Here is a 71,865-nt window from a genome sequence, read left to right on the forward strand (position 1 = left end):
GGCATTTTATGTAAAAGATATATAGAAGAAGAGTTCGCCTTAAATGAAACAATGAAAATTCTTCAGAAACTATTAATTTGTTTATCAAATTAATTCTTTTCCATTTTTATATGCGATTCGATTTTTGGATATATTAATGTTGTATCCACGATAAAAAATGATAGTATTTTTAGTTACATGTTGTTTGTTTCTTTTTCATATCATTAATTCTTTAAAATTTGAATGGCTTGGAGGAATATAATTCATACGCGTAAAATAAGATTTGCGGTGAACACACAATAATTTTTGAATGCTTTTCAAGAAATATAGAGACGTCTAAATCAAAATTTCTCTATGGCTTTCATATAAAAATAAGTGGATGCAATAAACAATTTGTAGAGAATTTTATCAAGAATATTTTGTGAAATTAGGGATACGTTCACGTGGCCTGATTATATTTCTAAAAGCAATTCGGATTATGCGTTCGCGCAACTTTGAGCAAACATTTAACAAAAAGGGGTTTTTCGGAGATTATCCATATTAATTTCATATAACCCGAGATGTGCAGTACACTATTTAATCATACAAGAGCGACAAACGTTCTTAATTTTATTTAAGCACAATTTCGAACTTAAGTCTATTTTTATAATTAAAAAAAATTCGAAAAAATAATAATTATATTATCAATATCATTGTGTATACGTACGCGTGACACGATTTCCCACGTTAAAAAATATATAATATATAAAACGAATACACGTACGCGTGATTCGATTCGAAGAAGGGTCTTTAATTTTAAACAATCTAAACAGAAGCGGTAACAAAATCATGCAATAAAAATGTAAAATCGAGATAATTAAGCCAAGAATAAAAACAGTTAAGCAACCGTGCTAGAACCACGGAATTCGGAAATGCCTAACACCTTCTTCCAGATTAACAGAATTCCTTACTCAGGATTTCTGGTTCGCAGAATAATAAACAGAGTCATATTCTCCTCGATTCAGGGATTAAAATTGGTGACTTGGGACGCCTTAAAATTCCTAAGTGGCGACTCTGAAACAAACAAACAAATCCCGTTTCGACTGTCCTTTAATTGGAGAAAACTCCCCACGCGCCCCGCGGGCGCGGCGAAAAGGAGGTGCGACAGCTCTGGCGACTCTTCTGGGGACAAAACCCAGAACCACTGGTTCAGGGTTCAAGAATTCGAGCTTAAAATAATTGTTATAGTTGGCTTTATTTATTATCTAATTTTTTACATGATATATGCCCAATGTGCTAAATGACACTTTTACCGCTTTAATATTATTTGAATTATGAATATATACAACTGCTACGAAACCCCCTTCTTTCTGAGTCTTCTAAATTTATGGTGCACACGTGCGCGTGGCCCACCTTTCTGTTAAAGTCATACCAAATAAGACGGAGTTGGGACAAGTAACTAGGCCGGGTAGACTTTCGTGCTCCCGGTACGTTGCCCCCGCTTCGGCTCAAACTGTCCGTTTGGGTAAGCCAGGGCTAGATCAATATGCCTCAGGTTTTTTCACTTAGAATAACTCAGCTTCATGCCGGATCCCTAGTAGGAGCGATTGTTTGCATCACGTGCATTTGACTTTGGAGACTCAACACAGGGGTTGGGTCTGTCTAGGACAGGTGTACCAAAAAAAATGACCATCCTGATGCATCTTACTTGCTGCTACTTGCGCATTTATTTGATCCGGATTTGTGTGTTGACTGACTTTTGAATATCATGAATAATATTTTAAAATTGAAAAAAAAAATAGCGGTTAGGGAATTGACTGTTTATTTTTGAAAAAAAAACCAATGCCCAAATAACTGTCAAAACTCTGCCGAAATTTTGAGAAAATGAAAAAAAAAATGTTTTATTAGTTTGTTTTATTAAAAGCAAAGGAAAAATAGAAAATGAAAATAAAAAAAAAGAGTCTTATTTTTAAAATGGTTTTTATTTTATTTTATTTGCTTATGAAAATGCAAAAAATAAAAAAAAAATAAAAAAAAAGGTCTTAAATATATATATATATATAAATATATATATATATATATATATATAAATCCGAAAAGTTTTTTTTATTTCCAAAAGATATATATATCTTTATTTGTTGCAAAGAGTATTTGTCTTGCCAAGAAAATTCAAAATAAAATTCCAAAAAATATGTCTTGCAAAAAATAATATAAATATCTTTATTTTCCATTGTTGATAAAACAAAAATAATAAAAATGTTTTCTTTTAAGAAAAAAAAATCCGAAAATATTTTGATTCCTCTTTCAAAATTGAAAAGAAAATTCAAAATTCAAAAAATATTTTTTAAAAGCATTTCTTTTATCAAAAGTAAAATTCCAAAAATATTTTTTTTCTTTAGAATAAAAAAAAAAGACAAATGGAAATTCGAAAAAAAAACTTCCTTTTACTTTTGAAATTCTCAAAGTTCAAATCAAAAGAAAAGGAATTTTTACGAGTTTTTCTTTCAAAAAGAAATCAATCAAAAAAATATATATATATACTTCCTTTGAGCAGTTCTTTCACAGTTCCAATAAAAAAAAATATTAGTTCATTTACTTATTCACGAGGCCCGAACTACGCGAGTTTGATTCTCACCGGATGTGAGATACGTAGGCAACCCTCATCGGGTCCAACCCCATTTTTTTTGCTAAAATAGCCAAAAACCAATAAATAAATAAAAACGTGTCAAAATTTTAATTTTGTCATAATAAGTCGGGTGGTGTCTAACCTCCCCTGTTGCTAAAAATAGCCAGAAAAAAAAATGTAAATTTTAAGTTAGTCATAAAGAAGTCGGGTGACGCTGTTCTATCAAGACATAGCCGAATGTTCCCGAAAGGGACGCCGGAAGGCTGACTTTGCATAAACAGCCACCTTTGGGTCATTTTTTTAAAATTTGGTTCAGTTGACCCACACAGCCTTAAAAAATCTTCGTCCCCGAGGCGCTGAAGGGCCGTGTTGCAACACCTGGTTTTTATTGTAATTTGAAAAAAAAAAACAAAGAGTCAGCGGTCAGGTGAATACCGTTTGAATTTTGTCATAATAAGTCGAGCCAGCTTCGGCCGCGTCTTAAACCGTTCTTGCCGAAATAGCCTCAGAGTATCTTTCAGTTGTCGAAAGGCTATTTTTCGTAAAAGAACGGACAAGTGTGTAAAGTGTCATAAAATAATCCTCTCCGGCCTCAAAATTTGGAAGGGGCCACATATGCAAAAAATAACCGTTTGGTTGCATTTGTCAAATGGAGAAAGGAAGCTGGCCGTTTGTTTTGGAGTTTGTAAAACTTTTGATTATAATATGTGGGTTGTTTGATTTTCAAGTTTGCAGGTCATTTTTAAACCTTTGAAACCCAATATGAAAATTGAAAAAAAAATGATTAGTATTGCTTATCTTTTATTGGTCCGAACTACGCAAGGTCTGATTCATGCGGGGTCATGATACGTAGGCAATCTCTATAAGATTCGACCACCACTGAAAAAGAAAAAAAAAGGAAGAAAGAAAAATAAAAGAAAGCGCAAGTGCATCGCATTTCTGATAGAACAGTTTAACTGCTTAGGTGCATTGCATCTCTAATATATGATTATCTGTCAAATGCCCTGACACTAACATGATGGCTTCCCTTTGCTGTGTTCATATATAGAAAATTGGTTGGTTGTGGTAACTCCTCCCCGCAAAGCAAATGACACAGAACCTCAGAACAGGATGGGTCGGTACTGATGACCGACAACAATTGGTCGAACAGAACAACGGGTTGGTAGAAGAAGTGAAAATGCTGAGACAACATGTGGCAGACATGTATCAAGCATGGATAACTGGGAAAGCACCACCCCCACCACCGCCAAGCTTTTCAAACTCTGGCATTACCCATCCCCCATACTCTCCATCCCAACCCACTTATGACAGCTTTCCTAGCTACCCGAGTAGCTTCATCACTCATCCACGCTACTCCCCTCCCCAATGCTACTTCTCTCCACGAGGTTCCCAAAGATGGGCTTCACTTTCCAAATACCCAGCTCCACAGAAGGCCTATCCACCCTCACAAGCCTACCGGAAGCCCCTGGATCAGGTTTCCGGCCCAATCAAGCATTTAGGAACGAAAGGTTGCTGAAACGAGGAAAGGCTCTCACCCCTATCGGAGTATCTTATGCAAGTCTGTTTGAAAGGCTAAAGCATGCTGGCTTGATTGAGCTGCTCCCCGCATATACTCCAGATCCACATGCAAGAAACTTTGATCCGGCAGCGCAATGCGCGTACCACTCCAATGTCATAGGGCACAACATTGAGAGTTGTCATAATTTGAAAAGGGAAGTAGAGAAAATGATCCAAGAAGGGCGGATTGTGATCGATAACAGTAACATGGAGCACTCGAACCCTATCGAGAACTTGTTGACGGAGGTTGATGATATGGAAGCTGATAATGGTCTTGGCAATACTAATGCAAAGCTTAGTGGCTAAGATGCCAATTTTGATAAAATGGGAGGACGCTCCATTCCTTGGTTAGCAAGAGAGAAGCTGTTGGTGGTTATTTTGTTGTCATTTCTGTTATCCGGATTATTCTTAGGGTTGTAATCCGAATATTGTCTTGTGTCAAACCTTCTTATCTTTCCATGTTTGTCGTATCAGTTTGTTTAAGTCTCGTTGATGTTGTGTTAAGATTTTATTCTGGTTATTTTGTTTGTTTTTCTAACCATTTCGCCGGAAGTTTAATACAAAAGCCGGTCTTTTATTATTTCCAGTCATCTTTTTATTTAGTCCTTTTGTCATTTTCGTTCAATGCCGATTCTAGGGACATGACATGCGCACACAGTTTGGGCCTAGTCTATAAAGTTAATCATAAAACCCTGGGAAGGTGATCAAAGCATTTAAAGGAAATAAGAACGGTTTGAGATTATTTGAAGCCCGAGTCATGTGGAACTGGGGCAAGTAAAACATAAAGAAAACCGTTAAATGCAAGATTCGCCAAATTGACATGAGGGTCGTGCATGAGAGTGAGAGTGTCGCCCAGCAGTGCTTTAGAAAGGACAAATGAAAAGTAAGTGTTTAACATAATTGTCAAGGCCAGCACCGTCGGAAGAGACTATAAATCTATGTTCAATTGTGTTGTTTGCACTTGGCATATTGTAAAGACTGGAATGACGAAGGCATTTTGTTCTGCTACCTAAACACTTTATCCTTCGTTACCCCTTTTTGAGCCTTATTTTATTTTCTTTCATACCCCTCGTTCGGAATCAATAGCAACGACTAGGAAATACGAGCCTAGAAGGTAAAGAAAAAATCAAAAAAAAATAATAATAAAAAAAAACGAAAAATAAGAGAAAAATGATAAAAGAAAGTCGGAAGAAAACAGAGGAATTGGGAACTACGTTTGACCTGATTCCTCAAAGAGGATACGTAGGCGCCTCACGGCTCGGTCATAGGGAGCACAGTGTGCATAGTGTGCATAGTGTGCATGGTGTAATAAAAAGAGAAAAAAAAATATTAATTATAAATAAATAATCCCCAAGCAAGAAACTGGGGCAAGGGTTGCGCTTGTTATAAACAAATATGATTTCGAAGGTTGAACCCCAAATTGATTTGTTTTTGAGCCTTTAATACCCTTTGTTTCTAAGCCTATCCAAAAAACCCACATTACGGTCCAAAGAAAGACCTTCTGATCAGTCTGCAAAAGATGCCAAGTCAGACAAATGAGATTCTTACCGGCGAACATAATATTCTGTTCTACAGCAAAAAGGACTCTAATCTCCAGCAGAGAGAGTCATACCGGCAACACTCCAAATCCCCAACTGGAAAGTGATACAAATGAGAGAGTCTTATCGGTGAAAATCTTTACGGACACCATAAGGCGACGCAAGCTGAGAGAAAAACCAAAATGAGAGAGGCTTGATAGTGAAAACCCTTCGGGCACTACAAGTCGAATAAGATTGGGAATCAGATGGGGAATCGCCAATTGAAGGTTTTGAAAGATGATTGACGGCAGATGATGAGCCACATGTGCATGTCATGACCATTAGAGTCGGTATTTGCGTTTGATAGGTTTTTATTTATAGTTTCTTTTGTTAAAGAGTCATCTTTTTCCGTTGTCTTTTATTCTGTTCCCTTTTATCTTTTCCTTTTATAGAAATTTCCCCAGTAGAGTCTGTTTGGTCAGAACCAGTGGGAAATGACTTCAAAATAGGCCATCAGCTTTCCAAGATAAGATCTGACTAATACATCCAAGTGATATAGTCAGGAAGGAACAAGCGCGAGGCCAATGTCAAGAAAGATATCCCCAGCAAAAGGGAATTGACAAAAGGATCGACGAATGTCAAGAGGGATATCCTTGCCGAAATCAAAGGTTATTAAACCTCAAGACCAGAGCCCGTGGACAAAACAAGAAAAACAATAAGCATGATTTGGGAAATTCATGCGAGACTAAAAGGTCGGGAAAATGCAAGTTTCCGAGCCATGCCACGAAAGAAGAGGGATATCCCCAGCAGAAAAGGATTATCCCCAGCAAATAATATTATCCCCAACAAGTTTTGGAATATAGAGCAGGGAAGGAGAAAGGGAAAAGCCATCCTAGTAGGAGTATCACAACCAACCACCACGTTTTAAACTAACAAATTTTGTTTAAATTGAAACAGGTAAAGGAAGTGGCATTGATGACAGAAATGCATGCCATAAGGGAGACTGTCAAACTGGGGCAGAAAATTTTTCTTTCATTTGGAAAATTTTCTGGAAGTCAGATACTCATTCGGGGTAGAATGAATATAGCACCAGTCTCAAGGGAAGTGGTCTTTGAACCAGTTTTACCCCCAGCATAACAAGTTTTAATAAAAGAAGTTGTTCCCCAGCAGACAAAACAAAGGGATGACATTTGTGTTCAGAAAAGCAAAGAGCCATTATCATCCCCAGCAGCTTCCAGAAGAATGAAGCATCGATTTGAAGGGGTAAAATTCTCCAACAGCGTTATCCTCAACAACGTTATCCCAAGAAGATAACACTTTAATCCCCAACAGTGTTGAAAAAAAAAACAAATTTGAAGGAGGGGAAGAAAGGAGACTCCCACATTGGTATTATCCCCAGCAAGCAAGAACAAAGCAGAGAGAAGGAAAAAGAAAAGAAGAAGTCAGGCGTCCACCTGGAGAATGAGGATGAGAAAAGAAGAAGTCAGGCGTCCGCCTGAAGAGAGGAACGGCGATTATTTTCAAAGTTGTAGTCAGGAGCCCGCCTGAAGAGAGGAAAGGCGTTTTAAAAAGTTGTTGAAATCTTGCCAACCTAAAGAAAGGAATGGCGATGAATTGTTTGAAGTCAGGAGCCCGCCTGAAGAGAGGAATGACGATTGTTTTCAAAGTTGTTGTCAGGAGCCCGCCTGAAGAGAGGAAAGGCGTTTTAAAAAAAAAGTTGTTGAAATCTTGCCAACCTAAAGAAAGGAATGGCGATGTATGGTTTGAAGTCAGGAGCCCGCCTGAAGAGAGGAATGGCGATTATTTTCAAAGTTGTTGTCAGGAGCCCGCCTAAAGAGAGGAAAGGCGTTTTCAAAAGTTGTTGAAATCTTGCCAACCTAAAGAAAGGAATGGCAATGTATGGTTTGAAGTCAGGAGCCCGCCTGAAGAGAGGAATGGCGATTATTTTCAAAGTTGTAGTCAGGAGCCCGCCTGAAGAGAGGAAAGGCGTTTTAAAAAGTTGTTGAAATCTTGCCAACTTAAAGAAAGGAATGACGATTATTTTCAAAGTTGTTGTCAGGAGCCCGCCTGAAGAGAGGAAAGGCGTTTTAAAAAAAAAGTTGTTGAAATCTTGCCAACCTAAAGAAAGGAATGGCGATGTATGGTTTGAAGTCAGGAGCCCGCCTGAAGAGAGGAATGGCGATTATTTTCAAAGTTGTTGTCAGGAGCCCGCCTGAAGAGAGGAAAGGCGTTTTAAAAAAAGTTGTTGAAATCTTGCCAACCTAAAGAAAGGAATGGCGATGTATGGTTTGAAGTCAGGAGCCCGTCTGAAGAGAGGAATGGCGATTATTTTCAAAGTTGTTGTCAGGAGCCCGCCTGAAGAGAGGAAAGGCATTTTTAAAAGTTGTTGAAATCTTGCCAACCTAAAGAAAGGAATGGCGATGTATGATTTAAAGTCAGGAGCCCGCCTGAAGAGAGGAATGACAATTATTTTCAAAGTTGTTGTCAGGAGCCCGCCTGAAGAGAGGAAAGGCGTTGTCAAAAGTTGTTGAAATCTTGCCAACCTAAAGAAAGGAATGGCGATGTATTGGTGGAAGTCAGGAGCCCGCCTGAAGAGAGGAATGACGAATTATTTTCAAAGTTGTTGTTGAAGTCAGGAGCCCGCCTGAAGAGAGGAATGACATTCATTTTTGTTGTTAAAGTTGGGAGCCCGCCCATAGAACAGAGGCATACATTTCAGTCTTTAATTTTCAAGCATTGAACTTGGGAGCCCGCCCAGATAACAGAGGCATACATTTCAAGTCTTTAATTTTCAAGTATTGAAGTTGGGAGCCCGCCCAGATAACAGAGGCATACATTTCAAGATCAAGTCAAAGAACAATAAAACAGAGGGTTACAATAGGAATCCCCAGCAGGAAACAATAAAATTCCCCGGCACCGGGAAGCAGAAGGTTGCAACAAGAGGTCACAGCACAAATTCAAGTGCATGTGTCAAAAGAAGAAAAGTATCGGAAGAAATGCAAGCAGACAAGGAAGCAAGGCAACAAAAACAAATTGTACTCTAGCCTAGCTTCTTGTTTTCTTTTAAGCACGTTGTAACAAGGAGATCGGTAAGCAATAGTAATAGCATGCAACAACAGTAACAGTGCAGTCCAACGGTAGTCCCAGCTACCAAAGTTTCCCGAACTACATTGACCTGATTCCTGTTTAGCCCAGGATATGTAGGAAACCTTTGAAGCAAAGGTTCGGTCAAATCTTTTTCAAAAAATGCTTCAACGGAGTACTCGAATGGGCAAAAATCGCTCGCTTTATCTTTGCACGAAAACCCTTCGTGTCTTCGGGCAAAGAGGGGCAGCTGTAAGCACGTGATTTTTGCCCTATATGAGAATTACTCCCAAAAAATTCAAAAATAAAGTAATTTTTCTTGGTGTGCAATTTTGTGATATTTTGTGATATTTTTGAATAATTATTTGTATTTATCTGTGCATGTTTATTTGCTAAATTAATAAAAAATACAAAAATATGTCGCATTTTGCATATAGGATTTAATTCTACAATTGTTAGTAATTAAATTTGTTTTACAAAAATTAAAAATTACAAAATAGGCATCGTTTGCATTTTTAGTATTTAATGTCCAAATATACAATTTTATGCTTAATTAATACTTAATTGTGCGTTAATTGTTATTGGGAATTAATTTGCGCTTTTATAACTTAATTTAGTTCTTAATAATAGTTTAAGTATTTTTATAATATTAGTTTTAGAAAAATAAAAGAAGAAAAGAGAGCGAAAATATAAAGAAAGTCGGAATTGGACCTCTTCTTCAATTTCAAGCCACAGGCCCAAAAAATGGCCCAATCTTCTCTACGACCCAGTCCATTTCAAACTGGGTCGACCCAGTCCATAACCCAAAAGACCCAAACCCCTTTTGTCTTACAATTTACAACACAAAACAAAAGAAAAAAGAAGAAAAACCCTAAAAACTAAGGAAAGCATCCGCCCCCCCCCCCTATTCTCCTTCTTCTTCCTCACAACTCCAAAGCACAACCATGGCTGCCTTTTACCCAACCCCCTCTCATCCAAACACCATCAACAAACAGTTCGTCATGACCAAACGACCCCAAGAACCATAGCTACTGCTGTCCGCGTAGCTATCTCTGCGTCGTCACTTCATCTTCTTCGTATTTCGTCAAGCTCGAGCTTGAGCTCGACATCCATGGCTGCCTAGTCGTGGTAGTTTGTTTCCGTCCCCTCCATCATGCTGCTGCTGCTCGTAACCATGGCTACTGTCTCGTCTTCTCCGGCGTCGAGTTTGAAGCTCGACACCCATGATAGTTGTTGCCTTAGTTTCGACCTCCATCGCACATGGCTGCTGCTGTCCGTTCTCTGAAACCATAGCGTCTTCCTCCTGCTTCGCTACGTCCAAACCCGCCTTATTTTGCTGCGTTGTTGCCACGACGAGCAACTTATTTTGTTTCAGTTGCTGCTGCCACCATATCGTTTGGTCGAGTTTCAGCCGAGGTCGTCAAGCTTCGTCTTGAGTTCGTCGTTGAGTTTGTTGTCGAATCCGGACAGATTCATTCCCATTCAAGGTTCGTCGAAACAATCCGTACATATTTCATTTCGATCCGGTTAGTAGTTTTTGAGTTTTATGTTGTCCGTATTTTGTTTTGATATTTTCAAATCTAAAATCAACAAATGTTTGTTTTGTTTATCGTTTGAATTAATTTTTAGTTCATGTTCATGTGTTGTTTGTTAAATTAATTTTCAGATTTTAAAATGGAAGTTTAATTAGTTATTTTCATGTTTATTTCATGTTTGTTTTATTGTTTAAGTAAGTATTTGTTAGTTTGATGTTTGTTAGATTCAAATTGAAATTTAATAAACTATTTCTTCAATTTGTTTCATGTGTATGTATTGTTAGAAATTGTTAATATTGTTAAGTTCAAGTTTATGTTCATAATTGTTTCTTCGTCGATCTTGTTATTTGTTTAAAGAATTTAGTTGTATTAAAGGAATATATTGTTTTAATCGTTTAATCTGTCATGTTTGTTGTCTTAAAATAGATTCAATTCATGTTCATACTTTGTTTGATTGTTCTTGAATCCGAAATTTGTATAGTTTGATTTCTTGTTTATCATTTATGATTATTTCTTGAATTTGTCTCATAATCTTGTTGTTTAAGTTTAATATAGGAATTGTTGGTTGTAATATTGTTAGAGTTGATTTTAAGTTCAATATGATTGAATTTAGAAATCTTCATACTTTGTTTGTTGTTGTTGTTGAATCCGAAAATAGAATTGTTTGTTGCCAAAATATTGTTCAATCAAATTTTAGTTGTTCTTTGTTGTTCAATTTGTGTTCATGTGATTTGTTGTTGAAATGTTGTTAAAATCATGTTCATGTGATATTGTTGTTATGATGTTCATCCATGTTCATATTGTTGTTTGAACATTGTTAGAAATTGATCATATTGACTATATTTTGGTTATGTTTGATTAAATGATGTGTTATAGCTGATGGGTAATTTGGTAAATTTGTAGTACGTTCAGGGGTAGTTTGGTAATTTCAGTAAGGTTGGAGGGGGTAGTTTAGGAATTGTACATTTTGAAATTGTTTATTTGAAGCATGGGGGACAAAATGAAATGGGGTGGGTTGTGATATGATTATTTAATATAAAGGGGGAACAAGATTTAAATTAAAGGGGAATCTTGCATTATTTTAAATAAAGCATGGGGGACAAAATATAATGGGGTGGTGTGATATGTTTATTTAATGTAATGGGGATGAATGGAAAGATAATGGGTTGGGTAGAGAAAAAGTATTGATTTAATTGATTAAAAGATTTATGGGATGGGATTATATATAGGTGAAGTCTTGAACACAAGACAAGAACAAGAAGTACAGAGAGAGAAATAAGGAGAGAGATACGAAAAAAAATACACACACAGATAGAGAGAAAAAAAACGGACAGAGAATAGAAGAGAGAAAAATTCCGAAAAAATATTTAAGCTTTCAAAATAAAAATAAAACTAAAAAAAAACTACTGCTTTCTTTCTTTGTTTGAAATTAGTATTAATGGTTGTTGTTTCATTTAAAGCTTAAAGCTTTTGTTTTTGGGATTACTACTCCACCGGTCTGTTACTGGGTTGTTACTGTTGCTGGGCAGTTGTTGCTATTGTACTGTTATTATTGCTGCTGATTCTCATCATCATTTTCTTTTGCTTCCAATATCAGGTACATATCTGTAAATTCATGTCACGAAAAGCTTCAACATGACAAATTAATGAAGTTCGGGAATTATAATTCTGTTTTCCATTCATTCAAGTTCAGTAGTAAAAAATTTGGTTTTCGTTTCAGTTGATTAATATAGTAGTACGTTTGGCGTAATGAATATAAGATAATTGTTACCTCTTAAAATTCGTTTAAGTGTTGTAATAATATCATCTATTTCGGAATTTTCATTAAGTGAAGTCATGATTAAAATATCAAGGTAGGGAACATGGCATAAAATGGGCCATTAATTACATCTCGTAATATTGTTAGCTAAATGTAAAGTAGAATGGAAGTATCAATAAATTACATTATTAGTATATCTTGTAAAAAATCTGATTTTTGTTTAGATTGATATAAGTTGTATGTTCATATATGGCATGATGATGAGTATATATATAATCATATGTGGAAGGTGAGTTGATACAATATTAGGAATGGTTCAAATGTATAACTATATTGCATGTGATGTAATTTTATTGAATCAATTTGTATAATAGTTCTCTTTCTTATCAACTTGACTCTTATCTTCCATTGCAAACATTAACCAAACCATTGCAACTTTGGACTAAAACAAATACATGAGAAGGACATAGGATTTATAAACGAATCGTGGCATTTTATGTAAAAGATATATAGAAGAAGAGTTCGCCTTAAATGAAACAATGAAAATTCTTCAGAAACTATTAATTTGTTTATCAAATTAATTCTTTTCCATTTTTATATGCGATTCGATTTTTGGATATATTAATGTTGTATCCACGATAAAAAATGATAGTATTTTTAGTTACATGTTGTTTGTTTCTTTTTCATATCGTTAATTCTTTAAAATTTGAATGGCTTGGAGGAATATAATTCATACGCGTAAAATAAGATTTGCGGTGAACACACAATAATTTTTGAATGCTTTTCAAGAAATATAGAGACGTCTAAATCAATATTTCTCTATGGCTTTCATATAAAAATAAGTGGATGCAATAAACAATTTGTAGAGAATTTTATCAAGAATATTTTGTGAAATTAGGGATACGTTCGCGTGGCCTGATTATATTTCTAAAAGCAATTCGGATTATGCGTTCGCGCAACTTCGAGCGAACATTTAACAAAAAGGGGTTTTTCGGAGATTATCCATATTAATTTCATATAACCCGAGATGTGCAGTTCACTATTTAATCATACAAGAGCGACAAACGTTCTTAATTTTATTTAAGCACAATTTCGAACTTAAGTCTATTTTTATAATAAAAAAAAATTTCGAAAAAATAATAATTATATTATCAATATCATTGTGTATACGTACGCGTGACACGATTTCCCACGTTAAAAAATATATAATATATAAAACGAATACACGTACGCGTGATTCGATTCGAAGAAGGGTCTTTAATTTTAAACAATCTAAACAGAAGCGGTAACAAAATCATGCAATAAAAATGTAAAATCGAGATAATTAAGCCAAGAATAAAAACAGTTAAGCAACCGTGCTAGAACCACGGAATTCGGAAATGCCTAACACCTTCTTCCGGATTAACAGAATTCCTTACTCAGGATTTCTGGTTCGCAGAATAATAAACAGAGTCATATTCTCCTCGATTCAGGGATTAAAATTGGTGACTTGGGACGCCTTAAAATTCCTAAGAGGCGACTCTGAAACAAACAAACAAATCCCGTTTCGACTGTCCTTTAATTGGAGAAAACTCCCCACGCGCCCCGCGGGCGCGGCGAAAAGGAGGTGCGACAAAGTTCAGCGGTCAGGAGCCCGCCTGGAGAGCAGGGAATACATTTCAAGTTCGCAGTCAGCGGTCAGTTTTTACTTTAGTCAAGCTTAGTTTATAGTTTTCCTAGTCTATTCTTTAGTTTACTTTCATCATTGCATCAATAGTACAAGTGGTTTACAATTTTGCTAACAACTCACAAATCTTCCTAGTGCAAACTAGGGCAGAAAAATTTCTTTGTTTTGTCTGTTTTGTTGTAATCAGGCGCCCACCTGGAGAACAAGGGGAAACAACTCAAGTTTCTAGGGAAAGCAGTTTCGAAGGAAGACAGTTCAAGTTTTAGGAGAAAATGGTTCAAGGTGCAAAGGAAAACAGTGTCAAGTAACAAGAGAAGACGGCTCGAGTTCAACAGTTAGGCGTCCACCTGAAGAAAAGGAAAAAGCATCTCAGATTGCAACTCAAGTCAGCAACCAAAGAATCTCGCGGCAAGAATGCGAGTCAACAGTCCGAGGTGATCAACAGAAGTTAGTCACAATAAAGAAAAGAGAGAAAGGCAAGAAATAAATCCAAATGCAGAAGTTGATGAAAGATGTGAACTGCTTAAGACGTGGTGGAAGTCACAAGCACTACATGTCGGTCCTGACCCAAAAGCTGTAGAAGAACGAGCTAGCACCTGCAGCTAACAAGCGCCAAGGTTCAAATCTAAAGTCTGCATGAAGAACCATTCAAGACTCAAGATCAAGCTTCAGAAGACTTATAGATAGGAATCTTGTAACTCGTAGTTGATAGGCTTAGCTAGTCTTTTTCATGTTTCGATTTTGATGTAATAGCAGAACTGCGGACCGGAACCTCGACGGAACGACACCTTGACCGGCTCTCCACCTCGGTATACTCCATCACCTCATTCACTTCTGAACTACACGTGACCTGATTCCTTTATAGCCAAGGATACCAGGGCTCGGTCACATTCCTCTTTTCTCTTAGTTTTAGCCTCTCCAAATAAGGGTCGGGTTAAAAACCTGTCTAGTCATTCTTTGTCTGAAAACTCTGTACGTTTCCAGTCAAAGAGGGGCAGCTGTAGACATATGATTTTTGACCCTCCCCAAGATTTTTCATATTTTAGTGTAAAATATTTAATTTAGGTCTAATATAACTATTTTAATTAATTTTGACTCTTTTACTTTATTTTACTACAAGAAAAATGAAAATTAAAAAAATATAGGATCATTAATGTTTTATAGTCATTTTTAATCTAAAAAAAATAATACAAAAATAGTATCGTATTTTTATTTTAATATGATATTTGAAAATACAAAAATAGATTTATTTTAATGGTTAGTTTTATTTTAATAATTATTTGAATAAGTAGGAATAATTAACAAATGAGCCCGTATTTTTAATCTCGTTCGCAGCGAAAGAATAGAGCTTGGGCTCGAGCAACCCATCTTTAGGCCTAATTTTGGGCCAAGCCCATAATTACTAGGCCCATACCCCTTAACCTAAAACCCTACCCAAAAAACCTATACTATATACTATATAAAACACGGATGAACGAAGGAAAGGAGATACGAAAAAGGCTGTGCATGGAAAGAGGCTAACAAAAAGAACGAAAAATGCTGAAAAAGAAAAGGCTGGAAAAACAGAAAAGCTACGAGCAGCTGCGCAGGGAACGAACCTCCCCCCCCCCCCTTGCGTCGTCTTCCTCGCGACCCCCCTCCCCCATCGGAGCCTACCCTTTCTGCTCCAACAACACACAGAGACACACAGCCAACGACCACCCCAAATGACCCAACTCTCTACATCGACCAAACCAACGACCCCCACCCTATTGAGTCGCCTGTTTCAACACCAACGAACCAACCTGTTCATCTCTGGCTTCAACACGATGAACCAACCAAACTTCGACCCCCAAATCGCTACTCCATGTCATGGAATTTGCTAGATTCATTTTCTAGTTTAGTTCGACTTTCCGGCGAGTTTCGAGGCTAAGGAGTCGAGGTCTGCCTATGTTTCATCGACTTCCGGCAAGTTCCGAAGTCGAAGTTACGTTGGTCTTGGTCACGTCTCCATCCAATTCTAGAGCTGCAAGTCAGCTGAACTCGGATTCATTTTGAAGAGACTTATTCTCTGTTTGTCTTTGTGTTGTTGTAATCAGGTATTACATTTTGTTTGAATGATATAAATTTTAGAATTGTATGGAATTATTCATTCCTCGTCTGTTTCATTCCCATGATTGTTTGACAACTATTTTCATTCTTTTATGTGTTTGTTGAAGCATTGTGATGTGTTTAAGATGAAGTGTGAAATCAGAGAGTACTATCAATGTTGGAAATTCATTAAAAATGTTTAGTTGGCTTCTTATGATTTTACTGTAGTGTGTTTGGATAGTGGACATTCCTTATAAAATTAGTTATGTAGCATTTGTATGATGAATATGCATCAGTTCTATAGTGTATTAACGTGCGTTTAATATATAAATGCATTTGTTTAAATGGACAACGTTGAATGTTGGTATATTGTCAAAATCTTGGGAAATTCACTAAGTCTCGAACATCGTAACTATGGGTAACTAAGTTATCGTGGCCATGAGTACGATTCCCGTGGTATGGTTACGATATGTGAATCTTAATTCGGGGGTGCATTTCATGTAACCCGATTATACAACTTCGAATAATAAAATCCTTTGAAATTAGAAATCGAGGCGTGCCATTTAACGAATTTCCATGGCCCTTCGCAAAGTTGCAAACGCGTAGTTGCTTTAGGTGCGCCATTTAATAATTTACCTTTCTAAACTCGGGTGCACATTTATGTGACCAAATCCAAATCTCAATGATGTTAAAATATGTCAAAACCATGGGTGCATTTATGTGACGTGGTTCGCGACATGTTTTAATAACGTTGCAATTTTCTTTTTTTAAAAAATGAATAAAAACGGTTAAAAGTTAAAATGCACATAGGTTTATAATTGTTTTTAAAATCAGATAATAAAGCCGAATATAACAGTTGAGCAACCATGCTAGAACCACGGAACTCGGGAATGCCTAACACCTTCTCCCGTGTTAACAAAATTCCTTACCCGAATTTCTGGTTCGCAGACTGTTAAACAGAGTCAATCTTTTCCTCGATTCGGGATTGGAACCGGTGACTTGGGACACCATAAATCTCCCAAGTGGCGACTCTGAATTTCTTAATATAAATTCCATTTTGATTGTCCTTTAATTGGAAAAACTCCCTTATTTATACATCTCTCCTCGGGGTGTAAGTGAAAAAAGGGAGGTGTGACATGTGTGACTAAACAAAGTAAAGTCATTTAGTATTTACGATCAGTCCTTCTTCCTTGTTAAAGTATATTTTAAAATCTCTAAAGTGACACATCGATTTCCAAAAATTTCAAATATAAATTTTACATTTAAACTATTAAAACACTTAATTTTTGATATACTTTCATTTACTAATTATCAAGAAATCAGGTATAAGGACTAAGTGAAGCACCTTAAGCTTTTTATGAACATCTTCAGAGTTAAGTTATCTTTCTAAAAGTCGAGTTAAGTTTTCAAGCTTATTTATTCAAAGAAAACATATGAGGTTCCACGAGACAATTGTATGAGATACGAAGGAGATTATGAGATTATAAGAATAAGAGTACCAATGAGCCAAGATAGACTAAGTTCTTGTTATGACCTATTATGTGCATTCAAAGTTCATATCATACATGGCATATTATGCATGGACTTCGATCTATAATCGGAGGTAAGGGGTCTATTTGCCCGAAAAACTATATATATATTGTACAGATGGCCACAAGTTGGCAATATGATACCGGTTAGCTACCGGGAGAGACCACCATTGCTAGCATTTGGTTGGGTATGTCATGCATTTGCATCAATATATATGTATTCATGACATACGCTTACACGAGCATACCATGCATAATTGATTACTATGAGGTCGGATGTCGGTCATGGAGGCTATAAGAGTTTCAGTGTCAGGTGGTTTCACTATTATTTTTTTACATCAGCTATGTATGATTCTACTTTCTGCCTTACATACCGGTACATTTTTATTCGTACTGATCCCGTTGCTTGGGGACACTGTATTTTTGTTTCATGCGTGCAGGTCCAGGTAGGGACTCTGATCGACCCCTCCGCTAGGATTTCGGGGTTCAGCTGTGAGTTGGTAAGCTCCACGTCTTCTTGGAGCTTTCATAGGATGGTTACTTTTGTGTACAGTTTGGGTATAGTCGGGGCCTTACTCCGACAGTGCTTATGACACTCTTAAAGGCTATTGTGGACACAATATTCTGGGTTTCTTTTTGCAACTTTTAGTATCCGGCCCATAGGCTTGGCATGTATATATATGTGTGTAAGCATGTATGTCTCCAATCGCGGCCTTGTCGGCCAACTGGTACTTTATTATTGGCTCGTCTACCTTTGTTTATATGGCTTATTGTTATTCAGGCCATGACTTTAACGGTACAGGCTTTGTATTTCAGATGTTGTGTTGCTCGGTCTGTTGGGCCCCAGTTTAGTTAGCTAGTATGTTTAGTGGACAACTCGATCGAATACAGTATCGAGCGCCAGTCGTGCCTCCCTTAGTTTGGGGCGTGACACTGACAATGTAAAAAATTCTTTTCTTTTCCTTTTAGTTTTTTATGTGTCGGGTTATAATGAAAGTCATTTTAAAATAAAAGATTTTTCGTGATAAAATTATTTTTAGGTGTTTGATTACCTTGAAAAATATTTTTTATCAAAAAGAATAGAGCAAACTTATCTCATCTATTGATGGAAATCATTTTTCTTACAACATTCTTGATTTTTTACTTCATATTACTTGTCCTTACTAATACTAGAATTAAATTTATACTAAATCATCCTTGATCTTTATATGGTTCAGCTTACCTCAAAAAAGGAACATAGATTTCAGACCAAAAAAATTTGCTTTTGACTATTACATTTTCATTTTATATAATGGTGTTTAATTGAAGCAAGATCTAAGAAAATAATACATTTGACACACTAATTAAACATGTGTACAATATATAAGAAATTTTTTTGAACGTTATGGCCTTACACATGTAATAATATTCTTTTAAGAAAGTGTCTTCAAAACTAAGATAGAAATATTAGAACTGCAGAGTTTACAAAGGAGTACAAAAAAGTGTCAATCTATTTTAAACAAATAAAAACAGATTTGTATCAAAATTTCTTCATTCCACGTTACCTTAATTATGTTTATTTTTCTGATTCTGGACAAGTGTAGAAAGGCTCAAATTTCAAGGGGTAATTTAATTTGTCTTGTAAACATGATGGGTGTTTTTTTTTTGGTTTAAAATAATTGTAATGGTTTTTGATTCAAAGTTTAACCTTATTAGCAGTATTTTTGTTTTCTCCACATGAATCAAAATCACAAGGCAGACTTCTACTATTATTTTAGGATTTGATTTTGGTCACGTTTTCCCGAGAGCGGAAAACCCAGTTGTTTGTCAAGGTTGAAGATTGGCATAAGATTTGTCCCACATCGACGCATTAACTTATCCGTTTGCTGTTTATATAGCCATTCACTACAACTGAAGGGCACGACCTTACTTGAACAGGATCTGTTCTATAGGCTCGTACCACTGTATCCTTGAGTTCTAAGGAGACGGAAAACCGAGTCTGGTTGATGAGGCGAGCCTATGAGGCTAGAGCGTGATTAACAGCTTTCCATGGTCACTTGTGGCCTAGGATGGTCTCATAGCTGTCTGACAGACTCCACATTTTACCAACTTTTTCCTTCTCCTATCTTTGGTTCCTCTTTCTCAACTTCCAGTTGTTTCAATTCACTTGCACCAAGTACACCAAATGATGTGCAAATATGAGGGTGAAATTCATGGTGTGAAAGCTGGGATCTTTTAACCATTGAGTTGCAAGGTGTAAAGATTGTGACTTTTCTTCATGGATGCTACACTTAAAACTAGACCAGTTTAACAAAATTGGCAGTGCCTATTCCAACAAACCCTCATTTGATCACTTTGATAGTGTTTGAAGACACTGATTCATCCCAACTCTAAAACAACAACCTTATTTTTTATTTGCTAGTACACTAAAGTGGCTCTTAATCTGAAACAGTTTGAGTACTTAAGTAACAAGATGGTTTATTGTCATGGAAAAACACCTGGGACAAAGCATTGTAAGTCGTAACCCGTAAGCGAATAAATTCTTATTCCTTATGAGATCAAAGAGCAAATTTAGTAATATGGCAAAATAGAGAAGTCTTGATCTTTGATATCACGAGCGTGTAATGGTGGTTTCTATCCGAAAGGCTAACTTGAAATTAATCCGAACTAGAAGTTTGTCACGTCGACCAAACAACTTCCCCTGTACATTATTTCTTGTTACTTTTCAACTCTCAAATAAAGTAGTGTTTAACATCGACACAAAGTGTCAAACATATGTAAATTGAGCAATGCTAATATTAAGTACTTTAATCCACGTCTAGCTATCACGTTGCAGTAAGACATTACGTTATTGCTTTGAATCTGCTTCATTTGACAAAGGAGGAGGAAGCTTCTAAACTTTATAATCAAATAACCGTTGCTTTGCACCAAATTGAATAATGTTGGCATATTACACCCAAGTGATGATACAAAGAATTTGTCCACATACCTAATACGGATGAACATAAAATAACAGCACAAACTGCACTCTTATTAGCGAGTTAGTGAGAGCCAAGCATCATCACATAAACAAGTGAGGAGAAACTGCCAACAACTGGATAATGGCATATGAAACCTCAGCATTTTGCTGGAAATACTGGGGGAAACATCCCTTCTTGAGAATGTATTGAAATTACAAAATACACACACAATAGTGAAGCACTAATTGCTTTACTTCTTCGACACACTAATTCATAACTCATATATCATCATCCTTGCAGCTTTGAAGCGGCAGCCTTGTCTAAAAACCAGACCAATTCTCATTCAGGTGAAACCATCTGCACGGGAAGCAAATCAGAACTTTCACTATCACATAGTGATTTATGCACTACATTTGCCTTCCCAGCACCTGCTACAACAAGAGCAATATTGGCGGATGAGTTTATTACAGGAAATGTAAATGTAATCCTTTCCGGTGGAGGTTTTGGAGATTCCTTGATGAAGGTGACCCACTTCTCTTTCTCATGGACACGAGGATGCTCGGGAAACAATGAAGCTACATGCCCATCGGGACCCATACCCAATAGCATTACATCAAATTTGGGAAATCCAGTAGCCTCAGAAATGTCTACAATCTTGCTCTTAACCAAATGTCTTAGACAAGTCTCATAATCATCTGTTGCACCCTCTGCTGATATTGCATCGTTTATGGCATACACATTGCCACTAGGAATAGGTATTTGCCCAAGAGAAAGAAGAGGTGAGCCTAAAAGCTTAGTAGATAGAATTAAGATGTGAAATGAGAGAAGTGATGAAGTAAAAAGAAGGGACGAAATGAGCTTAAAAGTTAAGTAGGTAGAATAAAGATGTAAAAGGAAAATGGTGATGAAGTAACAACTCATTCATCATTCTTAAAAAGATCAAACCGCTTAGGCAGTTTTGTATGTGATGCAAGTATCATGAACAATTGGTAATCTAATAGATGCCCTCATCAGTAGGGGTGGCTAATGGGCTGGTTGGGCTGAATTGGGCGGGTCAAGATGGATTAGGTCAATAAATGGGTCATTGACCAACCCCAGCCCAAAGTGTACTTGGGCTAAGATGGGTTGGGTCAAGATAGGGTAAACAATGGGTGATGGGGGGTGGGGATGGGTGGTGCAGAAAAAAAAAATTGAAAATACAAAAAAAAAATAAAAACTTTTATTTTAGGGGAAGGGGTTTTGCGGGAGTGGGGGGTAGGGGGTGCAGGAAAAAAAACAGAAAATTGAAAATATAAAAAAAAAGTGAATTTTTTTTTAGGGGGTGGGGTGGGGGGTTTGGTGGTGTAGAAAAAAAAAGAAACTGAAAATACCAAAAAAAGTAAAATTTGGGCAACTAAATAAATTTCTATATAAGTTGGGTTGAGATACCTTTTGTTTTGGGTGAGTTTCATGAGTTGTATTGGGCTGCTTAATGGGTCAGAATGGGCAATAAAATATAATGGGTTAACTTGGGCTCAACCCAAATTGACCCATGAGCTAAAATATTTGTAACACAACCCATTAATCTCTAAGCTGGTTGGGCGGGTTAGATGGGTTTGAGCTCAAATTGCCACCCCTACTCATCACCCATGCATCTCAAAATTTAATAAGAATTTGGTAATTTAGTTTGTAATCATCTTCATTTTAAATACTCTATAGCTTTGGAGCTGCTGGGACTGCCAGATAAGATGGCACATCTCAGAGCAAACTCATTTAACTTGCTAGAGTTACCGAAGAACCTTCACTAAAAGTGTATGGGCCAAGATTGAGGATATATTTCAAACTCGCTTAAATCATACTAAGCTGGAGTTAAGCAAAGCCAACATAAGTTCAATCTAAGCTTATCAGCAACTCTACATGGTATTGAGCACCGGCAATTTTACTCATTGAACTTCAAAACATGTCAATTTTGCTTAAGATGTTCAATTACTCTTCAGCTGATCCTGTAGATTTAACTCCCACTAAACTACTCTAGCAACAGAAATCTCAAAGCATTACCATTTAGTTTAAAGTAGGTAAGGTTACAATGGTAATGTTTGAAGTATTTTGCTAATACAACATTATTCATATTAAGTTCCACACAAAAGAGAGAAAAAGAAGAGGGACCTCAGATACTGTTTAGAAGTCATTGATAGAAGGGCTTCAAGGGTTGACACGTTCTTTATATCAGGAATTTATGGATATGCTCCGCAAGCAAAAGGTAAAATTTAATGATATATATTCTTGCTTCTCTTCTTTTTGTATAGCATACAGGTACTTTTTCAAATTCTTTATATGTTGCCCTTTTACATGGATCGCATAATGTTACTCCATGTACTCCAGAAATGTATTTAAAAGTTACTTGACATATCCAGCTCATCCAAACAATCAAGTTCATGAAATCTACGAACTTGTTTACCATTTGTTTTTTCTTTTGGGATGCATTATGAAGAGAGGATTTAAATAACCCCCCCTCCCCCCAAAAAGAAGGAGAAAACCCACGTAGGTAAATTTGCTTTTTTGGTTCATTGTAAAGAGCCTATTCAACTTACCGACCAAAAAAATAAAAAATAAAGAGACGATTTAAATGACAGCTCCCACTCCCTTAACATATAAAAATCCAAAGATATTTGGTGATGATAGAAGTTTAAAGATTTGATCTTGTTAAATAGTGTTGATTAATGGTCAATTTTGCACAATTACTTTGCACATGATTAATCAAGAGGCCCAAAAATAGCATCAAGTTACAAGCAACAAAAGTCAAATGGTAACATACCAAGGGGGTGAATAGGGGTATCAGTAACAAGGCGTAGGTTTGTTTAGCATGCCAAAGGCTTTTCCCCTACACAGCAGCGGGAAGTTCAACTTTCCCATAATTTACCAGAATGCTTTTGGCGAGCAATCATTTTTCCCCGTATGACAATTGGTTCTACCTTTCTCCTACTTTTGCAATATCCCATTACAATGCATATTTTTCCTTTAAGACTGAAAGTAACAATAGAAATAGTGTAATTCTCAAATGCAAACATGAGAAAGGAAGTAACCTACACCCTACCCCCTGCCCGAAACAATAGACGGAGAAAGGGGAAAACCGTCTTTCTTTACATTTCCATCTTTAACAAATATCGGCAACAACAGTGAAGCACTAATTGCTTTACTTCTTTGACGCACTAATTCGTAACTCATATATCATCATCCTTACAGCTTTGAAGCGGCAGCCTTGTCTAAATACCAAACCAATTCTCCTTCAGGTGAAACCATCTGCACGGGAAGCAAATCAGAACTTTCGCTATCACCTAGTGATTTATGCACGACATCTGCCTTCCCAGCACCTGCTACAACAAGAGCGATATTGGCGGATGAGTTTATTACAGGAAATGTAAATGTAATCTTTTTCGGTGGAGGTTTTGGAGATTCCTTGATGAAGATGCCCCACTTCTCTTTCTCATGGACAAGAGGAAGCCCGGGAAACAATGAAGCTACATGCCCATCGGGACCCATACCCAATAGCATTACATCAAATTTGGGAAATCCAGTAGCTTCAGAAATGTCTACAATCTTGCTCTTAACCAAATGTCTTAGACAAGTCTCATAATCATGTGTTGCACCCTCTGCTGATAATGCATTGTTTATGGCATACACATTGCCACTAGGAATAGGTATCTGCCCAAGAGAAAGAAGAGGTGAGCCTAAAAGCTTAGTAAATAGAATTAAGATGTGAAATGAGAGAAGTGATGAAGTAAAAAGAAGTGACGAAATGAGCTTAAAAGTTAAGTAGGTAGAATAAAGATGTAAAAGGAAAATAGTGATGAAGTAACAGCTCATTCATCATTCTTAAAAAGATCAAATCGCTTAGGTAGTTTTGTATGTGATGCAAGTATCATGAACAGTTGGTAATCTAATAGATGCTCTCATCAGTAGGGGTGACAAATGGGCGGGTTGGGCTGAATTTAGGCGGGTCAAGATGGGTTAGATTAATAAATGGGTCATTGTCCAACCCAACCCAAAGTATACTTGGGCTAAGATGGGTTGGGTCAAGATGGGCTAAACAATGAGTCATAACCCAACCCGCCCAACTTGACCCACGTTTTAGAACCATGCTCATCTTGCATAAAAAAAATTTGGGGGGTAGGGTGGGGTTGGGGCGGGTGGGTGATGTAGAAAAATGAAAAAAAAATAAAAATAAAAAAAAACATAATTTTTTTTTTGAAATACAAAAAAAAGTAAATTTTTTTTTTTAGGGCGAGGAGGGAGGGGGGAGGTGGTGTCGAAAAAAAAACAGAAAATAGAAAATACGAAAAAAAAAGTAAAAAAAAAATTTTGGGAGGGGGTTTTGGGGGGTGGATGGGGAGGGTAGGGGGTGGGTGGTGCAGACAAAAATAGAAAATTGAAAATACAAAAAAAAAAAGTAAAAATTTTTATTTTAGGGGAGGGGGGTTTTGCCGGGGTGGGGGTGGGTGGTGCAGAAAAAAAAATCCTGGATCCGCCTCAGCCGGAGTTGATGAATAGAAACCTTAATAACAAGAGAGTTTATTCTCTATCAATACTCAGATAGCCCCATAAAGTGCATTTCACCTCTGTTCAGATTACCCTTACATTCTCTATGTAGAAACTCAAACATTAATGCAACTCGTTGTTCAAATGTAAGGAAGCATTTGCACAATAAACCGATCATTTTCAGTCTATTGATCGGACAAACAAATGAAAGAAACATATATATACTACGAAAAAATATTTTAACAAAAAATAGAAGATATCACACATTGTGGCAGCGTTAGAATCAATATGTAGTAGAAAGACACAAATACCTTAGATAGAAAAGCATCATAAGCAAGCAAATAATTGCTATCAGGATGATCCTTTGGGACCACTCTCTCATCCACCCAGAAAATGCACCACTTCGACCAGTCTATTGAATTAATATATGGTGGCTCCACCAATTTCCTACACAATTGCAACAAACAGAAGCATTCAATTAACTTAAACACCAAAACCATCCAAAGAGATTAACAACGAGAAGAATAAATAATTACCTAAGAGACTTGATAAGTGAACCACCGGAAACAACAACAGTAAAAGAACCTCTCTCTTTGCAAAACTTCTCCGATAAATCAGCTATGTACTTCGCTAGAGACACGGCAAGTTGCTGTTCAGAATCAAACACTTCTACTTTCCCTTTACTTTTCCCTGTCACAGTCCCAGCCATTGATGATTTAGTTGTAAACTGAGATTTCGATGAGTTTGTACTCAATACTGAGATTCTCCTATGTGAGCGCGAGCAAAAAAGTGACTTGCCAATAATAGATGCAGAGGTCAATGGCAGAGATCGGCGGAGAGGAGAGAATCGGGTAGATGAGATGTGCAAGTTAGCAGAGAGAGCGCGAGAAGAATAGGCTAAGCGCACTGCGTACTCTATCATGTTATATAGGAATTGAGAGTGCGAAAAGACTGGTTCACCGGAGACTGTGAAAGAAAGAGCTTAACGTGCTGGAGCTTTTAGGGTAGGTGAGTATCTGGGGCGTGGCATTCGATGAAAGGGTAGGGATCAGTGACTGGCACGTGTACTACTGTTCATCATAATCGCTAATTATTACTCCATCATAATACTTACTCTTAATAATGGTAGTAGCAAGTTATCTCCTTCTGTATATGACTTTTTGTTATTCTGTTTTTTAATATCTCTTTTGGTGCTTATCAGATTCCTTTTGTTTAGGATTGTTATTCACATAGGTTTCTCTGTATCCTAGATTCTCTCTAAGTTATTACATTATTCACAGCTTTTATGTACTACACTTGGCTATATAAAGCTAACCTTATAATCAATATAACATAAGTTCTTCTTCTGCCTTTATCGCTCTTTATGGTATCAAAGCCCTGCTGCTCCAACGAGTTTGATCCTAATTTCTTTTTTTTAACCCATGCACTGCACGCACAAATGGCTCCAAGTTCTCCAATTGTTGTCAATGCCGATAATACCTCCGGTTCAAAGACTGTTGTCCAGTTCAATCCCCTTGCTCAACTTCCCATCAAACTTACTGGTAGCCATAACCTTTCACTATGGAAGGCTCAGGTGTCCATGCTTATGCGTGGATACAATCTCTTTGGTCACCTTGATGGATCGAAACCAACCCCCTCTCAGACTATCTCTGCAAATAACCAAGAAGTACCCAATCCTGATTTTCTTGCTTGGTTTCAGCAAGATTAGCTCATACAAAATGTTGTCTTGGCATCTGTAGACTCAACAATTGCTAGTACAGTTGCTTCTGCTGCCAATGCCAAAATGGCTTGGGATGCACTGTATATTGCTTATGCAAACAAGACCCAAACTCAAATCTTTAGTCTTCGAGACCGTCTAGCCCGCCTTTCCAAGGACTCTCGCCCTATTGCAGATTATCTTCATCAAGTTCTCTTACTATGTGATGAACTTACCACTGCTGGATCCCCCATTTTCAATGAAGAATTGGTTTTCAAGATTCTTACTGGACTTGGATTTGAATTCCGAGACCTTTCCGCTGCCATCCGAGCTCGAGATTCAACAATCTCATATGAAGAACTATATGAAAAGCTCCTTGATCATGAGCTTTTTCTTCATCATGAGGAAGCCAAAAGGACTCCTTCAGTCTTTCTCCTTCAATAACTGCTAATATTGATCAGGGGACTGCGTCAACTCCTACACGCCAGGGATCCAACAACAATCGGCGATCAAATGCGCCCAAAAACAACAATCTCAATCAACAAAGTCGCAATCAAGCATGGCGCAATAATCAGCAGCCCAAGCGCAACAATCAGCAACAACAACCTCCTAACAACAATATTTACTGCCAGCTTTGTGATGGTAGAGGACATACTGCTCATGTATGTCTGACACCGTCTCACAATCATTTTCAAGCTCGCGCTAATTATGTTGTACGCTTCCAAAATCAGCAAGCTCCGTGGATCATTGATAGTGGTGCAACACATCATGTTGCCTCGGACACTCAAAGTCTAGCCACTATGCAAGACTACCATGGTTCGGAAGATATAGTCACGGGCAATGGTAATACCATTCCAATCTCCCATACTGGTAATGTGAACATTAATGCATCAAATCACAAATTCTATCTCCAAAATGTTCTCTGCTCTCCAGCCATTAAAAACAATCTACTCTCTGTCTCTAAGTTTTGTCAAGACAATAACACCTCTATTGAATTCTTTTCTCGTGTTTATTTTGTGAAGGATCTGACTATGGGGGCGTCATTGGTTTGCGGATGGACTAGAAATGGGTTGTATGAGTGGCCACAGGGCGATGTTGAAGGTCCTCCCAAATGCAATGTTGTTGTCCCATATCACCTGTGGCATCGACGACTAGGCCACCCTAATCATCGTGCTCTAAATAAATTTCTGCTTGATTTTTCCATTCCAGTTTCTGATTCAAAAACTGGTACTATCTGTAATTGATGTTATTCCAATAAAAGCCATAGGATGCCTTTCTCAAAAACTTCTTAGCACAGTGATAAGAAATTACATTTAATTTATAGTGATTTGTGGGGACCGTCTCTGGTATTATCAATTGACAAAAAACGATACTACGTTTTATTTGTTGATCAATTTTCAAAATATATGTGGTTGTTCACGCTCAAAGCTAAAACAGAAGTTTTGAAAATCTTCCAAACCTTACATCCCCTGCTTGAAAGACATTTTCACACAAAAATATTATCCTTGTACACTGATGGTGGTGGTGAATTTCAAAAATTAGATTCCGATTTAAAAACACATGGAATTGAACACTTAGTGTCGCCCCCATACTCACCCCAACGGGTAGCCTTAGTTGAACGCCGATATCGGTATGTCACTGAGACAGCCCGCACCTTGTTACACCAAGCATCCTTACCTTCAACTTTTTGGAGTTATGCATGTCATCAAACAATTTATTTGACCAATAGGATAATTACACCAAATTTACAAAATAAATTACCTTTTGAAATTCTATCTCAAACAGTGCCTAATTACAATTCCATCAAAGTTTTTGGATGCTTATGCTATCCATGGCTTAAACCTTATTCTAGTAATAAACTAGAACCTCGATCTACATCATGTGCTTATTTAGGATTTTCTAATAAATTTTATAGCCATCAATGTTTTGATCCAGTTAATTCCAAAATATATGTATCCGGGGATGTAGTTTTTCTAGAAGACAATTTTCCTTTTCAAAATATTTTTTCAGATTTTAGAAGTAAGGATAATGTGGCTTGGGATAATATTTCTATTGAACAACCAGCCAAAGAGGATAATAATTCAACTTTAAATTCCTTTTATCAGCTTCCACCACCGGTGACTACATTGCCCATGGTCACTCAATGCCCACAAGCTATCACATCTGCTTCGATGGTGTCTCTCAACAATCAGGTAATATTCCTTCTCCTCATACCTCGACTCCTACTTCTCCACCTTCCACACAAGCTCCACAACAACAGAGAACTACTTCTCCTCCTTCAATCTTGGCACCTCAAGTTTTGCCCTCACAACCAATTATCACGTATCAAAGACAAGAAAGACCATCCACTCCTAGCCAAAATCTAGGTCCGTCCCACTCTACATCTGCTTCGGCACTACAATAGCCGCAAACAACTTCTTCCCCACCTCGACCAGAATTCTCTCAGCCTATTCAGTCAGACCCACCAACCCAAACCCAATCAAACCATCCAGCCACCAAAGTGCACCCGATGATCACTCGATCACAAACTACATCAATTTCTCACAACCACTACATCATCTCAAAAAATTCCCACAACCCATAAGCAAGCCAAGCTAATTCCCCACTAGAATTCAGCAATGCAAGCCGAATTTGATGCTCATGTTCGCAACCAGACTTGGGATTTGGTTCCATGTGACTCTTCCAAAAACTTAGTGGATTGTAAGTGGCTATTCCGAATTAAGTATAAACCTGACGGTTCTGTTGACAAGTATAAGGCTCGTTTGGTTGCCAAGGGATTTACTCAGTGTCCTGGACTTGATTACCATTCCACCTTCAGTCCAGTAGTCAAGCCTGCTACTGTGCGTCGTGTCCTAACTATAGCCACTCAACTTGATTAGCATGTTCATCAGCTGGATGTTAACAATCCTTCTTGTAAGGTAGTCTTGATCAAGAAGTTTATATGTGGCAGCCACCGGGATTTGAAAGTTCTGAGAATCCTACCCATGTATGTCGTCTTCAAAAGGCAATTTATGGCCTCAAGCAAGCTCCTCGTGCTTGGTATACTGAACTCAAAAACTATCTGTTTACTTTGTTTTTTTTTAAATCCCGATCTGATTCCTCGCTCTTCATTTTGCATAAATATGGGTTCACTGTGTACATTTTGGTCTATGTTGATGATATTTTAGTGACTGGTAATCACCAACGAGGTATTCATTGTATCATTGAGGCTCTCTCAAAATGTTTTTCACTGAAGGATTTAGGACCTCTACATTACTTTCTTGGTGTTGAGGTAATTCGTTCCTCTACTAGTCTCTTTCTCTCTAAAAAAAGTACACTATGTACCTACTTCATGAGGTTGCGATGGATAATTGCAAAGGTGTTTCTACACCCATGACATCTACTGTTGTTTTTGACCCCTCACCCGATGATCATCTAGTTGATGGTTCTTTTTACCGACGCATTATTGGTAAGCTTCATTACCTTTCTTTCACTCATCCCGATATAGCTTATGCTGTCAGCAAGTTGTCACAGGCTACGCATCAACCGCTTATGTCATATTGGGTTGCTCTTAAGCGGCTTCTCCGCTATCCCTTCTCCGCTATCTCCGTTCCACTACTTCATATACTGTACACATTGCCAAAGAGAGTGACCATATACTGCTTGCTTACTCTAATTCAGACTGGGCGGGAAATCCTCATGATCGCACCTCCACCACTGGTTATGTTATCTATCTTGGTCGTTTTCCTATTTCATGGTCTTCGAAGAAGCAACATTCAGTTTCTCGTTCTTCTACAGAGGCTGAATATCGGGCAGTTGCAGTTGCTGTTTCCGAGACTAATTGGCTCACCCATCTTCTTCAAGAGCTTCAGTTTCCTTTAACTGTTGTTTCGAGAGTTCTCTGTGACAATGTCAGCACCACTTATATTTGTATCAATCCTGCTTTCCATAGCCGCATGAAGCATGTGGTTATCGACTTCCACTTTGTCCGTGAGTAGGTTTAGCACAAACAGCTTGAAGTTACCCCATTTACATGTTGCGGATCAAGTTGCGAATCTTCTTACAAAGCCTCTTCCACAAGCAGTTTTCAATAAACATTTTTCCAAGTTGGGCGTCGTAGACCTCGATGCCAACTTGCGGGGGCGTAGTAACGGCAGTAGCAAGTTATCTCCTTCTGTATAGGACTTTGTTATTTTGTTTTTTAATATCTCTTTTGGTGCTTATCAGATTCCTTTTGTTTAGGATTGTTATTCACATAGGTTTCTCTATATCCTAGATTCTCTCTGAGTTGTTACATTATTCACAACTTTTATGTACTACACTTGGCTATATAAAGCTAACCTTATAATCAATATAACATAAGTTCTTCTTCTGCCTTTATTGCTCTTTAACTCTTTCTTCTCTCTTTTCTCTACAGTTAATTTCCCTACAAACAACAAGTTGCTGTCTTTTCTTCTTTTTCGTTCATAACTTGTTGATCGTTATTTAAAATTTGTTGATTGTGTTCTCTCTATTCATTTTTAATTTATTTGGTATGATGATAATATAAGTTGAGCTTAAATGAGGAAGTGGGGATTCATAATGCCGACCCCAACTTGTTTAAGACTTAGGCATATTTGTTGTAGTTTATGTTCCCTCTAATAGAGGAAGACTTTAATTCTGGAAAGCTTTCACATTGCTAAAACAGTTTCTTAGGACGGTACATGGCACGACTCAAGTCATTCATGTGCCTGCTAAATAAATAATATTTACTCCCTCAGTCACATTCTATGTGACATACTTTCATTTTTAGTTTGTCCCAAAAAATGGCACCTTTACATATTTAGAAAACATTTTAACATTTCTTTAAACTCCATGTCCGATCAAACGGTACCACATAAATTGGGACGGAGGAAGTATTTATTTTTTACTTTATATTCTCACACTTCATATTAACAGGGACCACCAGATCATTTTAGTCCTCGCTGATCCATTAGCAGGATTATCTTATTTAGTGTCTTAACCCAAGACATTTTGGTACATTATGTGTTTACACTATGGGCACAACTTGCATTCTCTGATACCACTGGCTTCAACTCCTAACAGAACTACTTTCTCATCTGATTTTTTCATATGGTTCATCCGGAGTAATAGAATTGATGAATGGAAAACTTAATAACAACAGAGTTTATTCTCCATCAATACTTAGATATCCTCATAAAGTGCATTTCACCTCTGTTCAGATTACCCTTACATTCTGTGTGTAGAAACTCAGACATTAATGCATCTCGTTGTTCAAATGTAAGGAAGCATTTGCACAATAAACCGATCATTTTCAGTCCATTAATCGGACAAACAAATGAAAGAAGCATATATATATATATATATACTACAAAAAATTGTTTTAACAAAAAATTGAAGATATCACACACAGTGGCAGCGTTAGAATCAATATGTATTAGAAATACACAAATACCTTGGATAGAAAAGCATTATAAGCAAGCAAATAATTGCTATCAGGATGATCCTTTGGGCCCACTCTCTCATCCACCCAGAAAACATGCCACTTCGACCAGTCTATTGAATCAATATATGGTGGCTCCATCAATTTCCTGCACAATTGCAACAAATACAAGCATTCAATTAACTTAAACACCAAAACCATCCCAAAGAGATTAACAACGAGAAGAATAAACAATTACCCAAGAGACTTGATAAGTGAACCACCGGAAACAACAACAGAAAAAGAACCTCTCTCTTTGCAAAACTTCTCCGATAAATCAGCTGTGTACTTCGCTAGAGACACGGCACGTTCCTCTTCAATATCAAACACTTCAACTTTCCCTTTACTTTTACCTATCACAGTCTCAGCCACTGATGATTTAGTTCTAAACTGAGATCTCGGGGAGTTTCTACTCAATACTGAGATTCTCCTATGTGAGCGCGAGCAAAAAAGTGGCTTGCCAATTATAGATGTAGATGTCAACGGCAGAGATTGGCGGAGAGGAGAGAATTGGGTAGGTGATATGTGCAAGTTAGCAGAGAGAGCGCGAGAAGAAGAGTCTAACCGTAGTGTGCACTCTGTCATCTTATATAGGGACGGAGAGTGAGAAAAGACTGGTCCAACGGCGACTGCGAAAGAAAGAGCTTAACGTGCTGGAGCTTTTATGGTAGGTGAGAACCTAGGGCGTGGCATTCAATGAAAGGGCAGGGATCACTGACAGACATGTGTGCTGTAGTCGTTACTAGCATTATTTTTTTTGTTTGTAAATAAGTAACTTTATTACCAAGGCAAAATATGTACAATTATAACAAAAATCCCTTAGATGGTACCAATCTACCTCCAGAAACCTGCTAAACATTTATCTACTATCCCCTCATCGCTTATTATTATCTATTCAATACTAAGAAAATCTTCAGAGTCATTACTACTAAAATATCAATATTATCCTCCTCCAGGACAATTTTCAGGGATAGAAATTTATGGATTCCAGTTGCTTTGTAATCTTCTTATTGTGGCTCCCTCGACAGTGTATATCTTGCATTATTAGCCTGCTAAGATTATCAACAGTTATGACTAGCATTATTTAATACAAAATTAATAAATATAAGTCATAAGATACTCTATATTTAATGGAATATAAAAATTAAGAAATATAAGTCATAAGATACTCTATATTTAATGGAATATACTTTTATTTTAATTATTATAAATTAATATAATTTGATGTAACTATTGAATAGGTAAATTTTCAGTAGAAGCTCTTCAAAAAAAGTACCTCAGCGTTCTTATTTGAGAATGATTCTTAAAATTACAAAAAGTTACTGAAGATATTACAAAAGTAGTATAAGCATTGATCAAACTAAAGATACTTATAAGTAAAAAGTTTAAAAATTATAAATGACTAACTTATGATTTTTTGTATGATTGGCTTATAAATACTTTAATTATAATATGCATATAATAAGCCAAAAAGTGCTTATAAGTTGGTTAAACTAACTTTTAATGTACACATATAATAGAGGATTGCGAAAAAAATTAGGCAAAATACATATTTTACCCATCGATCTTGTACTCAAATCTCTTTTACACACCTGTTAAATACGAGAATAATATTACACACCAAAACTTTTAAAAGTGTGTCAATTACACACCTCTTTTTCCATGTGTCACACGCGTGTATTACACATAAAAGAGGTGCGTGAAAACTACAAAATTCATCTGAAATTAAGTTTTTTTATTTTTTCCTTTTTAACTATTTTCTTTCCAAATTAAAGAAAAAAATAACTCATGTCTTCTTCCCCAACCAACACTCCAGCGTTCTCTACCCCCACACCCTTCGTCTTCTTCCCCAACCTCCATCCTAGTTTTGTCTATTCCTCATATTTCATATCTTCAACCCCCATGACTAAGAAGAAAAAGAAAAAGAAGAAGAAAAGAGGAGCTATTGGGTCTTGTAAAAATACCATTATTGACCATTTGAAAAAGCTTGAAAATTTAATCGGGTCTTGTTGATTTTGGTATTCCATGACCTAGAAAATTAGTTTGAATTCGTGATTATTGTTGAATAAAAATTTACTTAGGAGATTAATTTTGATAAAATTTAAAAAACGCCATTAACAAGTTTGAAGCTTTGGGTTTGAGCTTGATTTTGAATTTTCTACAAGGATTTGTGATGGATGTTGTTAAAACTTGTTGAAAATCGGGCAAAGAGTTGAATTTATAGTTGGATAAGAATGTGCTTGTAGTGGAAGGGTTGGTGGTAGTATGGGGTGGTGGAGAAGATGATGGGGTTGGGGAGATTAGGAGGGGGTGGGGCTTTTTCGGTATTTTTTTCTTTGGGAAGATGAGGAGTGGGCGTGGGGGGCAGGGTTTTTTTCAGTTTTTTTTTTCCGATTTATGACACGTGTCAGACGCTGATTAGCGCGTGTAATAACAATCTTTAAGCAGATGTGGTCAAACACCGAAGTGGTGTGTAATTGACACACCTTTAAAAATTTTGGTGTGTAATATTATTCCTGTCTTTAACAGGTGTATACGAGGGATTTGGGGACAAAGTCGATGGGTAAAGTATGTATTTTGCCAAAAAATTACAAAGAAATATTGGGATTTCAAGTTTGCCTCTTTCCTACACAAGGAAGGATATATATACAAAAAGATACAGAGCAATCTTAAATTAGATACAATTCTTTATATGAAAAACTACAGCTATAAGACTCTTTTATAAAGCATATCTTTCTATACCAAATATACCAAGAAATAAAAAGAAAAATAAAATATTGCACAATATTTTCTGAATTACCCCCCTCCCTCCCAAGTTGGAGCATGATGATGGAAAATGCCCAACTTGCAGAGTAGGAATTCAAATCGATCCTTTTCCAAAGCTTTTGAAAACACATCAGCAGGTTGCATAGAGGATTTCACAAAGGCAATCTGAATATTTCCAATTTAAATCTCATCACGAATGAAATGACAATCCACTTCAATGTGATTCATTCTTTCATGATAAACGTGATTAGCAGCAATATGCAAAGCTGATTGGCTGTCATAATGCAAACGTGTAGGATCAGAATGATTAACACCAAGTGAAGCCGACAGCCCCTTTAACCATTTAAGTTCGCAAACCGTAATGGTCATAGAGCGGTATTCAGCTCCGACAAATGAATGAGACATTATGTGTTGCTTCTTAGTTTTTCAAGAAATATGTGAATTTTCCAAGAGAACAAAATATCCGGTCAAGGAATGTCGAGTCAATGGACAACCAGCCCAATATGAGTCATATAAGCATACAATCGCAAATCACAATTGGCTCTAAGCAGAATACCTGGACCAGGACTCCACTTCAAATAACACACAACCCTCATTGTTGCATCTAAATATTTTTTCTTCGGATGTTGCATAAATTGAGCTAGAATATGCACTCGATATGATAATTCAGGGTTAGTAATTGTCAAGTAAATAAGCCGCCCAACCAGTCGTCGAAACTGGCTGGGATCATCAGTGTCATCTCCCGTAGCTAGAGCTAGCTTGTTTGTTCAAGATGAGTATTGGCTGGTTTAGCAGCAGGCAAACCAGCCTTAGATATAATATCCAAATCATACTTACGTTGACACAAGAAAATACCATCTGGATTGCGTGCCACTTCAATACCAAGAAAGTATTTCAATCTCCCCAGGTCCTTTATATGAAAACATCTATTCAAATAATCTTTGAATTTTTGTATTGATGTCTTATCATTAACAGAAATAATGAGATCATCCACATAGATGAGAATATTTAATTGAACCGAACCATCTCGAAATGTGAATAAAGAGTAATCTGAACAAGATTGTTTGAATCCATACCCTTTTAACGAAGCAGCTAGTTTAGCAAACCAGTATCGAGGTGCTTGTCGCAATTCATATAGTGATTTTTGAAGGTGACACACCTTACCTAGTGTTGGAGAAACGAAGACATGAGGCATTTTCATGTATACCTCTTCGTCTAAGTCTCCGTAGAGGCATGCATTTTGTATATCTATTGTCCATGTAGTATTCTCTTTTATGTATTTCATAGTCTATCTCCAGCATTCCTTTTTATTGCATATGCATATGTACTCGGTTCATGTCCTGTGGTTTTTATCCCCTTCATTCCCTATGAACTTCGACTACCAACTTGCACTGCAAATCTCATGGGAGTCCCATTTTCTCCCTTAGTTCGAGTCATCGACATCACACGTTCTTGTTGAATAATCCTTGAGTAGAATCCGTTCAAATTCGGCAACGATTCTCGACTTAGTATATTGGAACGCACTATTCTTTTTCACGTTTTGTTTCTAGTTCTGCAGTGAGATTGCATTTTCATCCACCACATCTACAAATTGGAATCTGATCATAGTTGGTCAGTTTATCCCAAATCATCTTGAGTGGACCATAACATGCAACTATGTTCTGCCCATCTTGCTTGCAATTTGCAAGATCTAATTTCAATTGTTGCACTCTAGCACCATTTTCAACAGAGAGTCGCTGCTTAATATTCTCCCACAAGTCTTTCACATTCTCCATTTGAGATATGGTTGAGTGAAGCTTGGGTTCGATAATATGTTGAAAATCTAGGAAACCAACATTGAATTTACAGTCCACCGATCTTCAATATCGGTAGAATCTTTTTCTGGTTGTTTAACAATTTCATCAATGAACCCATATTTTTTCTTGGACCTGATAGCAGTCCGAACGGCTAACGCTCATTCATAATAGTTTTCCTCTCCGCACTTGGGTAATAATATTACCCATGTTATCATCTGAATTCAGTATATACAGGCTCGTAGTTTTCTTGTTAGAACTAGAGGTTTCTTCTTCTTTAGGAGCCATGGCTCTGATACCATGAAAAAACTACAAGAAAAATTGGGGTTTCAAGGCAGCCTCTTTCATTCACAAGGAAGGATATATATACAAAAAGATACCGAACAATCCTAAATTAGATACAATTCTTTATATGGAAAACTACAACTATAAGACTCTTTTACCAGACATATTTTTCTATACCAATATACCAAGAAATAAGAAAGAAAAATAAAATATTGCACAATATTTTCCCAATAGATTGCGATGCCCAAACTACAAAAAAAGCAAGTGTAACTATATCTGAAGTTCTACAGCCTAATTTGTGACGTTTAAATGTACATGGAGGTGAACCTATTTTTAAGATCTATGCATGCAGACATTAAATGAAATTTACGCTTAGATTTAACACACGTATAGGATGTCGTTTCCCTCGATGAGAAAACTCCTAAACCCTAAAAATCACCAATATAAGCTTCCTGAAGGAAAAAAAAGGCTGCAACCCCATCGCGGAAGTTCCAGTTATGGGAGAGATAAGATGCAGATCTTCGCGAAAACCCTAACGGGGAAGACCATCACCCTTGAAGTCGAATCCAGCGATACCATCGACAATGTCAAGGCCAAGATTCAGGACAAGGAAGGTAATTCACCTGTTAAAGTTTCTATTTTCTTAAGTTTAATTGCTTCTCATATTTGAGCTCTGGAAATGAAATGGTATCCAAATGAAATTAAATCAATTTAGCAATAGTGGGCATCTCTTATATGAATTCATGGGCTCGTTTCTAGGTATTCCACCGGACCAGCAGCGATTGATCTTTGCTGGTAAACAGCTTGAAGATGGGCGTACACTGGCTGATTATAATATCCAAAAAGGTTTGTGTTCGATAAAAAGTTTGCAATATAAGCAATTGTTTTATTGTTAGCTTGTTTTTTTAGTTAATATCTTTTGTATAAAACAGAGTCGACTCTGCATCTTGTCCTGAGGCTCCGTGGAGGGAATCATTGAACCGTCTCTTATGGCCTTGGCCAGGAAATACAACCAGGATAAGATGATTTGCCGCAAGTAAGTTCTCCGCTGAACAACGCAGCTTTGAGTTTCATTTACTTATCTCGATCATTTGCTGAACTCTACATGTCAGGAATCGAAACTGTTAAGTATATGTATTGGTTCTTTATGTTCCTTTAGAGCCCAGTGAAAGTAAATGCTTTCAGAAGATGTAATATTTTCACTTAAACATCAACTCTTTAAGATGGCCAGTAAGCTTGGATGCCATTTGTGTGTCATTGTCCTAACTTGCTCCTGATAGTGAATATAAACTTTTATCATGGGGATGAAATGGAATAATGTTGAAAGATGGTGTTTTGAAGCTGTGGGTGGGGTTTAGTCCAAAAAACCTCTGTGGTGGAGCTGCACCCTGAATGCGAAACTAACATTATTAAAGCTGCTTCGTGCTTAGCTGAAGGAAAAGTTAAGGTTCTTAGAGGGTATCTGATGTATAAAAAACTACCAAATATTATCTACCTATGAACCCTGTTTCTAGATCTTCCACTATAGCTGTTCTATTACACTCATTTATGTTTTACCATTTATATAGATATGATACAAAGTTAGCATGAGAAGACATTTGCTAGAATATAGTGTAATTTTATTTTGAAATGGTAATATGGTGTACATTTGTCGTTCACTCAAGAAAATGTTGACAGGTTAGTTCTCACTTTTGTCATTGTTAAAGGAAAGTTTTACAGAGTAGTGGCTTGACTGATCATGTTGTATGGGGCGGACTGTTGGCCAGTCAAGACTTCTCATGTTCAGAAGCTAAAAGTTGCGGAGGCGAGGATGCTGAAATGGACGTGTGGTCATACTAGGAGGGATAGGATTAGGAATGGAGATGTTCAAGACTGATCTATCAATGGAAAGATCTCCATGTGTGGCGTGATAAGGAATCCTAGAAAAGATCGATTGAGACTCCCTCTGAGGAGGCGTGAGAGATTGGCTATAACAGGTTTAAGGATGGGGCGTGGTAGACCAAAGAAATATTGGGGAGAGGTGATCAGACAGGACATGACACATCTTCAACTTATCGAGGACATAATCCTCGATAGGAGGGTGTGGAGGTCGAAGATTAGGGTTGTAAGTTAGTTGGTAGTCGAGCGTATTTTCTTTCCAAACCCGTACTTCCTTCCCTAGTTGTAGTACTAGTGTTATTCTTGTGTTCCCTATTTTTAGATCGATATTATTACTTGATGTTTCCTTTGCTTCATTTTTATTTTTTCTTGTTGTCACTATTTCGTTTTTCGAAGTTCTTTGTCATTATTGTTGTGATTTTACTTTATTGAGCCTAGGGTCTTCCAGAGACAGCCTCTCTATCTTCACAAGGTAGGGGTAAGGACTGCGTACATACTACCCTCCCCAGACCCCACTTATGAGGATATACTGGGTATGTTGTTATATCATTTGATGGCTCAATGATTATTGCACATAAATTTTGAGTGCTCGCCAAGGTCCTTTCCATCTAGTGCTTTGCTTTTATGTTTGCAGTGGTGAAATAGAAATGTGCATGTGGAGTTGTGTTTTTTATGCCATCCATTTATCCAGCACTCTGGTGTATACTCATGTTTTCGCTACAGGTGCTATGCCCGTCTGCATCCTCATGCCGTAAACTGCAGGAAGAAGAAATGTGGCCATAGCAACCAGGTATCTTCTTGAGTTTCTGCAACATTTTCTATCATGTATGTTCAACTTGAGTCTCCATACATTTGATGATTTCTTTCGTTACTTGCTTTGCAGTTGAGGCCAAAGAAGAAGATCAAGTAAACAGGAGGTTGCATTTGCTGTCTAGATGCTATGCCAATTGCATGATTTTGTAGTTCTTTGCTTAGCTCACATTTTGGTGGCTCTATTGTTGTCTGTTTAACTGCAGCACACATTTGTTTCAACTTCAGTTTCATTTACAAAAAGAATTTAGTGCTCATTTTGAGTTTGGTATGATTATGAGCCGTGTTTTTATTTGTTATCTTCTGTGGCCCTGTTTCTGTTCTTACCAGTAGTATCTGAGACTACTCGAGGAAATGTTGATACGTGTGTTGTGACCCAACGCTCAGCTTTGATAGATATCTAAAATTTACACATTTTTGAGAAAATGCCCCTCTAAAGAGCAAATGAATATGTGAAAATGATCCAGATGTGTACATTGGTATCCTTTAACTCGATTGCTGCCTTCTCCTAGTATATCATCCTAAACGTATCCATTATGTGGAGAAGTTATCACTTTGTCTGAAATACGTTTTGGATCATCTTGCGTGGAGAATCAAGAGCCGCGTATTCTAATTGGAGCAATTCATCAGAAGTGAGTTGCCAACCAAGGGCTCCTAAATTCTCTTCAGCTTGTTTTACAGACTTGACTCCAGGGATAGGAATTGTACCCTTGGATATACACCAGTTGATAGCTATCTGCAATGCAACTCTATGTTACTTGCCTGCGAAAAAAATAACTACCAACATGCAATAGTAATATCGGAGCACAGAGTTTTTGAAAAATATGAATGAATTAGAGCAAGAGTAAACAGTTCTCTTATTTCTAGAAATTGAGAGGTAAAGTGGTCAGCTTCTGCTGGAATACTCTTATAATTCAGCCATGGTATATCCTGCAGGAGGGTTCAAAACTGATGTACGTTTGTTTTCCAAACAATGCTCTATGTCGAAAACGTCATAGATAGACTAGAGATACTCGGTCCGTCTAGCAATATGATATCCTATTCGCTACTACCAAAAAGAAAAAGAAAAAATAGACGAAGAATGGGGAAGCAAATGAAAGGGAAGAACCTTGAATTCAGCTGTTAATCAATATTGTCTGTGAACAGATTAAAATTCTTTGTTGAGAACCTATTCTCCTCAAGTTCCAGTTTTTTTTGTTTTGTTTTTGCTTCACAAGTTAGATGCATCTATATCTAGAAAGACTAAGGACTTTGACCATATTTTCCCACTCTAGTTTTGTGGTGTTGCTCGTCTGGTTACGGATTCTTTTAAGGGAAACATATGTTGAATCTATCTCCACCAAAAAGTCAGCCTATTTTGCAACCTTTCATCCTTCACATCCTTCAGTGAGAACTTTCCCTAATCACGAATAAAGTACTTGAGAAAGCAGTACTCTGGCAAGCAGACAGCGTTGGTGATAAATTTAGACTTAATTGCATGAAGGGACTAATACCGGATAGGTAGTGAAGCAAAATAAAAGAAAGAACAATTCATTGCAGTAGATGATATTGATTGATAATACACTCTGCTTAAGTGTTATAGCATTTGAAAGAGAGCTGATGAAAGCATACTTTATTAGCACAAAAGAAACGCGGTGTATTTCCTTTTGACATGTATCTTCAAATTTAACAAATTGTGAGTGAGGAAACAGACTCAAACTGTTAAGATCAATGCCATGGAGTCTGGAGTAAAGAGAAACAGGGAGTACTAGATTCTTTCTAAACTTTGTGGACTAAGGGTTGTAGCTTTGACAAACAATGTGAGTATGAAAAATGACCTTAAGTACATACCAACTGCTTTTTGTGGGTATACACGAGTAATGTCAAGGCCAGGTTAAAGGAAGTAAATTTTAGTAAAGACAAACTATACTTTCACAAGGCTCAGAAAAATCCTACTAAATTAACAGCCTGAATGGACTAAACTTCTGCACGAGAGCAAACAGTTCTTAGATCGCTACTCAGGAGCTTAAAATGCAAGATGTGAAATAACTCCAGAATAATGCTTTTCATTATTTCAAACACCAATACTATATGAAAGGCCTACTAGATGAGAATACTGAACCAGCAGTGAGATTACAGTGCCCTGCTTGTCTGTATTAAAGAGCTGAATAGAAAGTATCATAATACAGATGGAAGAGCATTCCACTAAAATTTCAAAAAGCGTTTACCTGTGGTATTGTTTTCCGACGTCGTTGAGCTATTTCTTTCAGTGAGGTAAGTAATGGCTCCAATCCAGGTAGAATTTGTCTAAAGAGTAGTCCCCTACAAGTGATGTTTTACGTTGAGAAAAGTATCAAATAGTAGCTTGAGCTATACCTGCTCATTTACTAGTTAGAAAAATTAAAACTTGAGAAGAAATTGAGAGTGCGTACCTTGGCCCAGGTGGAAGATTTGAGGGTGTATATTTCCCAGTGAGCATACCAAGACCAAGAGGACTGTATGCTATGACCCGTATGCCTAGAGAATCACATACATTTTTCATCTCCAATTGATCATTTCCCATACTCAGCAATGAAAATTGTACCTGATGTTGGAGAGGTCACAGGATTAAGATTGTGGCACTAAAGCGCGCAACGACTTGAAGCAATTTAAGTACAATCTGGTGATATGGAATTTGATGAGTGCTAAAAATGCTTGAACATCAGAGGTGGTTGTTTCTCTTTTTCTTTTTTTGAATAATGGTGATATCAAGGCTAGCTTGCGCGGCCTCAACAAATCCACCGTATACCTGCTACCTTCTACTAGCACAAGTACCGGGTAAGTTTGTCCCATTAGAGCAGATTGTCTTCATTATCTTTAGACTTCCCAGAAATAACACATTGTTGGCTGTTACCTCTTTTAAACAACATAGAATTCCACACTCAGTGTATATCTAACTTGGGCATCGTACATAAAATATTGTATTTGCTTCTGAAGAGAAAGTTAACTGCATACTTCATAGTAAAGTAGGAAAAAGACTCAGGCACCTGGGCTGAGCGCAAAGGAACTCCTCGGTCATCAAGATATTTGTGTATTTTCAGCAGCTGCTTTGGTCCATAGTTGCTCACCCCAACTGCACGAACTAAACCCTACACGAGAGAAAAATTGTCACCCCAACTGCACAAACTAAACCCTACACGAGAGAAAAATTGTGCAACAATATGAATCTATCAGGTACTTTATCCATTAGTGATAATCAAGACCAGATTTAGCCGAAAGTAGAGTCAGAAGCATTTGTACAAGTGACAGAATGACACCACAACTTTGATCTCCCCTCACACTAAATGGTCAAACAATGAACGAGATTCTAAATAAATACTTTGAGTTATTAGTAACCTTCTCGTACATGGCAACTAAACCATCCCAAAGTGCTCGTTCCTGCAGAGGTGCATAATTTGCAGTTGACCAGTGCAATTGTCCTATTCCAATTTGCTCAATTTGCATCCTATCCAGAGAAGACCTGACACAAAGTTCTAATTAAGAAAGCATCTTGTTGGTTCATATGAAACAGCTAAATAATGAGGCTAATGTCTTCTGCAGTACTCTTAAAAGTTTGTTATACCAGATAAAGGAGTAGATAATGTAAATTAGTGCACTTCCGACAAACATGTAATTTTGATCGAGTGAAAATATAGATATATTTTCCCTATAAAACTGGAGTTTTGATAATCGGATTATCAGTATGATCAAAAGAAATGAGGATAGGGCAATACTTGCAAGCATTCACAAATTGTCCAGGTGTTAGACGCCATGGGTATGCTGCAAACTTTGTTGCAATCACAATGTCATTCTTTACTTGCTTGTCTCCTGAAAACATGAGCAGTCAAAAACTTAGAAAACAAAAAAGAATGTCCACTGCCATTAGAATTGGGTAGCCTTGATATATGTAATGAGCACCAAATGCTCAAAGAGCAGTCCAACAGTCAGTCCACCCTGCAGGTGAGCATAGCTATTATCCCTTTTCTGCTTCTCTTCCTATTATGTCAGTCGAAGGTACCATGTAACTCGAAGTTAAAGAATGTCACAGGTTTACATAATTTATGAGAGCACCAAACAAATCTTCGAGACAACATACAAAATTAAACAAGAAAAGTTGGGAGCTAAACGAAATTCAGTGCTGCTCTATGTTTCCATAAATGTGAAACAACTAAGAATTTCACTGTGAAACAAACGTGTCTTAAGATAGGATCATATGAATTGGCAATGTAACTAAGCCTACTTCCTGAAGAGAATAATTCATAAGTATCTGATTTGGCTATTCAAACTTTCTAATGAATTAGTCCATGAAATGCTCAAAAGAGGACAAAGCAATATCACCTGGAAACTCACGAATGAATTTTCCGAGAAGTTTCTCACTTTGTCCATTTAACCTTCCAGTCCCATAAGAATCAGCCGTATCAAATAAGTTGATGCCATTCTCCACAGCAAGATTGAAAGTGCGCTGAAGTTCAGAGTCCATAGAATCTTGATAACCCCAGAGAAGCTGATTTCCCCATGCCCAAGTACCAAACCCCATTGGAGATACTGTCAAAGGTCCCATCTTTACCTATTAATTCAACTCAATTAACCTTGATTTTCCCAATTCATGAAACTAGCAAAAGGGGATGAAATAGTACATTGAAGAAAGTACCTTTTGCCATGGCCAGAAACGGGGAATTTTGAGGGATTTGAAAACAGAGGAGGATGGAACAGCATCATTTGTGGGACTACTACATCTGAAGTAAGAAATTGATTTTGATCCTGGAAGCGAGCGAGCCATTGCTCTGTGAGCTTAGGGTGAGAAAGGATGCTGATAACTGATAAGAGGTTGTTCGACCGTCAGATGAATTTGGATAAACCGAGAATTTTAAGCTGAAAAACGCTATAGATAATAATCCAAAAAAAAAAAAAAAAAGGAAAAAAAGTTGACGGCTGTGGGATTTGAACCCACGCCCTTTCGGACCAGAGCCTAAATCTGGCGCCTTAGACCACTCGGCCAAACCGTCGTTATATTTTAATACCTGTCTTCTAGTTTTATTTAACGTAGTGATTCCACAAAAAGAGCAGCCATTTTTTCCCGGTTTCTTCCTGTTGGATCTTCTGCACCGTACCATTAAGTTTTTTGTGCTGAAACCATACGTCTTCCAGTTGAGAATTTACCTAATTGGTGACTCTAGCTTTCAAGAATTTGTTGATTACTTACTTGCCTTTCTTATTTAAGTCGATTATGTGTGTGTCGCAATGCAATTTGCAGTATATTAATCCCCTCTTTTCTTAGACAAAACTGAATCTCTATCGTTCCTACTTTTTAATTACTTACCTAATGGAGGGATGACTGGGAAAAACGCCACACTGAAAAGAGAAGGAGGAATATCTAATGATGGTGAGCCTAACCAGTAAATACCCAGCAGTCCTTTTCCTTCAATTTTCTGTTCCTTGTTTTTACATTTTGCTCAGAGTGATTGTTATTGTATTAACCGTCACTTGTTCCAGAATTGAAGTTCTATGCACTCAATTAAAATCATTTGCTGCAGCTTCAGACTAATAGAGGTACATCCGTAATACATGTTTCTACTCTGGTGATTTTATATGGTTAGCAGTTGTATCGCACTTTAGGAATTTCATTTACATAACTTACTATAAAAATCTAGTGTAATGGGCAATTTGAAGACCGAGTATGTCTCTTTTGTCTGATTAAAGTCACACCCCAAGAAAAAGGGGGTGTTTTTGTTTTGTTTATTTCTTTCTCTTTTCCTCTCTCATTGCATGTATTATATTTTTTCAGCAACAAATTTTCTAAGCTTTTTTTATGAACAACAAAAAAGTTTTGGAGAAAACTAAAGCATGCATCTTGTTCATTCACAAGCAATGCCTCTGCTGTTTGTGTTACTACTCCTCTCAAAGACTAGAATCATTTTTATCAAGCTAAATTCTGATTCTTGGGCACAATAGAAAAGCATATAACGGAAAGCTGGGCTATAGATTCCTCCTTCTATTCTCCTACTACTCTGACTCTATTAATTGTGAAAAGAGAGTTTCTATACAACTGTGAGGCTCAGAAATCCCACAACTTGGAATTTCCACATGATTGATTGAAGCTGCTACCTAAGCCAACACACCACTGTTCTAAGGAATTGTCTCCTAATTCCTCAAGGTTCCAAAACTCTGCTTCTTCTTTGGGAGTGAAGTATTTATCTGTTTCTTCTGCTGTATCATCATCCTGATCTTCCTTTATCCTCTTGTGGTCAAATCTTGCATTTGAGCAACCTGGACTATCTTTCAACTCTAAGTCTGTTCCTCCATTTTCTGAGCTTGTGTACATTTCATTGTCTTTCAAATCTTCGCTTCTGCTGCCTCTAGCAAGGTTGTTTTCTAGCTGATCATTTAATATCTCCAACTGTTTGAAAAAAACAATCTTTATTAGCTTCTATAAGTTGGCTTTCACTGTTAGAAAAGAGGATACAAAGTAAAATGAAAAAGAATACCTGAATGAGCAGTTTCTCCTTTTCAGTCTTCAAGGATTGGAATTGCATGTTTAAATGGTCAAATTTTGCTTTGAGTACTATATATTCGTTCTCTAATTGCTTTGATTTCCATCTAGCCCTTTTATTCTGAAACCAAATAGCTACTTGGCGCGGCTGCAGCCCAAGATCTCTTGCCAACTGCAGCTTCTTTCTTGGCTCAAGCTTTGTCTCTAGTCTAAACATGGACTCAAGCAACTTGACTTGTTCATCAGTAAACCTTTTACCATTTTCAGTATTCTTCTTTAAGGAGTTGGGACTCTTAGATTTTTCCAGTTCTTGAGATTCTTCTGGTTCCATTACTTTGTTGAGTTCCAAGTCAGAGAAAGGTGTTCTGTTGTCAATTGTGTATTCAACTGGATATATGGAGAATATTTTATTAGCAGGGCAGCTATGTTTAAAACTTGTTGTATATGTGTCTTGATCTAATATATAGTCACCTATATGAGAAGTATCTCCTGTGGTTGCTTTCAGGTGATTGGGACTTTTGGTTTGCTGGTTGATTCAAGCCTATTGTCTAAGCTGTCGTGTATCCTTTTCCAACCTCTCTCTTCTGGATATTTTTTTGATATCTTTTTAATTCTCAGGGATACCTTCCAGGTTTTTGTTTTTGTTTTCAAAGTGAGTAACTTATTGTCTTAAGTTATCTTTCCCCATCAGCCTTTTGGCAATTCCTTTAAGTATAAGCTCGTTGCATTGATATTTTAATTTTTAAGTTATAATTTATCATCATACTTCAAGATATCAGCTTGATATTTAAACAGTGTAGGAGCATCGGTATGGGATAAGGATAACTATGACAACTCTGACTCTTGCATGTAATCTCTGTACACAAAAGGGGAATTCAGATCCCATTTTTAAAGCCATATACATGTGTGATATAAATATGAGTTGTGCACTTAAAGGGTATGACAGAGCACAGAGTTAAAGTTACTGTATTCGTAATTAAATTAAATAAATAAATATTATATATATACACACACATTTAATGAACTTTTTGCTACAAACAGCATTTAATACAAATAATTGGGTTTCGCTGAACCCGTACCTAATATGCTAGCTCCGTCTCTGCCGGTACGATGGTGTGCACTTCTTGTGTGCTGTTTTGTAGTATTGGAGAAGTTTTTGCTGATAATTGTTCATATGTTTCTGACAGAATTAAAGGTTTTATACAGTTGTTGTGGGATCGTAGAAATGCATACGATCATGTTACTTCTATTCAGCATGTATTCAGACATACGTGTAACATATTTTACATACATGGAGAGAGACGTTTTGGAAGTAAATGAATTAAATGGACTGTACATAAAGACGGTAAGATAATGGATATGGTCGCCTAATAGCTACAAAAGAGATAGCTTTTTGATTCTTGTATTATTATTAATAATCATGAGGAGGAAGAAACAGCCAACTTTAGGAATTTAACTTCAACTCAAGATTCCAATTTAAGATTTTAATTTCTGCCCAAACATTCTTTGCTGAATTTTGATTCCTGAAATTTGCCCTTTAGACTTGAAGTGTCTCCTATACTATATACAGGTGTCATATGATTTATGGTATCTTTCTTTTTTAGCTGTAAATTTTGAAAGTGTCCTGAGCAATCTTGTCAATTGTGATAAGCTCGATCCAGAGTTAAGTGAGGAAAAAGTTATGGCTAAATGGTAGGTGAAGTTGCTATTCGTTATTATTAGATATAAACGTGCTCGATGGTTTGCTGTATTATTTTTTTGCTTCATGTGTTAGGAGGTGAGAAGTAGTGACAAATTCAGAGTTTAGGCGTTGTATGTTATGAGTTGAGAGAACGAGTTCTGAAATGTGTATCTCTAACTCTCTCTCTATATATAATGGGTAACCCTTCCATAAAACAAGTAAAATAACTATTTTAGGCCCCATTTTTTGTTAGACCTAATAGGTTCGGTATAAGTTAAAAAAATTTATGAAGTGAAAAAATTTGATTTCTTGAAGAAGGATTATGAAACTGCTATGATTTTTGCCAAGGAAATTACACTTAAATGAATATTGAACCCAACTTTTGTAGCAAACGTGTGATATATAAGAAGTGGCAATTTGATGAGAATGTTGATAATGAAATCTCAAAATCTTTCGAAGTGTCCGTTAGAGTTGATTATTTTTATACATAGTAGCAAGGCTATTTTTTCCCTTCAAATAGATTTGAACAATTCAAAGCATGTAAAAATATTTTTAATTTTCTATTTAGCGGTAAAAACTAAGATCACTAGATGATGAAAATGTGAAAAATATTAAATGTTCCTTAAAGCATAATAATCAATTTGATAGTGATGTTTTAGATTTATTTTCTGAATTAAAAGTATCAAGAAAAATAGTACAATTAGAAGATGAAGTAGCAGTTTAATTGTTACACTCAATCAAATATAAATATTTTATTCTTTTTCAAATATCTATATTGGTTGTGGAATAATGTTAATAAAAAAAATAGACTTCAAATAAATAAAAAAAATAAAAAGTTAAGGTCTTCGTAAAATTTGGACAAAATTTGTGGGGTCCGCCTCTATATATATATATATATATATATATATATTGAATTAATCAATCCGGCGAACCTATGGTGGAATCCACCTCTGTTGAGAAGGGCTGGTTACGTTGAAATGGATGGCCTTATTTTTGAGGAATATAATATAATGTTTCTGGATGCTACATTACTTACATGTTAACATTCCATTTCTATGTGGTGACACGTCCTTTTGCCCTATTTTCTTGATAGGGAGAGAGCTGGGATTTAATATCAAGTTAGACGATTCATGTTAGAGATGTATATTATAGCTGAAGTACACAAATGAACCCAAGAACTTAAAGAATGAGATTATAGTTATCTACTTATCTTAATGTAATCTTGTTTTATGTGGGTATTTCTTTAGTGGGGCTTAACAAATCTCTCTTTTGAGACTTTTGATTGACTTCTGAATTCTTTGTACTGACCCCAAAAAAGAAAATATTATTGCTGCTAGTTTTCTCACTTACCATGTCCTAAGGTTTAAGTCTGTCAATGGATTTGCTGGTAATTGATGCAAGATAATGTTAAATTTATACAAAGAAAGAATTTTGTAGGAACCTTTTTTTTTTTCAATATAGGAACCTTTAAGAATAGAGAAAGATAAAACTCCAGGTTCAAAACAGTCATTGTCAAAAGGGGTCTGCATTGCCTTAAGATTTTTTAATTGTGAAAATGACATTGTATAATTGCTCTTAGCCATATATATATAAATTTTATATACTTTTGCTGAATTTTGATAATTTCCGACCATGGTTAAAAGTGATCTTCACACATGTTGATATTTATTCCGAGTTTTATTATTCCTAACTAGTAGTTCTATGCTTGTGGGAGTCAATAAAACTATCCCCACCTATCAAATTTTGTTGGTGCATTGCACCTTCTCTCTTGCTACTCTTTCTAGTACCAACTCCTTGAAAATGACACCCAAATTTGTCCTAAACGGCCATGATTAGTCTTTCCATTTCAATTAGCAGGGTATGCACCAGATGCTTTTTGTAATGTAATTTTCAACATTCTTGGAGCGACATGTGTTTTTTTAAGTAATTAAGTGGAATACTAAACTTTTTGTTTAATTATCTGACTTAATCAATTCATATTCAAACTTTGTTTATAACAAATTAAGTAGATTGATTTCAAGCTTAATAAGGAAGGTTGTGGACTTATAAATTGAAATAGGCACGTACAAGCTCTACTATTTCAAACTTCAAAAAAAATATGCCTGTAGACTTATAGGCTATAGCTCGGATTTTTTTTAAATTTTTTTAAGTTACATCAGGAAGTGGAAACTGGAAAGGGGATGTTACGTTATTGATGATTGAACCTTCCACCTCAACTGCGGAAGACAGGAAACTCACCCAGTGAGATACTCAACCTCATTATAGATCGAAATTGGTACTTCGTTTCTAGTTAATAATTCGATAAAACATTTGTATATTTTACAAGTGACCTAACTGTGTAAACTCTTTTAAATAGTCTAATAGTGTTGTAGGTGGTACTACATATATATCCCAGTCTTGTAGCATGAGTTTCGTGTGCAGGATTGTAAGATTAAATAGGGGTGGTCCAGAGTGGTTTATGTCAATTCTGTGATGTTTACTAGGGAGAGTGAATGTGGTGTTGTATTTGGATTACTATTACACTTTCAAACCTAATTTGGACAACTTCTCGTCATAGTCAAGCTATTGAAATGTTGATGTATTAAAGGATCAAAGCAATTGAACCCTTAACATACGTGCCGACAGGACATGTGTAAATTCTTCTATTAAATGGGATAAGAATGGAGTATACAAGATGAGCAAAATGTTTGGACAAGAATGGAGTATACAAGATGAGCAAAGTGTTTTAGACACACTTTGTGAAATGTTTAGTGTAAAATTATTTTCGTAATCAACAAGTGTGTAAAAAGAATTTGACTACAGGGTTATGTGACATTTTATGTATTTTGCCATTAGAATATTGGGGTAAAAGTTTAAAATTTTACCCAAGGATCCTTAAAATAGTAGTATAATAATGAAGGTTTTGGCGCAAAATATATATTAGCAATAACTTCCAATTATAAAGAATTCATTCACAATTGAAACGGAATTCAAGTGTTTACTACGTACCCATTGAAATAAATCTGCTCCTGCATCTATTTGTTACCAATTGAAATAAATTTTCTCAAGGTCTCATTGTATTATTAAGAACATCGAATTATCATCTTCTTGTTAAACCAAAGGCTAGACTGCCAGGCTTTGAAAAAATAAATTCGGAAGAGGAATTAATGGAAACTTCCGATTGACCCGAAATTGAGTGTGTAATAAAAAATAAAATAGGATACTTTTGTACCACGGTTGATTTTTTAACATTCAAATAGAAGTTTTGGAAACATAGCTAGGCGCCAGATTTAAAAGCATGCTCGCCAAAATTTCAGCAAGTTATCGCGCCGAAAAATTATGGTGATAGTCAGCAAAATCCTGATGGATTGCCAAAATTTTCAGCATTGTGATTGAATTCCCGGTGGTTCAAAATCTGGCTTGCTTCCCAAAATTCTAAGGTTGTTTTAAAATTCTGGCCGGGGACTATTTTCCCAATTATTTTTTTTTCGATATCAAAATTTAAATGGTGATCCTTCTGCGGACAACAATTTTGAGCAATTTACGCTAAATGTCGATGAAATCTAAATTTATTACCATTCTTTATTCAGTTTTAAAATAATTACAAAATATACCCACTCCACTTAAACTTTGTATACGATCAAAATCGGGCTCGTCCTTTTTATGATTAATCGAGACCGGAGGTGACAGGCCAAGATCTGACCCCATGTCATACCGGACCGTGATATGAAATTAGATTGCCAAGCTCGAGATCCTTAGACCGACCAAAACCGAAACTGACCGAGATGGAGATCGACCAAGATTGGGACCGAATAAGATGGAGATCGAGGGAAGTTTACTAGGCCGAATAACGGAAAGAAGAAATATCCGCAATGGGACGAGGATCACGGCGTAAATCCAGGCACATATCAAGAAGATGCCGATTAATTAGCCAATCATGGGATTTTTTCATTGTATTTAGGATTATACCAAGAATAGGATTCCCCTACTATATAAAGGGGGCCGAACCATTTGTAAAGGGCATCATACTCACGTTACAAAAGTAATATATTCACTTTCTCTTAAGCTCTCAATATTCTTGTTATTGTGTTTATACTTTCCGGTAGAACATTTACTTAATTCGAGGGCAGTCTAGCTCAAGGATTAAAGCTATACATTTTATTTGGTTTGCTTCATTCATATTTATAGTTAATTCCATAGTCAATTTATGTTTTCTCTCAATTTGTGCTAAGTAAATCATGTGTCCTTAAAACCACAGTATAAATTCAATTGTTATCCGTCTTTAAGTAAACAGTTTGGCACCCATCGTGGGGCTAAGGATAATAGTGATTGCCTGGTACAAATCTTCGTAACACACATTATTTTACGCTTGTCCTATGAAGTGTCTTTGATTACAGGATTAAAAGATGCCAAACTCTCAGTCATCACCTCAACATATTGACAATGATCTCAACCACCATGGTGAGAATGAGAACACCAGGAAACGTTCCACCCCCTGTTGGCCTTGATGCAATTCCGACTGTAGATCCAATCGACGTCAGTTCACATGTAGCCATCAATGGAAATGTGGCCATCTATCCTGAAAGCAGCGTTCATGGGGGTACCCGATCAGCTACTCAGAATGCGCATGGTGGTGAAGATGGCGGGATTAGCCCGCGGGTAATCTTTAAAATGTTGCAAGCCCAACCGGCAGCAATAGCTCAGTTCCAAAATCAGAATCACACATCGAGCAGGGTCGAACCCAAGCCATCCCAGAAAATCATACATATGGTCGAATTGGCTTCGAGGAGGTCAAGCGAGAAGGAATCGGAAACCAACCCTTCTATCATTAAGATGATCGAAGAACTGACAAAGCGAATCGAGACAGGGGAAATGAAGATCGAGGAAAATGATAAGAAGGTAGAAACCTATAATTCCAAGGTCAACTAGATCCCGGGGGATTCACCAATATTGAAAGTTCCAGATTCCAATTTTTTTTACAAAAACCTTCCCCCCCCCAACGCAGATCCAAAGCCGATCTCCAACAAGTTCCGTATGCCCGAGATTCCTAAATATAACAGGACAACCGATCCAAATAAACATGTCACCTCCTACACGTGTGCTATCAAAGGAAATGACTTGGAAGATGACGAGATCGAATCCGTCTTGTTGAAAAAAATTGGGGAGACTTTATCTAAGGGTGCTATGATATGGTATCATAATTTACCGCCTAATTCTATTGACTCATTTTCTATGCTTGCAGATTCCTTTGCAAAGACACACACCGGGGCCATTAAAGTCGCAACAAGAAAGTCGGATCTTTTCAAGGTAAGGCAGAAGGAAAACGAAATGCTCAGGGAATTTGTATCTCGATTTCAAATGGAACGAATGGACTTTCCACCGGTCACCGACGATTGGGCCATTCAAGCTTTCACTCAAGGTCTTAACGTTCGAAGTTCAGTAGCTTCCCAGCAGCTGAAGTGGAATTTGATCGAATACCTAGCTGTCACTTGGGCCGATGTACACAATCGGTATCAATCGAAGATCAAGGTCGAGGATGATCAACTGGGGGCTCCTTCTGGGTCTGTTTATCCTAACAGGCCCGTAGATAAAATCAAGAGAGATATCAACTGAGAACCGAGGTCAAAAAGAGATCAATATAAATCATATAATAGGGACCATAGAAATAGCGGGTCTTTGCAAGATTCTACACAGAATGAGAGGAGAAAAGATCGAGGTCAAAATTCACGGGGACTTGGTACTGCAAAAGGTTACATTAAACATCCAAAATCCAAATGAAGGTACGACCCCATTTCAATTCATTCTATTTTTCGACTAACACTTGCAGGTTATCGACAAGTAGCGGCACGAAGCTTTGGATCTTAATGCACGCGTTGCACTCTTTTTCTCTTGAACCGTTTTTGTCCTAATTGGGTTTTCGGCAAGGTTTTTAACGAGGCAACAACGGATCGTGCTAACTTAGAATCGAAGGCCGACCACAAATCGGTGCTGTCACACCCTTTTTACCCCTAAAAGAATCATGTATTACGTCATGGGTTAAAGAGTTTTTTCAATTAAAGTAACATTTAAAATAGGGATTATTTTATTTACAGAGTCGCCACTTGAAAATGATTTTTGGTGTTCCAAGTCACCATTTATTTGAATCCCTAGTCAAAGGAAGGTTTGACTCCTTTATTATTGATCTGCAAAAATAAAGTCCGGATAAGGAATTCTGTTGATTGGGGAGAAGGTATAAGGCTTTCCCCAAGTCCCGTGGTTCTAGCACGGTCGTTTCTATTGACTTATACTTGGCTTGATTAATTTTGGATAAACTGTGATTTATATGATTTTCTTGTTTTACCTACCCGCTTTTATCTCTTGATCATTAGAATTATTAAAGAAAAAATAATTTGGATAATATTATATTGTCATAATCACGCTAAGCAAGTGAATGCGTGATTGAATAATAAAATTAATTAACTTATCATAATTGCACCTCGCAAGCGAATCCGAAATTATGACAATAAATTATTTGTAACACTTTTGAGAAATTACTAGATTTGAAAAAATTAGTTTTACTTGAAACTTATTAAAAATCAACCATCGCGCTACTCAAGCGAACGCGATTTTAGCAAAGGATTAACTAAATTAAAAATTAACTAAAACTAATAGATATGGCATGAGATTGTTGTATTAATTTATTAAATATTAAACATCATGTTACGCAAGTGATTCCGTGAAGTTAAAACATGCCTATTAATTGCCTACCATTTAAATTAATTATAAAAAAAAGACTAAGTTATCTCATAAAAGAAAATTTTGATTTTTATCGAGGTTAGTTGACTAAACAAATATATATATATATATATATATATATATATATAAAAGTTATCCCTCATATCAATTTTAAAAAAAATGGGTAGCTTTAGAGATTTGGCTATTGCAAGGCATTGAGTTAGTTCTAATGATTCATTAGAGAATGGGAAGCTAGTGGACTAGAATATTATTGGCCCAGCTGGAATTACTAAAAAAATATGGGCTAACTGAATTATTATTAAAAATGGGCCAAGAAATGGATTCATTTGGCCCAATGTTATATAGAAGAAAAGGGGTAATTTTATTGTTTATAGGTAAATGGACCAACTTTTATTTGATTCAATAAGGCCCAAAGTAGATACATTCTTAGCTCTTTACTCAGTTTGCATTCATGACCACTAACTACAAAGTCACAATTGTATAAACGCCCACTTTACAAAAATAGTCACTTTTGCAAATCTGGCAAAATAGTCAGATTCACAAAGATATTACTACAACATTCCTAGAAACATATATTGGCAGTGTAATTTCAGTAACTAAAACGAAATTATGCTATGTGTCATACCCCTAATGTCATTCATGGCATACTCAGCATTATTACTCGGATACAATAGCTTGAAAACATGCTGAAAAACCCATAAATGACCTACATATCACATTCAAAAACGTACAACTCGATATTCAAGTATTATAAAGGACTATATTCACGTTATTACATGCTTGATACATAACAATAACATCCATGCTCTTTTGCTGTCAAACTATCATCACATCAAACACGTTTAAATAGTGCAACAGGTTCAAGTTGTTGCTATTGCTGAGAAGATATACATTACAAGTTTTAAAGGATTACCTGGATAGCAGAAAAATAAACAGTAGTGAAGTGAGCAGAAACAACAGCAGAAATAGCAGAAAAACAGCAACAACCAGCAGCAAATCAGTGTTAGAAACAGCCCAGAAAATCCAGCGAAGACACTTAAAACTAGTAACTAACAAACTCAAAACTTAGCCAAATGATTGCTCTATTTTTCTTAATGATTTTTCACTCTAGGAGTCACTCATAAAGCTCACAAACTTCAGCTAACTAAAGTATTCACCTGCTGATTTTGTTTGTTCAAAGATGCGTGTTCAAGCAACTCTCAGATGTGTGTGAGTGCAAGATCTTTTTCTACGTGTGAAAGAATGACCTCTTTAAGTAGGAAAAATAAGTCCTTTTGGACAGATTTTGTTTCACCAAAAATCTGTCCAAAAGGACCAACTTTTGTGTGCCAAAATAGTCCACTTCTCACCAAAAATATGACACAAAGTAAGGTAGTTATAGTTTCCAACATGCTTAAACAGTAAAATCAAACTAACATGTACTTATTTCATGATTAACACATTCTAACTTTCAGCTTTACACCAAAACAATACCACTCTATTTGATTCAAATTAAACCAAGTAAATAAGCAACTAACATTAACCAATTGAACTGCTAAAGCATACATACTTAGATTGCAACTAGAATGAGGATTCAAATGAACTAGATCAAACCAGTTCAACCTACGCAAGTTAAGATAAAGAGATTAATACTATAATTTATTATATAAAGCAGAAGTTAAAAAAATATTATTGAATCGTCGATGAAATATAACATCGACGAAACAACTTGCTAGATGAACACTGATTCGACAACCCTAAAGATTAGCTTGATTAATAACAATCTAATAAAAAACTAAGCTAGATAGTGATAACCAATTAAATAAAAGTAAACTTTAATTAACAAACAACATACCAAAACAGAAAAAATAAAAATCAAAAATTAACCTACTACTATTAAAAGATCAAAAATTAATTAAAGGGATGACTCTTATACCAATCGAACATGCTTGAACTGTTCGAGCCACGAGAAGATGCCGGAGATGTGAAGGAGTAGCTGCCCGACCCTGAAACACTCATTTCATTCCGGCAAATGCTAAAACAAAGGGATTCCAGCATTATGCCGGAAGAAAAATAGGGTTCTTGGGTCGAAAAAAGCGAAAATGGAGAAGCAGTGATGGCAAAGGCAGCGGGCAGTGGGGTGGTCGACAATGGTGGTGGCTATAAGTAGATCTCCTGGAAATCTACATGTTTATATGAAGTTTGTGTGGTGGGGTGGTCGGATTTGCCGTGAAATCGAAGAGGGAAGTAAGAGGCGGCTATCTAGGGTATCAGTTTCACAGAATTTAGAGGGTTTTTTGAGAATTTGGGGCTCAAATTAGGAGAGAGGGTAAAGAGAGGAAGAGATTGGTGTAGGTTTTATGGGATTTGGACGAGGTCTGCCGACAGTGGCGATTTCCGGCCGGGGGAGCCACCGTGGGGAGCGACGAAGAGATGAGAGAGTGAGGAGAGGGGAAGAAGAAAAAGGGAATACAGCTAAATGGGGGCAAAATTTGGCTTTCTTAGGCTTTAAATACCTAGGTGAGAGATTAAATTAGGACCGTTGAATCAAGTCAAGATGTGTGGCTAAGATTAAATCTCATCCACTTAACTAAAACGACGTTGTTTTGGCGCGTCTGGTTGGAGTCTTGAGTTGGGGGGTCGAATGCAATTGGGCCGCAGATTTGGTCCATGTTTTTGGGCCAATTGTGTTTAAAACCCAATAAAATCAATCCATATTAACCCCATCACTCATTATTTAAGAACTCTACTTCTAAAATATACAAACACATATAAAATAAATCATAAAAGGTATAATGTAGGAGAATAGAAAAAGCAAAAATTAGGTATTTACAGCTACCTCTCTTTGCTCGAGAACATGAAGAGTTTTCGTGCAAAGAAAGTGAATTTCATAGATAATTTTGCTCGTGTACCACTCCAATAAAAGCATTTTTGAAAAAACGTGACTGAACCTTGCTTCTGAGGTTGCCTACATATCCTTGGCTATAAAGGAATCAGGTCAGTGTAGTTATGAAAAAATTTGGTAGCTGGGACTAGCAAACACTAGAGTTAAGACTGTTGTTGTTGTTGTTGTTGTTGACTGTTACTTGTTGCTTACATTAAAAGAAGAAGAGACTACATATTCCTGCAAGCTAAGAGTTACATAATTCCTATCTATGTGTCTTTTGGAGTCAAATCTTGATTCTTAACTTGCTCGCTTGTGTTGACCTTAGATTGGATCTTGATTCTCTGTGAAGAAAAGATTATGACTCAATCTCGATTGCTTGCTTTCTGGATCAGAATTTGAGAAAATGAAACTTGAGAAGCTGTGTTGCCGACACGTTGTCAAAGTTAACTCCAACTATCCTGTGATCGTCCTTCTGATGATAGCTGAAACTGCGAGCTTCGATCGTCACAATCTGTGATCTGCGGCGAGGCCTGCAAAGCCATCAAAGACGAACAAAATGAACAAAAATTTTCTGCCCTTGTTTGGACTAGGAAAATTTTGTGAGTTATCAGCGAAAGCTATAAACTATCTAATTTATTGAAAGGCAGACATAAACAATAGTATAAACTAGCTAAAAGAGATAAAATTTGGAACGAATGATTGTGTATCCAGTGGTCGGTACCTTGTACTACTGAAAAGAAATGTAACCAGGGGTTGGTAGTCTGTCTTACTGGAAGGAAATAGAATCAGGAGTTAGCACCATGTATTATTGATAAAGTGTTGAATCCCTTTAGGTGAAAAGGTTCTACCTGAGTTAAGCTACATAAAACAACCTGAACGAAGAGTACTTCTGCCTGGAACTATGAGCTGAATCCCTCTAGGTGAAAAGGTTCTACCTAAGTTAAACTACGTAAAACAACCTGAGCGAAGAGTACTTCTGCCCAGAACTATGAGTTGGATCCCTGATCGGCCAACCCTGTACTACTACAAAGTAGCAAGAGTGGTCGAAGCAGCTTTTACCCGAGAAGGTCGGGATCGATTTCCACAGGGAGCTAGATATTGGAATTGAGTGTCTATCTAAATTGGAGTTGCGTAGTTGTTCCTAATTGCACTTTTAAATATTGTTGGTTTTGATATTACTTCTAAATTTATACTACTAAGATGCTAAATTAGGCGAAGTGAAGCTAAGAGTAAACTAGTTGAAGGTTGTCTAAATAGGTAAAAGGCACTAGGGAAGTGACTTTCTCCTAGGTGGGTAATTGACGGATTCTCGAGTCTGAGGCTAGATTGTCATATTTGGGGATTACAATATGACCATTGCACGATACTACTCATTTTATACTTCTCGGTAGTTCGAGTAATTTTGCCCTAATTGACTTTCTCAAGACCAATTGGGTATGATAATTTGTACAAGCAATTGAGGTTCAAGTCAGGGTATTACTATCTCTAGGTTTAACCCTTTAATTGGGGCTATCAATCTCTTGAATACGCCCCAATTCCTTGTTGGACCAATTTTATAGATTTAGGCTCTCTTTTTCAAGAAGAGTGAAAGTTAACTAAGCATAAACTAGTGTTTGCAACCACTAAACCAACATTAAAACCATAAATTAGTCCCAATATCAAACACTCATAGACATTCAAGCCTTAAAACACAAGACCATCAATTACCCACACTAGGGTTGAGCCACAACCCTAGATAATGGGTCTAGCTACTCATGATTACAGAAGAAAATAGAGAAATAGATGAAGAAAAGCCCATAATATTTAATTACTAGATAAAACTTGAAGATTCAATGATGAAACTATTGTAAAATTACTCAAAATGGTAAAATAACACTATTTACGAGCGTAGCTGTTGCCTACAATACAACTGATGACCTAAAAATGGAAAAAGAAACTATTTATACTAGACCAAAATTTTGGACAAAAATACCCCTGCGGGACTAGTGCAGACCGCACAAAATCGAGTGTGGCCGCACTAAGGCTCTTGGTTAAGGCATCTGCTCTCTAAACTTGGCCACCGCGGGCCGCACAAAATGCACCGTAGCCGCGGTGGCTTCTGTTGCGGTCCGCAAAAAATGGACCGCGGACCGCATTGGAAATATTCCTCCAACTTGGCACTCTTTGAACTTGGGCTTTGCGGACCGCACAAAGTCGGGTGCGGCCGTAATGAAGTTAATGCGGTTCGCATGAAATGCTTTGCGGCCGCATTGCTTGGCTGCCTGAAATGAGCACTCTCTGAACCTCCTCTTTGCGGACCGCACAGAATGGAGTGCGGCCGCATTGGTCCTGTTATACTGAGCTTGGACTTGTTCTTGGTACTCTTGCATATTTCACTCCTTTTTGAGCTGATTTTGATGAATTGTCACCTTGTTGACCAAATCCTGTAATCAAGTACAACATGTGAGCCTTTGGTGCTATTTTGTACACATTTTTAATCAAAACTCAAGTAAGAAGGAGTGTAAAATGCATCATAATTCCTAGTTGTCAATCCCCCTAGGTGAAAAAGTTCTACCCAAGTTAAGCTATGTGAAACATCCTGAGCGAAGAGTACTTCTACCCGAAACTATGAGCTAGATCTCCCTAGGCGAAATGGTTCTACCTGAGTTAAGCTATATTAAACAACCTGAGCAAAGAATACTTCTACCCGGAACTATAGCTGGATCCCCCTAGGCGAGACGATTCTACCTAAGTTAAGCTACGTAAAACAACCTGAGCGAAGAGTACTTCTACCCTGAACTATGAGCTGGATCCCCCTAGGCGAGACTGTTCTACCTGAGTTAAGCTACGTAAAATAACCTAAGTGAATAGTACTTCTACCCGAAATTATGAGCTGGATCCCCTTAGGCGAGACAGTTCTACTTCGGTTAAGCTACGTAAAACAACCTGAGCGAAGAGTACTTCTTCCCGGAACTATGAGCTGGATCCCTCTAGGCGAAAAGGTTCTACATAAGTTAAGCTACGAAAAACAGCCTGGGTGGAGAGTACCTCTACCCGAAACTATGAGATGGATTGCCCGAGACTAAACGGTTCTTCCTGAGTTAAGCTACGTAAAACAACCTGAGCGAAGAGTACTTCTACTCGAAATTATGAGCTGGATCCCTTAGGCGAAATGGTTCTACTTGCGTTAAGCTACGTAAATCGAACTGAGTGAAGAGTACTTCTACCCGGAACTATGAGCTGGATCCCCTAGGCAAAATAATTCTATCTGAGTTAAGCTACGTAAAACAGTCTGGGCGGAGAGTACTTCTACCTGGAAATATGAGCTGGATGCCCCTAGGCGAAATGGTTCTACCTGAGTTAAGCTACATAAAACAACCTGAGCTAAGAGTACTTCTACCCAGAACTATGAGCTGGACCCCCTAGGCGAAACGGTTCTACCTGAGTTAAGCTACGTAAAACAACCTGAGCAAAGAGTACTTCTACTCGGAACTATGAGCTGGATCCCCCTAGGCAAAATGGATTCTACCTGAGTTAAGCTATGTAAAATAACCTGAGCGAAGAGTACTTCTACCCGAAAATATGAGCTGGATCCCCCTAGGAGAAAATATTCTACCTGAGTTAAGCTACGTAAATAAACCTGAGCGAAGAGTACTTCTACCCAGAACTATAAGCAGGATCCCCCTAGGCGAAACGATTCTACCTGAGTTAAGTTGCATAAAACAACCTGAGCGAAGAGTACTTCTACTTGGAACTCTGAGCTGTATGCCCCGAGGCAAAATGATTCTACCTGAGTTAAGCTACGTAAAACATCTTGCGCGAAGAGTACTTCTACTCGGAAATATGAGCTGGATCCCCCTAGGTGAAACGGTTCTACCCGAGTTAAGCTACAAAGACGGGAGGTGTGAACAGTAGTGATGCATGCTGAAAATAAAGAAAAATGAGATCTTAAGGAGCTTATGTTTGGTGACATTTGTTCTTTAAGAATCTTTATTCTGCACTGCTTTGTTCCTACTTCAAACAAAGAAAAATTTGTGAGTTTTCAAAGTAGTGGTTGGTTTGTGGCCTTGATGCCCTGAGTAGTTTGATTCACGACCACTGATATCGAAGAACTAATTCTGTCAGCGTGTTACCGAGATGCTCGGCTACTCTGTATCATTTTCTGGAGACCTTGGCTTTCCAATGTTACCCCCAACTATTTCATACCCAGATGTCCATGGTACCGCTACCCTTATCTCTAAGGCAAGACAATTTTTCTTTAAAATCAAACTCAGTTGTCTTGCACCCAGTATCAGTTTGTATCCGTAGTGCTTATCAACTTTTGTTATGAAGCAGGTCTTGCTTAGGCGACCTTTTCAGTTTCATTGAGACATTTTGTTCGCCTTATCAAATGAGATCACATATGGATTGCATTCGCCAATGCCATATATGCCCTAAATTGTGCTAGATATTACGGGAAAACTGTAGCCAATTTTGCAGCCCTTTCTTTGCTTCGATTTTGATGCAATATTAGATCGAAAGGGACTCAAAAAAAAATTACAGGTAAAAATAGAATAATAATTGAAAGTTTAAAAGAACTGTGCTTAAACAAAAGATGTCCCTTTCGGGGAAAGAAATAGGGAGAGTTATCTGGGGGTATGTGCCGACTTCAATGAATCATGACATGCATTTTGGACTGGACGCCTGACCCGTCTGAGCTGTCTAATTCTCAAAATCCATCGCAAATGTACATCTTGAAAATATCTTGGTTGTGCTCATGTCGGGGTATCGATGACCCTCATTCGACTAGTAGCACACTCTGCAAGTTTTTTCTAACTAACCTCTCTCATTTCTCTACTAACCATCGCCTTATGGTGCCCATCTGGGTTTTCACCAATAAGACTCATTTATTTGCTCACTGTCGCCTTATAGTGCCCGTACGGATTTTCACCAATAAGACTCTCTCATTTCTTTTTTTTTAACTAAGATACTGCATGCGGGAGGTTGCCCAATGCCCTTGGCATGGGGACTTCAAACATTCTCAAAGATCGATCAAAAGTTCCTAACAGGGAAAAGGCGAAAAGAACCTTGAACTGAATTACAACTTTTAGAACCGTTTTATAGGAAAAATTGTAAAATAAAACAAACTTCTGCCCCAGTTCTAGAGTATTAGGAATATGGATTTTTATTTTGATGGGACCGAACCCAAGGTAAGGCTACCTACTTATTCTTTCGGAATCAGGTCGGACGTAGTTCAATGGCTAAGAAGATTCATTGTTTGACCTCCTCTTTCTTTTTTTTCTTCTTTTTTTTACAAGTACACTGGTTCCAAAAAGTGGAAAACAAAGAAGACAAATGCGGCTCGAAAGGGTTAACAAAAGGGTGACACCTATTTGGAATAGTGAGCAATGAAATCCTTCGTCATCTCGATCTGAGAAAATCATGCGTGAAAGTTCCACAGTGTTTATATATCAGACATAATATCTTTTCACTGCATCTGCATTAATAGTCATGTCTGGTACCCGTCCTTCTTCATCTACCAAGTGCAATACCCTTTTTGGTAACAATTTCTTGATGATGTAGGGTCCTTGCTAGTTTGGGGCATACTTTCCTTTAGCTTCTACTTGGTGTGGAAGAATGCGTTTCTGAACAAGTTGGCCTATATCAAAGTGCCTTGGATGCACTTTCTTATTGTAAGCGCGTGCCATTCTTTGTTGGTATAACTGGCCAAAACACACTGCTGCTAGCCATTTATCATTAATCAACATTAGCTGTTCTAATCGAGTCTTGACCCACTTGGTGTCTTCAATCTCCGATTCCACAATGATTCAGAGAGGGAATTTTGACTTCTGCTGGTATTATAGCTTCAGTTCCATATACAAGCAGATAAGGAGTTGCACCAACAGATGTGCGAACAGTTGTGCGGTATCCCAAAAGAGCAAAAGGCAACTTTTCATGCCATTGCCTGGAACCTTGGATCATCTTCCTAAGAATCTTCTTGATGTTCTTGTTCGCCGCTTCAATGGATCCATTGGCTTTTGGCCAGTAAGGGGTAGAATGGCGATGCATGATTTTAAATTGTTCGCATACCTCCTTCATCAAATGACTATTTATATTGGCTGTATTGTCAGTGATAATGGTCTTTGGGATACCAAAGCGACAGATGATGTTGGAATGCACAAAGTCTACCACTGCTTTCTTGGTGACTACTTTGAAAGTGACGGCCTCTAACCACTTGGTGAAGTAATTGCAACCAAAATGAATCTATGCCCATTTGAAGTTTTTGGCTAGATTGGCCCAATAACGTCCATTCCCCAAGCAACGAAAGGCCAAGGAGAGGACATGGGATGCAACTCCGAAGGACGCGAGTGAATAAGGCCACCATTAATCTGGCATTAGTGACACTTGCAAACAAAACTGAAGCAATCTCGCTCCATAGTAAGGCAATAATACCCTGCCCGCAGAATCTTTTGTAAACAAAACTGAAGCAATCTCACTTATGATTCACTCCGCTTCTGTGGCATCTATGCATCTCAACAAGTTTAAATCTGGGGTCCTCTTGAACAAAATTTCCCCATTCAGTAAGAAATCACCAGCGAGCTGCCTTATAGGTCTTTTTTGATCCCCTTTGGCATGCTCTGGGTATTCTCTTGTTTTTAGGAATCGTTTTATCTCATAATACCATGGTTCACCATATGGTTCTATCTTAATTGTATTGTAGTAACCGTGTTGATTACGAACTTGGATGTCTAGTGGATCAATATGAGTGTTGCCTGGATAAGGAAGCATCGAGGCTAAAGTAGCCAAGGCATCGGCTAGCTCGTTGTGAAACCTGGGAATGTACCTGAACTCGATGGATTTGAATCTTTTCTCAAGTATTCAACACATTGTGTGTATAGAATAAGCCTGATGTCTCGAGTCTCCCATTCGCCTTGGGCTTGCCGGATAAGCAAGTCGGTATCTCCCATAACCAATAGTTCATGCACATCCAGATCAATGGCCATTTTCAGACCCATGATACAAGCTTCATATTCTGCCGTATTATTAGTACAGAAGAACCAAAGTCGGGCCGTTGCAGGGTAATGCTGTCCATAGGTGAGATGAGGATTGCCCCGATCCCAACTCCTTTTATATTGACAGCTCCATCAAAATACATTTTCCATATAGGGTTGTTGTCTGGAACTAATTTCTATATTGAGTTGACCTCTTAGTCTGGGAAGTAAGTGCTGAGTGGCATCTACTCATCATCAACTGGATTCTCTTCCAAATGATCTGCCAAAGCCTGTGCTTTTATCGCGGTGCGTGTGACATAGACGATGTTGAATTTTGTGAGTAGGATTTGCCATTTTGCGATCCTGCCAGTGGGCATTGGCTTTTGGAAGATGTACTTCAAAGGATCCATTCTGGATATGAGGTAAGTAGTGTAGGCCAAAAGATCATGTCTCAGCTTCTAAGCGACCCAAGTCAAGGCACAACATGTCCTTTCTAAAAGGGTGTACTTAACCTCATAATTGGTGAACTTCTTGCTCAAATAATAGATTGTCTGTTCCTTTTTGCTTGTTGCATCATGTTTCCCCAAAACGCATCCAAAGAAATTATCCATCACTAATAGATATAAAAACAAAGGCTTACCAGGTTCAGGTGGGACCAGTACAAGGGGTTTTGACAGATAATCTTTAATCTTGTCAAAAGCTTTTTGGCAATCGTCCGTCCACTTGATATCGGCATCCTTTTTCAGCAACTTAAAGATGGGCTCGGCATGGTTGTGAGATGAGCAATTAACCTACTGATGTAGTTCAACCTCCCGAGCAAACTCATGACTTCCTTTTTGTTCTTCGGGGGTGGCAGATCTCGAATGGACTTTATCTTAGATGGATCCAATTCGATGCCTCTCCGGCTGACTATAAAATTGAGGAGTTTCCCAGGTTGAACCCCAAATGCACACTTGGCTAAATTAAGCTTAAGGTCATACCTTCAAAGTCGTTTGAAGAACTTTTTCAAATCACACACGTGATCAGCCCGTGTCTTTGATTTTGTGATGACATCATCGACATATACTTCAATCTCTTTGTGCATCATGTCATGAAAAATGGTGGTCATGGCCCTTACGTAAGTTGCCCCTGCATTCTTTAAACCAAATGGCATGACCCTGTAATAATAAGTACCCCATGGAGTAGTGAAAACGGTCTTTTTTGCATCATCCTCATCCATTAGAATTTGGTGGTACCCAGATAGCAATCCACGAACGATTGTATCTCATGCTTTGCGCAATTATCTACAAGAATGTGGATATTTGGTAAAGGAAAATTATCCTTTGTACTTGCTTTGTTCAGGGTCCCTGTAGTCAACATAGACTCTGGTCTTTCCATCCTTCTTTGGCACAAGCACAACATTCGCCACCAAGGTGGTGTATCGGACAGCTCTGACCACATTGGTGCTCAGTTGCTTCATTATTTCCTCTTTGATTTTGTCACTCATGTATGTTTTAAATTTTTGTTGCTTTTGTTGGACTGGTGGAAAATCAGAATACGTAGGAAGATTATGAACAACTAGATCAACACTTAAACCCGACATATCATCGTAAGACCGAGAAAAAAAACATCTCTGTATTCAAATAAAAGTTGAATCAAGACATCTCTGGTGAATGCAAAAAATCAGTGTGAATGCTTATCTTCGTTTCTCTAACTTCTTCATGACTTCTGATATTAATCGGCTCAGTTTTATTGAGTTTGGGCTTAGGCTTGTTTTCAAATTGTTCCAGCTCTCTTTTTATTTACTCAACAACCTCATCTTCATCATATTCAACCTCTTGATGCATTATTTCGATATTAGGCAGCTTTTTAAGATCTGGGCGTGAATTCCGCATGCATGTCATGTTATTGAAGCCGCCATTAATGAAATTGAAATGGAAATAAAATGAAAGGAATTAGGAAAAACAAAAGATACAAAACTTAATACGAAACTGAAATGTATTTCATTGAATTCGAAAGGATACAAGGGTTAACATCAAAACAAAACAATCATATTGAGATGTTTGGATTACAACCCTGAAAGTAACCCAAAATACAAAAAGAAGGTGAAAAAGCAAACTGCCAAGACTCATTCCTTGTGAGGAGATGAGTCGTTTCCTAGTTTGTTGAGCATGGTGTCTGGGTCAATTAGTTGCATATCGGCATGACTAGTGCCTTCACCAGCCTGGATCATATTCACTTCAGAAAACATCTGGCTAAGGCCATGACAAATTTCATCAATGTTTGCATGCGCCGAGGAATTTTGACCCTCTTGGAGTCGTGGCTTGACAGAAGTGTAGAAAATATGAGGGATAGGTTGTTGCAAGACCCATCCATGTTTTTTTGCGGTGCTTGGCTTTGTCTTCATCTGCTTGTGTTGCCCTGAAGCCTAAGCCAAAAGTACCCTGGTTACTGAACGGAGAAATAGACTCCAAAATTCCTTGCAATGATGCCCCCAAGCCTTTTCCTGGCCCATAACCTTGTCTCAGCATAAGTGCAGCCACCATTACAGATGTGGCGGAAAGACGAGGATGTAGAATGGGCTTTCCTTCCTTAACATAGTCCACAACAACCACTTCAAAAACCTGATAGACTATAGACTCACACTCTTCCTTGGCCTCAATACAGGGGATTAACGAGTCTTTATAAATGGAAGACTCGTCTTCCCCGTGAACAATAATTTCTTGCCTATCATGTTCGAATTTGAGCATTTGATGCAAGGTGGATGACACAGCTCGGGCCATATGGATCCATGACCTTCTAAGAAGAAAGTTATAAGAAATGACCATGTCCACTACTTAGAAGACAATCTCAAAGTCAACCGACCTAATCGTCATGGTGAGGTTGATCTCCCCAATGGTATCTCTCGCTGAGCCATCAAAATCCTGGATGCGAACATTACTGGATCGGATTCTGTTTGTATTGATCTTTATGCTTTGCAAGGTAGAGAGAGGGCATACATCTACATTTGAGCCTCCATCAACCATGACTCTCTTTACATAATTCTCCTCACATTTGACCATCAAGTGCAAAGCCCTATTGTGCCTGGCTCCCTCCTCGGGAAGTTCATCATCAGTAAAGAAGATTCTATTCGCCTCAAAAAATCTGTTGGCCATCTTCTCTAACTGATTCACTGTGTTCTCCTCTGAGACATGTGCCTCGTTCAGGATCTTGATTAGTAACCTGCGATGCTCTTTGGAATGTATGAACAGAATAATAGAGAGATTTGGGCAGGAGTTTTTCTCAGCTGGTCGATGATTGAGTAATCCTGAACTTTCATCTTTTTCAAAATCTCTTCCGCCTCTGCTTCAGTGACTGGTTTCTCTATTGGTAATTAGCCTTCTCGGATTTGCTTGGCCTTCCTCAACTCTTCTGGAGAGTAACACCTCCCCATCAAGTCAAACCTCCAATTTCCCCCACTTCCTCTATGATTTCCTTGCCTTTGTAGGTCATCACAGTTTTGTTGTAATTCCAAGAAATGGTTTTCATGTTTGTCACAAGGAGTTGCACGACAAGTTTGGTTATGATCGGCTCTGTTATACCCTTCGTACCGCCCTGATTCTGCCTTGTGATAGGGTAACCTCCAAGGACATACAACCTTGGGCTTGGAACATTGGAGCGAACTCCCAACCTTGAGACATTGGGAACAAATAAAGTTACCTTTTTTTAGCTCGGAACACCTTTTACAATCAACGACACATCTTGGCTTGGACTTACTTCCAGACCTATTCCCCTTGAATTGCTCTCACTGTTATTTTTACTTGACCGCCCGACTTGTATTCTTGATCTCGGCCAATCATTCCCACAAAATGAACATCATTGTGTACTAGCAAGGATTTGTTTGTCACATTAGGAGGTTCCTCGCTATTCGTCACTACAATCAGTTTTTCAGAAATGAGTCTTTCTATGGCTCTTTTCAGAGTCCAACAGTCATCGGTGCTATACCCCAGGGCACCTGAATGATATTCACATCTAGTATTTGCTAGAAATCTATGTGAATTAAGATGCATATGGTGGGGGGTGATGGGTCCAATCACGCCCATTTGTTTCAGCTTCTGGAATAGACTAGAGTATGATTCAGCCAATGGAGTGAATTTTTCCGCCGGCCTCTACTCTCGACCATAATCTTTCTTTGGACGAGCATTGTAGGGTGCCCGAAAATTTTGCTACTAAGGTCGAGGGATCCTTGGAGCTGGTGCTCGTACCTACTGATTGGGAGGCCGAGCGTAGGATTGAGCATTAAACACCGTATACTTTGGTGAGCCCACATATTATTAAGTAATTGGCGGGGGATAATAATGTTGAGGGTAGCTGGATTGCCCATGCTGAACTTGCACATAAGGGTGTGATGCCCCTCTTTGACCTTCCCTGGATTCTGAAGTCATCATGGTCCCTTCATGTCTCTTCTTTCTATTTGCCAAACTTCCCGACCCATTTTGGATAGCTTGGGTGGTGGCTTTGAGAGCAACTTGACTTATAGTTCTGCCAGTCTTGAGGCCATTTTCGACCATCTCCCCTATTTTGATTGCTTCTGCAAAAGGCCTACCCATTGCGGACATTATGTTTTGAAAATAATCAGGCTCTTGAGCCTCTAGAAAAATAATGATCAACTCATGATTATCCATGGGTGGCTTAACTCTGGCCGCTTGCTCCCTCCACTTGATGGCATACTCCCTAAAGCTTTCTGTCGCCTTTTTCTTCATATTGGACAGGGAATTGCAATCTGGTGCAATATCAATGTTGTACTGGAATTATTTGACTAAGGCCTGGGCCATGTCATCCCACACATGCCAGTGAGAGATATCTTGGTCAATGAACCATTCAGAGGCTACCACCACAAGGCTTTCCCCAAAATAAGCCATCAACAATTCTTCTTTTCCGGCTGCATCCCTCAGCTGATTGCAATACCTTTTCAAGTGGGTGATAGGGTCGCCGTGTCCATCATACTTCTCAAATTTTGGGGTCTTGAACCCTGGTGGCAAATGGATGTGAGGGAATATGTATAGATCACTGAATGAAATACCTTTTTGACCACCTAGTCCTTGTATGTTCTTTATGTTTTGTTCAAGACTTTTCATTTTCCTGGCCATCTCATCTGGCTCTCTCGTCTTTGAAAGCTTTTCATTTTCCACTGGTGACTCATACTGAGGAGTCTGATTATAGGGAGTCGAGACCCTAAAAGCCATATTTGGGGAGTAGTATTGGCCATCATAAGCCTGAGGTGGTGGCTTGTTGTTTGTCCTCGTCACAGTAGGTGGTGGCGGGATTGTAGATACCGGTGCGCCAGACACGACGAGAGGGGTGTTCCTGACCGGTACGACTGGAGGTCGTATATTAGAGGTACTAGGGGCAGCATGGAGGTTGTAGTTTAGCACATACCGTGGTAGTAGAATGTGATCTCTCGTTGAATGGAGCGGTGGTTGAGTAGCATGGGGTATGATGGAAGTTCCCTCTGATGGACCCTAGGGTGGAGGTTTTCCGGAAACCCAAGCTTGATATACATTTAACAGTTGATGTCTCAATTTTCTTATTTTCTCCGACTCTTGCTCAACTGACTGACCGTGAGGATTGTCACTAACCAACTCGATTTCATCACTGTTATCCATTACCACCATTCCCTTAGATATTGTGAAGTAATAATGTGTTGCCAGTTTCACCACAAACCAACCACTTTAAGCTTACTATATAAGAGGCAACAAACGTGTTAGGGTTAAGCATTTTACATATATGAATCACACGTAAATATGTTATGCTCCTAAAATTATCACCATCTCTAACATTCTTTTGGAAGCCTTCATGTTTCATTCTGGCTCATAAGGTTGCTGCTTATTGACTCTCTTATTTATCCCTCTTTTTTTACACCTTGCCTTATTTTAGAGCCGTTGAAATTTTTTTTGATCGAACCTTTTTGGGATTGCCTACGTATCATGTCGCTGCATGAATCAGATCATTACGTAGTTCAAGGAAATTAGGAATAAATAAATAAACTAACTCACTTTTTTCTTTTTTTTGTTTTACTCATATACAAATAGACCACGAAATCTCCTAACAAGGAAAATATTTTTGTATTTCTTTTAAGGAAAACGTTGAAAGAAAGAAAGATTTTCTTTTTTGGTTTCGAAAAAAAGACTTCCAAAGAAGAAAAAAAAATATTTTTGGGGTTTTGAGTTGTTGTCGTTGAACAAAAAAAAATTTGGATTCTGAGTTTTCTTTTTAATTTCCGAAAGAAAAACTTGTGAAGAAGAATGAAAGTATTTTGCAATTCAATTTTTTTAAAAAAAAATTTATGCTATGTCTCAAAGATATATTTAAAAGAAAATATTTTTAGATTTTTTTTGGGAATTGTTGAAAGAATGACTTCTAAAGAAGAAAGAAAACGATTTCTTTTATTTCAGGACTTTTATTTTTTGGAATCTTTGAAATAAATACTTTTAAAAAAGAAAGAAAATATTTTTGAATTTTTAATTTTTGCTTTGAGTTTCCGAAAATATTTTTGAATTTTGAGTTTTCTTTTTAGTTTCCGAAAGAAAAACTTCTGAAGAAGAACGAAAATATTTCAGAATTCAAATTCTTCTTTTTTAAAAAAATTCTTGGATTTGATATATCAAAGATTAAAGGAAAATATTTTTGGATTTTTGAAAATTGGGGGCCAGACCCGATAAAGGTTGCCTACATATCTCACATCCAGTGAGAATCAAACCCGCATAGTTCGGTGAAACTGGGTACTTTTCTTTTTCGATTTTTATGAAAATTAATCTTTACACCTAACGCCAGACTACTACAAAATTATTTTTTTTTAAAAAGGATTATTTGCACTAGGAGAATATTTTTTTTTAATAATTCCGCTGCACTAATTTTCTAAAGCCGGTCGACAATGCAAGTAAGCTTTCCAAATGATGTATCAAGTAGCACATAAGTGAACATGATGGTCTCAAAGATGATACCTGTCTTATACGGACCCGACCCCTGTGCCGAGTTTCGCTAAGTCAAATACACGTGATGCATATAAAGCGGCCCTACTAGGGATATCCGGCATGGGGTTTGTTCTTCTAGATTTAAATCCTGGTGGAGAAGGTATCTAGACTGGCTTATTCGAGCAGACAACTCGAGCAGAGGAGGGTCAGTATATCAGTAGCATTGCTTTCCGGGTTAACTGGTGGTGCTCCCCGCCTAAAACATGTGTGACTAAAATCTTTCATAGGGTGACAAGCACCTCGGCTATCTCAAAGAAAGCGGGCTATGTCAAGCAAATGCCCAATTTTTAATTTCAAGAAGACTCAGAGGGGGTGCGTGAGAAAACAGTTTATACGTACAGTTCAACAATATCAAAGCGGTAAAGAGTAGACAAGTAGCACATTAGGCCCAAATAAATCACAGTATATACAAGAATTAATAAAACCAAATAAAGTAAATGTACAAGCTCGAATTCTTGAAATATCCCCAGTAGAGTCGTCAGAGTTGTCACACCCCTTTTTACCCCCAAAAGAATCATGTATTACGTTATGGGTTAAAGAGTTTTTCCAATTAAAGTGACAATCTTGAAATAGGGATTATTTTATTTACAGAGTCGCCACTTGAAATTGATTTTTGGTGTTCTAAGTCACCATTTATTTGAATCCTTAATCAAAGAAAGGTTTAACTTATTTATTATTGGTCTGCGAAAACAAAGTTCGGATAAGGAATTCTGTTAATTGGGGAGAAGGTA

The 71,865-nt window shown here is 37.4% G+C and overlaps 4 protein-coding genes, 1 long non-coding RNA gene, 1 other non-coding gene and 3 pseudogenes across 6 annotated transcripts; 3 read left to right on the top strand and 6 right to left on the bottom strand.

Annotated features, from left to right (window-relative positions):
* The first annotated feature begins 19,200 nt into the window (after positions 1 to 19,200).
* On the top strand, positions 19,201 to 19,375 carry LOC142182439 (small nucleolar RNA U3; annotated as a pseudogene).
* Positions 19,376 to 20,513: 1,138 nt separating this feature from the next.
* Positions 20,514 to 23,444, bottom strand: LOC142182099 (putative 6-phosphogluconolactonase 4, chloroplastic; annotated as a pseudogene).
* Positions 23,360 to 25,836, bottom strand: LOC107768136 (putative 6-phosphogluconolactonase 4, chloroplastic). Its single transcript, XM_016587239.2, has 4 exons — positions 25,827 to 25,836; positions 25,292 to 25,721; positions 25,067 to 25,202; positions 23,360 to 23,921 (listed from the first exon to the last, which is right to left on the bottom strand). Exons 1-4 carry the CDS (start codon positions 25,834 to 25,836, stop codon positions 23,457 to 23,459), a joined length of 1,041 nt encoding a protein of 346 aa, XP_016442725.2. The 3' UTR covers positions 23,360 to 23,456.
* A 6,031-nt stretch (positions 25,837 to 31,867) lies between these two features.
* LOC107768137 (6-phosphogluconolactonase 3, chloroplastic-like) lies at positions 31,868 to 32,497 on the bottom strand. Its single transcript, XM_016587241.1, has 2 exons — positions 32,112 to 32,497; positions 31,868 to 32,021 (listed from the first exon to the last, which is right to left on the bottom strand). The coding sequence occupies exons 1-2, from the start codon at positions 32,495 to 32,497 to the stop codon at positions 31,868 to 31,870; spliced, it is 540 nt and encodes a 179-aa protein (XP_016442727.1).
* Positions 32,498 to 37,165: 4,668 nt separating this feature from the next.
* LOC107810860 (ubiquitin-ribosomal protein eL40 fusion protein-like) lies at positions 37,166 to 39,715 on the top strand (annotated as a pseudogene).
* A 99-nt stretch (positions 39,716 to 39,814) lies between these two features.
* On the bottom strand, positions 39,815 to 44,308 carry LOC107810859 (pyridoxal reductase, chloroplastic). Its single transcript, XM_016635690.2, has 8 exons — positions 44,093 to 44,308; positions 43,780 to 44,008; positions 43,176 to 43,269; positions 42,799 to 42,922; positions 42,450 to 42,551; positions 41,856 to 42,007; positions 41,652 to 41,745; positions 39,815 to 40,180 (listed from the first exon to the last, which is right to left on the bottom strand). Exons 1-8 carry the CDS (start codon positions 44,219 to 44,221, stop codon positions 39,995 to 39,997), a joined length of 1,110 nt encoding a protein of 369 aa, XP_016491176.1. The 5' UTR covers positions 44,222 to 44,308; the 3' UTR covers positions 39,815 to 39,994.
* A 59-nt stretch (positions 44,309 to 44,367) lies between these two features.
* TRNAL-UAG (transfer RNA leucine (anticodon UAG)) lies at positions 44,368 to 44,447 on the bottom strand. Its single transcript has one exon. It is a non-coding gene; the product is annotated as a tRNA-Leu (tRNA).
* Positions 44,448 to 44,687: 240 nt separating this feature from the next.
* Positions 44,688 to 46,662, top strand: LOC107810862 (uncharacterized). Its single transcript, XR_001653762.2, has 3 exons — positions 44,688 to 44,824; positions 44,935 to 44,991; positions 46,437 to 46,662. It is a non-coding gene; the product is annotated as an uncharacterized LOC107810862 (long non-coding RNA).
* LOC107810861 (uncharacterized) lies at positions 45,340 to 46,459 on the bottom strand. Its single transcript, XM_016635693.2, has 2 exons — positions 45,927 to 46,459; positions 45,340 to 45,838 (listed from the first exon to the last, which is right to left on the bottom strand). The coding sequence occupies exons 1-2, from the start codon at positions 46,260 to 46,262 to the stop codon at positions 45,497 to 45,499; spliced, it is 678 nt and encodes a 225-aa protein (XP_016491179.1). The 5' UTR covers positions 46,263 to 46,459; the 3' UTR covers positions 45,340 to 45,496.
* Positions 46,663 to 71,865: the final 25,203 nt, after the last annotated feature.

This window comes from Nicotiana tabacum, chromosome 6 (assembly GCF_000715075.1).
Source record: "Nicotiana tabacum cultivar K326 chromosome 6, ASM71507v2, whole genome shotgun sequence".
In the NCBI taxonomy this organism is placed as follows: Eukaryota; Viridiplantae; Streptophyta; class Magnoliopsida; order Solanales; family Solanaceae; genus Nicotiana; species Nicotiana tabacum.

Bases quoted from the DNA above. Each gene is read 5' to 3' on its own strand.
- LOC107768137 (XM_016587241.1), bottom strand. From the start codon at position 32,497: ATGACAGAGTGCACACTACGGTTAGACTCTTCTTCTCGCGCTCTCTCT. The intron at 32,022-32,111 runs GTAATTGTTTAT...GCAATTGTGCAG, and splicing joins TCACTTATCAAGTCTCTTGG to GAAATTGATGGAGCCACCAT.
- LOC107810859 (XM_016635690.2), bottom strand. From the start codon at position 44,221: ATGGCTCGCTCGCTTCCAGGATCAAAATCAATTTCTTACTTCAGATGT. The intron at 42,923-43,175 runs GTATTGCCCTAT...ACTTTGTGTCAG, and splicing joins CAATTTGTGAATGCTTGCAA to GTCTTCTCTGGATAGGATGC. The intron at 41,746-41,855 runs GTACGCACTCTC...CATCACTTGTAG, and splicing joins AATCTTCCACCTGGGCCAAG to GGGACTACTCTTTAGACAAA.
- LOC107768136 (XM_016587239.2), bottom strand. The intron at 25,203-25,291 runs GTAATTATTTAT...GCAATTGTGTAG, and splicing joins TCACTTATCAAGTCTCTTAG to GAAATTGGTGGAGCCACCAT. The intron at 23,922-25,066 runs GTATTTGTGTCT...TCTCTTGGGCAG, and splicing joins ATGATGCTTTTCTATCTAAG to ATACCTATTCCTAGTGGCAA.
- LOC107810861 (XM_016635693.2), bottom strand. From the start codon at position 46,262: ATGGAACCAGAAGAATCTCAAGAACTGGAAAAATCTAAGAGTCCCAAC. The intron at 45,839-45,926 runs GTATTCTTTTTC...TTTTTCAAACAG, and splicing joins AGGAGAAACTGCTCATTCAG to TTGGAGATATTAAATGATCA.